At 44.0% G+C, this 72,089-nt stretch overlaps 2 long non-coding RNA genes and 1 pseudogene across 3 annotated transcripts; 2 read left to right on the forward strand and 1 right to left on the reverse strand.

The window, feature by feature from the left end:
• Nucleotides 1-12,842: 12,842 nt before the first annotated feature.
• Nucleotides 12,843-16,271, reverse strand: LOC133252843 (uncharacterized). 2 transcript variants are annotated; one of them, XR_009738098.1, is made up of 3 exons: nt 16,180-16,271; nt 15,377-15,441; nt 12,843-14,748 (listed from the first exon to the last, which is right to left on the reverse strand). It is a non-coding gene; the product is annotated as an uncharacterized LOC133252843 (long non-coding RNA). The 2 variants fall into 2 exon arrangements; XR_009738097.1 differs by having other exon boundaries at nt 12,843-14,836.
• Nucleotides 16,272-16,635: 364 nt separating this feature from the next.
• Nucleotides 16,636-18,133, forward strand: LOC133252844 (uncharacterized). Its single transcript, XR_009738099.1, has 2 exons — nt 16,636-16,727; nt 17,918-18,133. It is a non-coding gene; the product is annotated as an uncharacterized LOC133252844 (long non-coding RNA).
• A 40,524-nt stretch (nt 18,134-58,657) lies between these two features.
• Nucleotides 58,658-59,506, forward strand: LOC133252846 (small ribosomal subunit protein eS4, X isoform-like; annotated as a pseudogene).
• The last annotated feature ends 12,583 nt before the right edge of the window (nt 59,507-72,089 follow it).

The following is a 72,089-nucleotide window of genomic DNA, read 5'->3' on the forward strand; positions in this document are numbered from 1 at the left end:
CCTGCATTGGCAGGCGGATTCTTAATCACTGGACCACCGTGGAACTCTCACAGCTGGAACTTCAATCTCCCTCAGCTTTTGCTTTCTTCCCCCTCAAACTTCTTTCTTCTGGTAACCACTTGTTTGTTCTCTGTGTCTGTAACTCTGCTTATGTTTTATGTTTGTTCATTTATTTTTTAGATTTCATATGTAAGGGACATCATACAATGCTTGTCTTTGTCTGACTTATTTCACTTTAGCATAATACTCTCTGGGCTTCCCAGTTGGCGCTAGTGGTAAAGAGCCCGCCTTTCTATTCAGGAGACTTAAGAAACAGAAGTTCCATCTCTGGCTTGGGAAGATTCCTTGGAGAAACAGAAGATTCCTTGGGTTGCATGGAAACCCACTCCATTATTCCTGCCTGGAGAATTCTATGGACAGAGGAGACTGGAAGGCTACAGTCCTCAGATCGCAAAGAGTCAGACTTGACTGAAGCGACTTAGCACAGAACAGAGCACATAATGTTTTCTAGGTCCATGCCTGTTGTCACAAATGGTAAGATTTCATTCTTTATCAACATGTGATTTGCAATATTTTCTCCAAGACTGTGGTTTGTCTTTTAGCAGTGGCTTTTTGCAGAGCAAAAGTTTTTAACTTAATGAAGTCTAATTTACTAATTTTTTCTTATGTAACTCATGCTTTTGATGTTATATCTAAGAGCTCATGCAGATTTTCTCCTATGTTTCTCTGAGAAATTTTAAAGGTTGTTTCTTACATTTGAAGCCATGATCAGGTTTAAGTTCATTTTTGCCTAGTGTGGTATAATAAGTTTCTGTTTCTTAGTTTTTGGTCTTTCTTGTGGCTATCCATTTGTACCAGTACCTTTTCTTGGTTAGAAAGGAAGATTAGTATTTCTCATATTGAACTGTTTTAGGACATTTGTTGAAAATCAATTCATAATAAAAAGGAAGGTTCTATTCCTGGACTCTCAATTCTGTGCCATTGAATTGTATTCCTTTCCCGTGCCCGATCCACTGTCTAGATTAGTATGTTATGGTAAAATTTGAAATCAGGTAATAAAAGTTCTCCAGCTTTATTCTACTGCCAAATTGTTTAGGCTGTTTTGAATTCTTCACATTTCCCTCTGAATTTTAGGTCAGCTGTCAAATTCCATCCAAAAAAAGCCTGCTAGAATTTTCATTGGGACTGCATTGAATTTATAGACCAATTGGAAGAGAATTGCTTACTTGATAATATGAAATTTCCTGATCCATGAACAAGAACTCTTTTTCTCTTTGGATAGATCTTTAATTTCTGTCAGCAATATTTTGTAGTTGTCAGTGTACAGATGTATACTTCTTTATTATGTTTATTGCTAGGTATTTTATCATTTTCCATGCTATTCTGAATGAAATTGTTTTAATTCCCTTTTCATATTTTTGTACCTAATTTTTGGAACACAATTTATTCTTATAAGAAATATTGCTCCCTATGAACTTTCTAAACTTTTTTTATCCTAGTCTACTTCATCTTGTTTTACTTTGTTTTGGTGGGTTCATTGGGGTTTTATAAAACATGCAATCATGTCTTCTGCAATGAAAGTTCTAACTTTTCCATTTAAAGTTGGATTCCTGTAGTTTCTTATTTCCCTCCTATCTTCTTTTCTCTTTCTTTTTCCATTCCTCCCTTCTTTCCTCTTTCTCTCTCTCCCCCTTTCTTTCTTTCCTCCACTTTATAGAGTTGACATTGATAAGGATCCTGTTTTTAAAATATGGTCTATCAACCTGTGTCTTTAATTTTGAGTATTGAATCTATTCAGATTAATGTGATGATTAATATGGTTGGAATCACATTATCCAGTTTGCAATTTGTTTTCTGTATGTCTCTTATCTTTCCTCCACTTCTGAGACAGACTGGGGCATGGAGCCCTTTGCTGAAGTGCTGCAGCGGATTCCCATATACTGGTGTACACATGGGTGAGTCCCACCTGTGGCTTAGAGTCCAACAGTCAATGTACAACTGGCTGGTTTCCAGGCTTGATCACCCCAGTGGGCAGTGCACAGGGTGCTCCCTCCTTAACTGGCCCTTTCTGGAAGCACACAGGTTGGTGCCTGAATAGACACCCACAGGGAGTGGTTGAACCTGCAATCTCTTTCTGTCCCTTTCTCTTTTTTCAGTCTTTTCTGTCCCTCCTCCCTTTAGCTCTCCCTTAGTCCTATACCTGCACTCCCATCCCCTTAATCCTGAATACTTCTTGTTTGTGTCTTTAAGTTTCTGTCATTGAGGTTTGTCTGTCCAACTGCTCCTGCAAGTCTCTGCTGACATTGTGGGCATGGTGGAGCACCTATGCCTTGAAATACAAATATAATCCACATTGTCTGAGACTCCAGCCTTGGGTTATTTTCCTGTGTGCTTTCCAGCCCTTTGCAACCCTTTGGACTGTAGCCTGCCAGGCTCCTCTGTCTGTGTGGTTTTCCAGGCAAGAATAGGGGAGTGGGTTGCTTTCTCCTTCAGGAGAACTTCCCAACCCATAGATCGAACTCCTGTCTCCTGTGTCTCCTGCATTGCAGGCAGATTCTTTACCCACTGAGCCAACTTAGTGGGAGTTTAAAGAACAAAAAAAGAAGAGAGGAGCCCGTATCTCTCTCCTCTGATTTGTAGTGTACTATTCTGCCACCAGGTTTCTCTGTTCATGAGATTCTCCAGGCAAGAATACTGTAGTGGGTTTCCATTTCCTACTCCAGGTAATCTTCTTGACCCAGGGATTGAACCTGCGGCTCTTATGTCTCCTGCATTGGCACACGGGTTCTTTACCACTAGCACCACCTGGGAAATGTATTTGGCCAGGACTCTCTCAGGAAATACCCCCAGACTGAGGGGGAAATAAAAGGCCTTTTAGAATTCAGCAGGAAAACTATGACATCTCTGGTGTAAAAATTAACTTGTCTGGCTTAAGTTTGTGGGTTTAATCAATACAGACTCCTCTGTATTATCAACAATAAGTATAATACTTTTATTGTACCTAGAGTTACTGGAAGTCAATAAGTACATATTGTTTCTATTGTAAAATCTGCCATTGAGGAAAATAACCTGATATGATTAAACTTCTAAGTAAATATGACTGGGATAAGAGTTTTCAGTAAATTCTAAGGGAATAATTGGGCTTCCCTGGTGGCTCAGATGGTAAAGAATCCTCCTGCAAGGCAGGAGACCTGGGTTCCATCCCTGGGTCAGAAAGCTCCTCTGGAGAAGGGAATGGCTACCCATTCCAGTATTCTTGTGTGGAGAATCCCATGGACAGAGGAGTCTGGCTGGCTATAGTTCATGGGGTTGCAAAGAATTGGACACAACGGAGTGACTAACATATCCACACTTTTATGGGAATGATTTGTTTTGGAAATATCTATCTAGAATAGTTCCTCCTAATTTTGGTAACTTGAAACCAAATTAAGTTAAAGGATGGTAATCTACTGAGCATCCAGGACATTTTAAATGAAATGAAATATTAAATTAAATGAAACTTTAATTGCTGAACAGGTCTAAATTTACCTATTCTTTCTCTCCTGTGAGAGAGAAACTAAAGATGTTTGGCTTTATTAGACACATGTCTTGCAGCACATCAAGGAAAGAAATTGTGCTTTGGAAAGATATGTGTTTCTAGAAGTTATGGGATATTCCAGTCAGGGAATGTGAATGTACAATGCAGTTCATGGTGGCTTCAGAAAAATAGTATGTATGTTTTCAGAAAAGAAGGTATGAGGAATGGAAATATACTTTGCTATTAATAAAAGGAAAGAGGTGATTTTGTTCTAGAGCTGGTTAGCTCTGCATGGATAAAAGAAGGTACAAAATATGGCTACAGAAAATTGTAGAGGATTTCTGGGAAAGGAACATTGAGAAAAGAATTTTGTATGAGGTTGGAACTGTCTAAGGTTGGATTAAATTTAAGTAGATAGATGGATTTTATCAAGAGTAGGCTGATATGAGACTGGATTTGGTTTCTTTCATAAGAGAATGAAATTTTCCTGAAACACTGTTTTTGATAACAGATTGTGAGTTTCTGTGGTGTTAAGTGATCTGTACTTACTTTTGAAATTTTGTTAGCTCAAGGAATAATTGTTTCACAGCAACCTATGATTCTCTCTGACTGGGTATTTTAAAACTTTTTGAAATTTTGAAAGATTCCCCAAATATCAAATTCTGGTTGAATTTCTTTTGACTTCCAGTAAACTTTGGAATGCTTCAAGGGGCCCGTGGCGCATCCGAAAGAGAGATCCTAAACTAATTGTGCTCGTTTAGTAGTTAAGTTACAAGGGAAACCTTGTCCAAACTCACTGTTGCCCGTGTCAGATGGAGTTACCAGGCTCTCCCCAGTGTTATTGTAGCTGTCAAGTAGGGGAAAGGGTTTTGGGTTCTTCTGCTGTTTATTCTTTCACTACCTAAAAAGAAAACCCCTGTGGGAATAATCGCACCTCTAGGCTCTCAAGTCGTGTCGCCCATGGCATTTTTCATTGCATTCAACTCCCGGTTCCTTCATGAGCGCTTCTGTCCACCTCTGGGACTCCCTTCTCTCCAGGCCTTGGCAGCCCTTACCATGCCACAGAATACCTATTGTGCTGGTCGCTTCCAGGCAGCCCACATCCTAGGCTTGACAGATGCTCACACTCAAGGAATACCACCCCCAGCGTAAGAAAACATATCACAGGGCAAAAGGCTCCAGGTGAATGTCTCCAGGACATGGAACTACATTTCTAGGAGCGCTCTTTCTGGATTGCAGGTTATTCAACATGTAAGGATCTAAGCCAGAAGAGAAACCTCTGGAGTATATTTTTAAAACCTGAAAAATTTTCAAAATAGACTGAAAAGGGAAAAACTTAAAACTCTATTGTAACATGGACTGGCCTTATATAAATTGGAAAGTGGAGAAAACATTGCCTGAAAATGGTTCTCTAAATTATAATACCATCTTGCAATTAGGTCTTTACTGTTGCAACATGGAAAAATGGATTGAGGTTCCCTAGGGTCCTGGGAATTCCCTGGTGGTCCAGTGGTCAGGACTCCAAGCTCTCACTGCTGAGGGGCCACGTTTGATCCCTCGTTGGGAAACTAAAATCCCACAGGTCTCTTTGGCAAACAAAAAGGGGAAAAAGGCTTCATGGTCCTTTACCAAAACCCTACTCTCTCTTGCTCCTGTAATCAAAAACCAAATCAGTAAACACTTCTGATGTTTTAGATGATCCCCTTCCAGCCTTCCCCAACTCTCAGGTGAGAAAAACCAAGCCCCACCCGCTTCCCAGAACCACCTACTTCTCTGGAGCCCTCTGACTACCCCCAAACTCTGTCTCGTTATGTTCCTTTATATCCTCTGTTACCTCAGGAGAGAGAGACTAGTCCTTCTGGGGTGATCTGTAAGTGGAACTTCCTGTCCCCCAGGATCAGCTTCAAAGTTAGCCCCCACCTCTGCCCCACAAGGCCTTCACACCCTTCGGGAAGTGGCCGAGGGAACAGAGAGACTCCTAGAGTGCACGTCCCCTTCTGAGTGGGACACTTAAGCATCTGTAAGGAGAGGCTTCACAGGTTCTCAGAGAACCCTGAAAAGTTGAGGGATGAATTTATCAGGCTGGAGTTGACATTCTCTCTCACCTGGCAGGACATCATGGTTATTCTGGCCTACAGTTAAACCCCGGCTGTAAAGGAGTATATTCTGAGGAAGGCCAGGAAACAAGCAGTGGGCCACTGATCCATGCCACCAAATTTACCAGGTGGGTGGGGATGCAACCCCAGAACATGACCCACACCGGGACTATGAAGATCGTATAGGTCAGGCTAGGATGAGACATTATATTACTTGTCTATCAGAAGGAATGAAAAAGTTTATGGTGAAGCCTGTAAATTATGATAAGATCTGAAAGGTTACACAGGAAAGAGATGAAAACTTGACAGTCTTCCTGAACTGGGTGACAGAGGCCTTCAGGCAAGCCTCCGTCCACAGAAGGGAGGATGGTATTGCCATGCATTTTATCACCCAGGCTACTTCTGATATAAGGAGAAAATTATAAAATCTTGAGGCTAGACTCCCATCCCCATTGTTAGTCTTGGTAGAGGAGGCATTCAAGGTCTAGCATAACCAAGACTTGATGGAAGAGGCCAATAAGGATAAGGGGCTAGTAAAGAAAACAATTTTTGGCTGCTGTGATTCACCCACTGCCTTGAGTGGACCCTGGAGGGCTGAGATGTCTGGGCAGATGGCAAAGAAGCTGCCTGGGCTTGAACCAATGTGTCTTTTGTCATAAGGGAGGCCCTGCAGGGGGGAACGTCCTTAGTGCTCTCCTGTGGGATGCCTAAGGGGCAATCCCAACTGACGCCAGGGCCTTGTGAATCTCTTGGATGAGAGAGTCCCACACATCAACTGCTGGGGCCTGAGTGCCTGCCTGGCTCCAGATTCCACTTGATCCATCCTCATCACTCCAGGGGAGTCTCGGGTCACCCCTGATATGGCAGGGAGGAGAACTGAATTTCTTGAAGACACTGGAGCTGCCTGCTCTGTTCTGACTTGGCCCTGTCTCCAACTGAGACTGTATTGTGATGGGAGCTGATGGACTGTCAAAGGGAAGGCAATTACATCTCCCCTCACCTGAGGAGTCCGGTCCATTGTTACTACTCACTCCCTTTTGTATATTCCAGAATTCCACGTCCCCCTTCTCAGAAGATTTGATAAGTAAGTTAGGAGCTAGTATATTATTAGGATGGGGTGAAGTCCAAGAAGGTAGAGAATTCAAGCAGAGATTGCATCAATTAGTAACCCCAGATGACCCACCTGCTGGTCATCAAAATATTCCCCCCCAAATCAGAGAATAAGTAGGGATACCTCAGGACCAGGAAAGGGAAAACATGTTCCTCCAATAAAAATAAGGTTAAGGCCTGGGGAAATATACCCCTGGAGAAAACAATGTCCTTTAAAACTTGGGGCCATGAGGGAAATCCAACTGCTGTCCACCAAATTCCTAAAATACAGACTCATTAGGCCCTGCCAATCCCCTTGTAACACCCCGATCCTCCCCACCCCCACCCCCCACCATTCAGGAGCCTAATAGGGAATATCAGTTGTGCAAGGCTTACGAGCAGTGAATGAGCCAGTCATCCCTATATACCCACTGCTGCCAAACCTATGCACTTTCCTCAACCGAGTGCCAGGAAGCACTCAGTATTTGTTTAGGACCACAAAGATGCATTTCTCTGTATTCCCCTACATCTAGACTCTCAATACCTTATTGCCTTTGAATGGAGGGACCTTGGGAGGCTACTCAATATCCCTGGACAGTGCTCCCACAGGGTTTTCAGGACAGCCCGGATCTTTTTGGAAACACAAAGGAACTGAGTCTTCATAAGGGTACTTGGCAACAATATACTGATGGTTTATTGATAAGTAGTGATGTTACAGGGCAAAACAAAATCGGACTGCTGTTGAGTCTGTTTCTTTCACTTTGACATTTGCTTTCCATTGCTTTTGTTCACTGAAAGGACACTGTCTATACATAATGGTTTGCCTTAGGGAACACTGTCTCTGCCTGCGTGTTAAACCAAAGTGCCTTGGTTCAGAGAAACATCCTGACCCTAGCCCCCTTTGAATAGCTGCAAGAAAGAAGATATTGCCACATCCTCTCCTAGAACTTGGCTATTCAGGAGATATTTAGGAAGACTTTTGGCCTTTTTCTTTACTTTTCCTTTAATTCCTCGGCTCCTCCCCATCTCTGTTCTAGAAAAGAAACTGGAATCCAGTTTTTAAGAGACTGGATTTTTTAAAGAGATTTTTTTTTAAGAGACTAGTCTGCCATCTCCTTGGTCTGCCAGCTTTCTGAATAAAGTCATTCTTCCTTGGCCCAAAACCTCATCTCCAAATTTATGGTCTGTCATACTGCAGGCAGAAAGAGCCTGGACTCAGAAACAAATTTGGTGAGCCAGTCAGGAGCCCCGCTATTCCAGTCTAGCCAGCCCCAGTCAGGGAATACTGGGGCAAGTATTCCTGAAGATCTTCCCTTCAAAATTCCCTGAAGTGACACTGACTGCCCCAGCACCTAGCAGTTAAGCAAGGAAACAACAAACTTCTGTGAGGTGATTGACTCAATTTTGTAGGGTAAGTCACTCCATTGTGCACCCCGGAATCATATTTCTCCCTCAGTTTGGGCTTTACCTCTACAGGGCAAGCCAATTTGTTTAATTGGGGCACCCAATTGGAGAAGGGAATTGTAATGGCCTCTACCTGGTTTGGGAACCAGTTCACTGGTTTTGTAGGGTAAGTCTATTTGATTTGAAAACTGGTTCATTGGTTTTGGTTTTGGTTTGGTTTTGTGTGCATCGATGCTGGAATTTGTTTGGGCTTTCTGTGTTGGAATTTGTGTCTTTTGTCAGACTTATAGAAATGAGAAATATTCCCACTTATCTTGAAGGAGACCCCTTTGGGACATATATTAGAGAAATGGGCAAAACCTAGCCATGAGCCTATGACTAAGACATGATATGCCGTTGTAATAGGTAGGGTGTGGACCTAATATATGTTAGAATCAAAAGAGAGCCCCTGAATGGCTCTCATGGTTAGAAGTGTTTTGCAAAAAAGCAGGGAAAAGAGATTTGATTCCATATGTAGAGGCAATTATGCTATGGCATCCGGAGGAAAAGTAGTGGGAGAATTCCCACCTTATGTGCAGCAGTTTGAAAGGAAACCCAGGGAAGAACCTATTCTACAAGGAAAGAGGGAAAAAGTGAGAGTGGGGACATGTTACTTCAAAACTTAATCCCTCCAGTCTATGCAGCTCCCCAGTAGTCAAGCAGGCAACACTGGTACTTGTTCCAACTGCCCTTTCCCCCCATGCCATCAACATATTCACCACCTCCTATTTCTCCTACCCATGGAGATTAAGTAGTAGGCTCTATGCTAACCCGTGGCACACAGGAACCTTGTCTGGTATAACCATGTAATACTTGACAGGGTACCCAATTTGGACCAGGAGCCACTTCCACAGCAGGGCAATTTCCCTTGCACTACTCTCCTGTAATAGGCCAGAGGATTCCCTTGGACTTGAGGCATCCTATTTCAATTTCCCCACAAGAGTCCTGGGTAACTTTGACAGTAGGTAAGAAGTTGATGGACTTTCTAATAGATACCACTCACCAAACCTTCCGTATTTATCTTAGGAGGCTTTTAAGTATCAAACAAAAGGGAAACAAAGTCATCCAAGGAAAACATGCCTGTGTTTTTGAGATGCAAAAGTCCTATCTGGTCTTCTCAGGAACTCTCATCTCTGCTATCTTTTTAAAATGCTGATTTTGAAAAGAGGGTAAAGTAATTTTGAAATTGATTTGTTAAGGCTAAATAGATATCGTTAAGTGCCTTTTCTGTAAATATATAGCCATATAGATAAATGAGCTTAATTTGTTCTATTTGCCAGAAATCCAACTTTTATTGAACCTCTTTTGTAAACTGATGCACATAGGTTTAATAGAAGTTAAATGAAATCTTGCAGTGATTTTGGAGCCCAGGAAAATTAAATCTGTCACTGCTTCTACTTTTTCCCCTTCTATTTGCCTCCTCAGACAAACATTTTGCATTCTGAACACCCCTCCCCTACAGCCCCACAATTTCCAGGTAGAGAGAGAGCAGGAGAAGACAGAGCCAGATCCTGAAAATGGGGAGGTCTTTAGCTTTAGTTCACCTTAATATGTTTTAAATGCTATTGGTTGTTTCTATAATGCTGAGATGATGGAAACAGAAGAGCAGTCTCCACTCTGGGGTCAACCTCCCTCCACAGCCCCATCCCACCTGGAAGCCAAAGCAGGCACCTGAAAAGAGTGGATCATTATCCATTGCCTTTCTCCCAGCAGGGCACAGACAGAGGCCACCAGATCTCATCAGAAAAAACATTTCAGGAACCAAAAAAAAAAAAAAAAAATGTGGTAACAGGAAGCTATTAGCACACAGAGGATGCGCTAATATGAGGGGGAAAAAAGGATCTCTGCAAGACAAGCATTTTTTCCTTGTAGGAGAGTTTTGCTACCAGGGATGCTGTGAATAGCATGTTCTGATTGAACAAAAGAGGCATATTTCTGAAGAAGACAGAGCCTTGGACAGTGGAGGGGACAGCCTGGGACACTTGTTACTTGAGCCATGCTGGCAGGCTCTGCCTGGAAGGGGACCTGGCTCCCTGGGTGGGAGGCCCACTTGCTGTCCCTGGGACTGGCCCACTTATTCTCTTTTGGAGAGCTATGGCACATGGGGGTAACTGGCTAATCACGGGCTATGTCTCTTCTCACTCTTGTGTGTTCTTGGGTGGAGAGAAAACTTTGGTTGCAGTAATGGGGACCTAATGGGCCCCGGAGTTCCACTTTGCACCAATTTAACTCCAAGGCAGAGTGAAGCACCATCTTCCCCTTTAGGATCTGTTCAACAGCTGTCATCAGAGTCTGAGCCTCAATAGCCCTGCTCTCCGTGCTCGATGTGCTTTTGACTGCCTCTTGGCTCTGGGCTGTGGCTGTTTCAGGTTTTCCTTTTTGTAGTGGCTCTTCCAAGGCCTTTGAATTTACTGGGGGAAACCCACTGTAGAAGGAGATCAATCCTTTTCTTGAAGCAGCTTTCTGAAAGAACCTGTCCCGTCTTCAGGATTAAATGTCGAAACTTGCATCTTAGGCACTCTGTTGATTTCTTTTTCTGGCCAGAGCGACTAATCCCTCTGACCTGGTAGCCTTTCGTTCTGCCAATCCTTTTTGATGCTGTGTAACTTTGGGGCTCCTATATGTCTCTCACCCTTCAGTGGGAACACACTTCTGGCTCTGATATTTGGGCTCCCATCTCAGGGCCACCTGTTGCCCCTGGCTGCTCCCTCCACTCGGTGAAATATCATAGAGTGTCTGGGAATTGGACATGGATGTGTCTCCTCTGGACAAGATTTGGGAACAAGACAGAGATTCCTGAGAGCCAGATGTTTGCGACAAGGAACATATCTGAGTGACAGTCTTTGAGAAGTGTATCCGTGGCACAGTCTTGAAGGAGCACACCAGTTTCACAGTCTTGATGGAGCACGCTGGTGGCCCAACCTCGACTGTGATTCTGCTGGTCTGTGAACCTTGAAACCCAAGCTTATGAAACTGTGCTTCAAAATTTAGATCTTCTGGACTGGAGGCAAGAGACTTTGTATTCAGGGAGGGGTTTCTACTGGACCTTGGAGATCATGGACTCTTTAAATTCATATTAGTGAGTAGGGATTTGTCCCACACACTAGGTTCCAAAGTTTCTTTTCCAGCGGGGTCTCCTTCCACAGACTCTTGTTACCTGGAAGATGCGGAACATTCATCGAGGTCCACTAATATCATGATAGAGTAAGATTCTGGGGAGGCTTGTCCCCCAACTTCCTCCTGTGGCTCATTGCTGACCATTGCTGGACTACAGCTGGGCTCCAAGCTGCCTTTGTCAGCCCCCATGACAGACTCATTGTGCCAAATTCTGGTCACTAAACTGTATGTGGTGGCATGAGAAGGTGGCTTGTTTTCTGCCCAGTCAGAGGGACCTCTGAGGCCTTATGGATGTCACCAGGTGTGGGTCCTCCCAGAGCTCCCTGGGCTTCCTCACTCACCTGTGAGGGAGTGGGAAGGGGCCTGTCCAGGGAGGGATTTGCCCCCTTGTTACTACTTTCTCTTTTGCATGGGGCTAAGGAGCTTTTTCCCAAACCTTTGGTTAATAGGGCTATTGAGTGGTCCCCAGATTCACAGGTGGCCTTCAAGGTAGACCCTTGAGCCTTTTTCAACTTCAAGCTAAGTATGAATTTGAGGAGCTTGAAGAGTAGGTCCCACCTGTGCCTCACCCTCAACTTTACTATATGTGTTTCCAGCTCCTGTTGAGTATCAGGACTGAGGACAAGAGACTCAGGGGAGGTGTTCATGGAGGCTTTCCTTTCCTGAGAGGAGTGTGGATTTTCTATCTCCGTGGGAGCATGCGTCTCTCTAGGGATGTCTAAAAGAAGGTGTCAGCAAATCTTGAAATACAGACATTCAACAGGGATCTCACTCTCGTGGATCTCCTGTGCCTTCCTCCTTATAAGGACTCCTGAAACTTCTGGATTCTTCCTGCCTACTCTCAACTCTCTGATGCAGATTTCACTCTTGGATCATTCACTGGAGGTTGGCTGAGATCAGGTACAGATCTTTCAGGATCCTCCCCACACTCTGCCCTACATCATAGTGTCACTCTCTCCCTGGTGGGATTCATGCTGGGCACTTGGACCTCATCTTCTCTGTGTCCTTGACCTGTGGAGGGCCTTGAGGGCCCCTCCCTGCACCTGACAAGGCCTTGGGAATTGATCTTGAGGCTGCATCAGTCTCTCAGATGCTTGTATTCTGCAGGGCAGGCCACTCTGTTGGTGCAACAACCTTTTGGAAAACTGATGCCACAGTACCTCCAAAATCTCAGGTCTGATCCTTTCCCCAGGAAGGATGGAGACAGAGCTGTGAGCATGGGAAGACCTATTTTCCTGGGAAAGGTTGAGAGTGGCCTGGATAAAGACTTGCTGAGATTTAACCAAAGAGGGAAAGTTCATTCTCTTTCTATTTCCTTTTTCCAAAAGTGACATTCCAGGTTTTCAATTGCATTTGAGATGAAAGATGTGCCTTATTTGGGACTGTAGGGAAGATGTTTCACAGGACCCAATCTGGTATTGAGAAGGTGGTCAGACTCAGACAGAGGGTGATTTATGGACAGTGGTCTCTAACGGTGCCTGAGGTCATGCTTGACACGTTTGGAGTCAAGGGTTTGGGTTGGGCCTGGATCTCCATGTGAGCCTAAGGAGGTGGCATTGGAGTCAAACGTTGGGGTCGGGCCTGGATCTCCATTGTGAGCCTGAGGAGGTGGTGTTGGAGTCAAACGTTGGGGTTGGGCCTGGGTCTCCATGTGAGCCTGAGCTGGTGGTAATTTACATGGGGACATGGTTAGTGTCAAGGGTAGGGGGTGGGCTGGGGTCTGTATGAGAGGCCGAGGTGGTTGTGCTTGACATTGGGCCATGGTTGTTGTCAAGTGTAAAGGTCATACCTGGGTATTCATGTGAGCCCAAGGTGGTGGTTGAAACTGGGACATGGTTGTAGCCAAGGGTAGGGATTGGCCTTGGGATTCTATGGACGCTTCAGGTGGTGATTGACATTGAAGCAAGACCAGGGTAAGGGTTGGGCCTTTATCTCTATGCAAGCCAAGGTTCTGGTTGAAACTGGGCCATGCCTGGAGTCCAGAAATGGTCGAGCCTGGGTCTCCACGTGAGCCCGATGTGGTGGCTGAAAGTGAGGCATGGTTGGAGCCAAGAGTTGGGGGCGGGCGTGAGTCTCCACGTGACCCTAGAGGTGACCTAGAGATGAAGGTTGCACCTGGGGCATGGTTGGAGTCTTGTTTTGAGGTTCAGCCTGGGCTAAGGTAAGTCAAGGGCTGGAACAATGACAGTTGTGAAGTTAATTTATCTTGAATTTGGAATGGTTCGGCCTTAGAATGCTCACTGAATAAAACAGGGCATAACTCAAGAGGGGGCCCAGGTACTGTGATGGTAGCCACCAGACTCTCACTGTGCCCAAAGAGGAGATCCCAGAAGAGCTGGCTGCATGTCTTCTGTAGATGATCCCTCAAAGTGTCAGGATATCAGGGCTTCTTGGGACCATGTAGCTGTTCTTGTTTGCTTTTTATGCTCCAGAAGTTTTGGCGACCTAAGGTATCCTGCTCGTCACCGAGTGACTTGCTGCTCTTTCCCAGTGAAGTTACCTGATAGCCTGCCTCATCCTCTTTTACTTTCTTCCAAATCTTCAGTTCTACTCTATTGGTGATTAGTATCTCCAGCATCTTCTCGCCATCCGCATTGACAAGAGAGAGGCTACCTGCCTGTTTGTGGGGTCTCCCAAAGTGAGGCCTCAGGTGGGTAGAGGGGAAGGTGTTCTTGCTGGAACTCTAAGTATGTCAAGGTGGAGAAGCTCCATGGTTTTGTTGTCTCCTGCCACCAGGCCAGGTTGATACAGGATTGCTTGAACAGACAAAGCTGTGATGGCTGGTCTCCAAGGGGAGTGTGGAGATGACCTGTGTCACGTGGTGCCCAGTGTGAGTGCTGTGGAGTCCCCCTGATTGAGACTCAACTTGGAGCCTGATGGTGGTGGGGCAGAGGAGGGTGTCAGAGGTGGAGGGCAGGCTCTCACATAAAGGGGGCTTGGTGGGGAAGGGGAAAGTATAAGTGGCCAGGTTGAAAGGCTGTCCAGGGGGAAAAAAGGCTCTGGTGATGGAGAGGTACTCAGGGATGAGCATGAGGGAATGGAAACTGAGGTCACTGAGCCTGGAGAAATGGTAGAAGCCCAAGGTAGGGGCTGCTTGGTCTGAGGAGCTGGGTAGATGGTGGGAGCTGCCTCTTCCCTGCATGGTTGATGGGAGATAATGGGCACTGATTTGCAAACCTCACCAGGTTAATCTTGACATTAGACCTGATGAAAGCCACCCTTGTCTGGGAACCTCCCCCGGCATCTGCAGGGGACATGTGAAACAAGCTGCAGCCAGGAGCTGCCAGGCCTGGAGGACTGGGTAGGCCAGGCAGGGGTGGACACCTACACCCCACAGCCTGCATGGCCCCAGTGCTGACCTCACAATGCTCCTGGTGTTGCTCACCACAGGACGTTGGCCTTACCCCCAGGACTTCTCCTCTCAGCTCAGCCCCAGGCTGCCAGTGTCCCTGGGGTCGCACGATAGGCTCTAGGAGGAAGAATCACCTAGAAAAGAAGGGGAAGTTTCTCCACCTTTCCATAAGTGAAGTCAGGTCTGGAACCTCTTCCAGTGTTTCCAGGCAATCTCTTCAAGCTGGAAATCAGAAGACTGGTCATGATGGTGAACATGGGAGCCTAGGGGTCTTACAGGAAGTTGAGTGCACTGTCTCTTTAAGGGGACATCATTGGGAGATTGGAGCCCAAGCATGAGTGTCCAAGGCCACATGATCCCTGACAGTGATGGTGAAGCTCTGAAAGCGTTTATCATTTACGAAGTGTTTCCATATTCATTACCCCTGATGCCCTCACAGCCTGCCTGTGGGGAGAATGGGCAGGCACCACTCTGCAGTTGGGTCTGAGCAAAGTAAAACCATGTGTCCTACGTGTCCTGGAGGGCTCACCTCCCATCCAGGCCCTGTTGGTCCAACGCAACCCGCATGCCGTTTTGGACAGCTTCATTCTACACATGGAATCTGGGAAGCATCTGGGTTCTGCCCTCATTCCCAGAAGCCTCCCTTGGAGTTAGTTTCTCAAGGGAGAAGTCCTGCCGCAGATCCCCTCAGAGTCTGTGGAACTGGGTTCTCATGGCCAGAGAGGTGGGGACTAACACTTGGGGCTGGATGTCAGAACTCACCTTCCAAATTTCAAAGCTTCATTTCTCTGGATGCTCCTGCTTCTTCCCCTTCTTTCCATTCGATACTGAGAGAGAGAGAGAAATGAGGACGTAAGACGCAAATCTCAGTCTTCCCTCTCTAGACAAGCATCAGACACTAGTGTCCACACAGAATATGACTCTCTACATTTCACTAACAGAGTTCTGTGATTTTTCTTTCCTTTCACTCATTTTTAAAAGAGAAAATATTTTGTTTTCCTTCTTTGAAGAACATAATGAAGTATTTTCAATGTGAGATTCACTCTGGACTTCTTTCGTCACTGTTCTGCTCAAGAAACGCACACATACTCAGACGCATGGGTGAATCTGAGCTCCATAAAGTAGGTCTCTGCTTCTTGATACCAGGCCCCCAGCCCTCCAACCCCTGCTCTGAGGCTCTCGGGGCTTCACCACTGCCAGAAGATCACTCCTGTCTGAGACACTGTTCTCGGCTGCTGAACTGGTGCTCAGGAGTCTATCCTCTGGCTGAGATTCAACTCAGAATCCAGTCATTGGCCTCTGGTCACTGTGTTTTGGACTTGCCTTGGAGCCATCTACCTACCTGGATACATGGGTTGATATCTTTAAATAGAAATCCTAGTGTTCACTGTATCCTGCTCAGCCTGGTTTGTCCCTAGAGGGATATTCATCTATTCTTTCTTGAGTATAGATGTCCTGTTCTTTTCTATCTCAAGGGTCTTATTAGTTGACTCAGAAAAGTGAAAATAATAATAGAAAAGAACAGAAAAATATGTGCTTGTGAGTCTGGACCAAGAGTTCCTTACCTTCCTAATGTTTCCATGTTTCCTAGGAGGAAGAAAGGATGAATTATTCTTGAGGTAGGGAAGGGTCAGGAAAAAGAGCCCCAGTTCACACAGAAAGGTGATTACAATAATGACTGCCTAGGCAGTGAAACGGGAGTTCAGCCAAATATCAAAAATGCTTTTCAGAGAAAAGAGCAGATTCTCCATCATCTGAATAATACCGCTGCCCTCAGGCAACTGAGCCAGGGTGTGCACTTGGGGGCTAAAGTTCTAGGCCCACCTCATAGAGCTGTGGTCTGGTCACAAAGGGCTCTGGGGGTAAGAGGGAGCAGCAGAAGAGGAGGTGGGACTATAGCCCCTCCCTAACCATCCAGCCCCACAGCTTCATGCATCTCCCTTCCTCTGAGCCTTCCCTTCCTACCTTATCATCTGTTATATAGAGACATTAGTCAAGTGTCAATTCAGTCCACCTAGAACTCAAGAGAATTCCTGATTCCTCTGACATAACTGCTTGAGCCTCATCAATACTGTAAAGAATCTGGAGTTCTCCTAACTTTGGTTAATCACAGGTATTTTTACTCTTATGATACTAATTTTTAAAAAAATTCAGTTAATCTTTACTATATTCAACTATGGGAATTAAAAATTAGATAAAAAATGATTTGAAATTTACAAGGCCATGAAATATAAAGCAAATTGAAATAGTTAATTAAGCCTTCAGGGTAAATTTTTCATAAGTTGCTAGCATCTTTCAAAGTTCCAGCAAAGCATTAAGTCAATGAGCTTGAGGTCCCTCAAGCCCTTCACATTCCAGAGTGACCACGGACCTTTTGATCCTTGAAGATCACTTTTCAGTCCTGAGAATAGCCTACTTGATAAGATCATATTTGTATAAATGAGACCTTGGTCTCGCCAAATAGTTTATGGAAATGATGTGATTTACAGTGTGCACCTGTATTAAGTCGACATGGAGGCCTGGCAAGGCTGTATCAGTCTGATCTCAGGGAGGGGTACTGGTGACTAAGCAGCTAAGGTCAAGTATACGGGCTCTTCATCCCTATGTGACCTACCCCACAATAGAAACCCTGGACATTCAAGGCTGGATGATGGTTGACACTACTCTACACATGCTGTCACACTGTTTGCTGAGAGAACTAAGCACTGTCTGTAGAGCCCCACTAGGCCAGACATCTGGAAGACTGCATATGGCTCCCTGCATCTTTTTTTTTTTTTTTTGGCTAGTTCTGATCTATATTCTTTTGCTGGTTTTAATCTGTATCCTTCTGCTGACATAAACCATCATAAGTGCAAGTATTGTGAGTTCCAGGTGGAATGAACTGAAACTTGACGAATGTCTCTGCCTAACAGGATGAGAAGGCAGGATGGGAGGCTCAGAGAATGATGGGGATGAATGGAGCTGCAGGGCTGAGTGGCTGGGGAGGGGCCATGTTCCAGCCTCCTCCTCTATTACTCCCTCCTCACCCTCAGGAGTCAAATGTGACCAGACCACAGCTCTAAGATGCAGGCCTAGTACTTTAGTCCCCAAGTACATACGCTGTTCGCAGTTGCCTAAGGGCAGCACTGTGATGCAGGCGATGGAGAATCCTCGCTTTTCTCTGAAAAGCACTTTTGATATTTGGCTGAACTCCAGTTCCACTTCCTGGGCGATCTATACCATTCTCGCCTTTCTGTGTGGACTAGAGTTCCTTTTCCTGTTTCTTCCCTACCTCGAGAATAACCCATCCTTTCCTCCTCCTAGGAAATGTGGAAATATCAGGAAGGTAAGGAAACCTTAGCAGAGACCCACAAGTATGAGATCCTCTCTTCTTTTCTATTATTATTTCTACTCTTCTGAATCATCTAGAGAGATCCCTGAGAAAGGAAAGCATAGGACATCTATTCTCATGAAAGAATAAAGCATCACCCTCTGGGTGCCCCAGGCTGGGCAGGGGGCAGAGTGAGCATTTCTCTCCAAGGATCTCAGATATCAGTTGTCCAGGTATGTTCGAGGGTTCCAGGGTATGTCCCAAACACAGTGACCAGGGCCCGAGGGCTGGATACTGAGTTCAATCTCAACTACAGCACAGGTGCGCGAGCACCGCCTCACCAGCCACGAAAAGGTATCTTGGACGAGGTCTGATCTGAGGAGAGTGCTGAAGTCTTGAGAGGCTTGGAGTGGGGCCCTGGACTTGGGAAACAGAGGCCCACCTGACGCGCTCAGATTCACCTATTCTGAGAATGTGTGCGTTTTTGAGCAGAGGAACAATGACAAAAGATCCGGGTGAATCTCACTTCAAAATCCTTATGTTCTTCAAAAAAGGAAAACAGAAAATATTTTTATCCACCTTAAAAATGCATGAAAAGAACAAAAAAACACAGAGCTCTGTTAGTGAAATGCAGAAAATTATATTATGTATGGACACTGAGTGTCTGATGCTTGTCTAGAGAGGGGAGCCTGAAAATTGGGTCTCAAGCCCTCATATGTTTGGGTGGGTCTCAGCATCAAATGGAGCCAAAGGGGAGAAGCGGGAGTAGGAAGGAAAATGGAGCTTTGAAAGGTACGTTCTGACATTCAGCTATGTGTGCCCCTGGAGTTAGCCCCATCTCTCCGGCCCTGAGGGCCCAGGACCACTGGCTCAGAAGAGGCCAGTGACAGGGCCCATCCCTTGGGAAAGAGAAACTTCAGAGAAGCTCCTGGAAGAAGAGCAGAACCCAGATACTACCCAGGGTCCATGTAGAGAATGAAGCTGTGAGGGGCCTGGAAAAAGGTGTGGCCCAGCAGGTGCCTGTGGGCTGCATGGAGCTAATAGCACCTGGTTTGGGAGGTGGGACTCCAGGTCCAACTGTGGACACATTTTTTGTTTTAATTAATTTATTTTAACTGGCAGATAATCACTTTTGCACATCGTTTAACTTCTCTCATATTCGTCTATGCCGTGACTGCTGTCCATTCTTCCCCACAGAGGGGTTGGTGAGGGCGTCAAGGGGTAATGGATATGAAAGCACTTTGTTAATGTAAACCCTATCATAAGCTTCACCATCACTGTCAGGGATCACGTGGCCTTGGACCCTAGTACTTGGATTCCAATCTTCCAGTTGTGTCCCCTTAAAGGGACACTGCAATCAGCCTCCTATAATACCCCTACACCCTGGCTTCCTCACCATGATGCAGTCTGCTGATTTCCAGCTTGCAGAGGTTGCCTGGAAGCACTGGAAGAGGTCTAGGACCTATCACTTCTGCAAAGGCAGAGAATCTTCCTCTTCTTTCCTTGGTGGTTCTTCTTCCCAGAGCCTATGGTGTGACCCCAGGGCTGCAGGTAGCCTGGGGTTGAGCTGGCAGGGGGAGTCCTGGGGGTGGGTTATGGCTAAACTCCTGGGGTGAGGAACAGCAGGAGCATTGTAAAGTCAGTATGGGGGGCGTGCAGGGCTGTGGGCTGTAGATGCCCACCCCGGCCAGCCTGCCCATCTCTCCTGGCCCGGCAGCTCCTGGCTGCAGCTTGCTCCTCAAGTTTCCTGTAGACACCTGGGGTGGTTCCCTGACAAGGGTGGCTTTCATCAGGTCTCCTCTCAAGATACTCCTGGGGAGCCGTGCAAAGCAACACCTACTGGAGCCCAACAGCAGTGGAGGGAAGAGCCTGTTCCCACCATGTCTCCTCTGCCCAAACAGCCTCTACCTCGAGCCTCCTCCTTTTCTCCAGGCTCAGTTCCCTGCTTCATTTCCACTCACTCTAATTCATCCCTGAGTGCCTCTCAACACGAGAGCCTTTCCTTCCTCTGCACAGTCTCTCACCAAGGCCACTTGCTGTCTCCCCTTCCCCACCATGTCACCTTGATGAAGGGACCTGCCCTCCACCTCTGACACCCTCCTCCACCTCACCACCATCAGGCTCCATGCTGAGTCTCACCTACTAGGCACCATCCCACAAAGGTCATCCCCATGCTCCCCTTGGAGACCCAGGGCTTGTCCGTACAAGCTGTCCTCTTTCAAGCCTGTCTTGTAGGTAGCGGGCTGCCAGAGCATGGAGCGTCTCCACCTTGACACACTTGGAGTCCCAGCAAGAACACCTTCACTGCCACCCACCAGAGGCCTTGCTGTTAGGACACCCCAGAAACAGACAGGTAGAGGCTGCAAGCTTCTCTTTTGTCAACCTGTATGTCCAGAAGCTGCTGGAGATATGAATCACCAAGAGAGTGGAACTGAAGATTTGGAAGGAGAAATAAAAGGAGGAGGAGGCAGGCTACCATCTGACTTCACTGGGGATGAGAATTAAGTCACTGAGTGACAAGCAGGACACCTTGGGTCACCAACATTTCTGGAGCATAAAAGGCAAACCAGAACAGCTGCTTGGTCCCCAGAAGAGCTGATACCTGACACTTTGGGGGACCATCTACAGAAGACATGCAGGCAGCTCTTCTGGGGTCTCCGCTTTCTGCAGAGTGAGTCTCTGGTGGCTACTGACACAGTACCTGGGTCCCCTCTAGAGTTATAGCCTATCTTATTCAATGAGTGCTCTAAGGCTGAACAATTCCAAATTCCAGCTAAATTAACTTCACAGCTATCATTGGTCCAGCCCTTACCCACGCTGGAGCCCAGGCTCAGCCTCAGTCCTTGACTCCAACTATGTCCCAGTTGTAGCTATCACCTCTGGGTCACATGGAAACCCAGGCCAGACCCCTACCCTTAACTCTAACCATGCCCCAGATTCAATCACCACCTTTGGGCTCACATGAAGACTCAGGCTAGACCACAACTCTTGACTCCAACCATGCCCCAGTGTCAACCATCACCTCAGGTTCAAGTGGAGAACCAGGTCCAATCAAAACACTTGACTCCAACCATGACTCACTTTGAACCACCACCTCCAGCTCATGTGGACACATATGCTCAACCCCAACCCTTGACTCCAACCACAGCTCACTTTCACTGACAACTATCTCAGGCTCACATGGAGACCCAGGCCCAACTCCAACCCTTGACTCCAACCATGCTTCACTCTCAACCACCACCCCACATTCACATGAGGACCCAGACCTGACCCCAGTTCTTGACTCCAATAAAACCTTAGTCTCAACCACAACCTCGGGCTCACATGGGAACCCAGGTCTGACCCCAACCCTTGACTCCAACTATATCTCACTCACAGCCACAAACTCAGGCTGACATAAAGACTCAGACCAACTCCTATCTTTGACTCCAACCAAGCCTCACTCACAATCACAACCTCGGGATCATATTGGAACACTCGCCCAACCCCAACCCTTGAGTCCAATCATATCTCACTCACAGCCACAACTTCAGGCTCACATAGAGAGGCAGGCCCTACTGCAACTCATGACTCTAACCAAACCCCAAGATCAAGGACCACTTTGGGCTCAGTTAGAGACAACTGCCCATCTCACACTGTCTTTCCCAACTCAACCATCTTCCTCTCAATTGCGGACTAGGTACTATGAAGTCTTGCCCTATAATCTAAAATAAGCCACAATCTTTGATCCCCAATGCAGTTCAAATCCTGGAATATCATTTTTTTAAAAAAGCAACTAGAAAGTGGGAGAACTTTATCCTCTTTGGTTAAAAAATCTCAGCAAGTCTTTAGCCAGGTCACCCCCAATCTTCCCCAGGGGAACAGGACTTCTCAGCCCCACACCTCTGTCTCCATCATTCCTAGGGATTTGATCAGCCCTGAGGTTTGGGAGAAACTGGAGTACCATCTTTCCAAAAGGTTCATGCAACAAGAGAGTGCCCTGCCCTGCAAAATTCAAGAGTCTCAGAAAGTGATGCAGACTCAGGGCAATTCCCTAAGGCCTTGTCAGGCACTGGAAAAGAAGGGGCCCTCAAGTCCCTCTGGAGGTCTAGGCAAAAGCAATCCAGATGCACAGAAGATGAGATCCTGGTACCCAGCAAGGATCCCACCAGGGAAGCACCTGTGCCAGGATGTAAAACAGAGTGTGGGGAGGATCCTAAAAGATCTGTACATGATCTCAGCCAACCCTCCGTGAAGGTTCCAAGTGCAAAGCCTGAGTTGAAAGAGTTGAGTCTAGGCAGGAAGCATCTAGGAGTCCTGGGGGTCCTTATAAGCAGTAAGGGACAGCAGATGCATGAGTGACGGAGCCCTGTTAATGTCTGTTGTTCAAGGCTTGCTGCCAACCACTTCTTAGACCTTCCTGGAGAGTCAAATGCTCCTCTGGGTACAGAAAATGCAGGTTCCTCTCAGGATTGGGAAGCCTCCATGAACACTTCCCATGAAGTCTCTTGTCCTCAGTCCTTATATTCAATAGCAGCTGGAAGTGCATATGACAATGTTTCACGTCGGGCACTGATGGGTCCTACTACCCAAGGTCCTCAAGATCACATTTACCTTGAAGTTGAAGAGTACTCACCGCATATGCCACTCTGGGGACCACCCAAAAGCCCAGTTACCAGAGGTCTTGTGAAAACATTCTCATCCCCATCCAGGAGAGAAAGTGATAACAATGTAGGCAGTGCCCACCCTGGACAGTCCCCTCCCTGCCCCCTACTGTGTGACTGAGGAAACCCCAGAGGGCTCTGGGAGGAACCTCAACTGGCAAATGTCCAGAAGCCCTCAGAGGCCGCTCTGACTGGACAGGAAGACAAGCTACCTTCTCAGGCCCCCACATAGAACAGAATTTGGCACAATGAGTCTGTTGTGGAGACTGACAAAGGCAGCCTGGAGCCCAATCCAAATCCAGCAGAGTTCATGAATGAGGCACAGGAGGAATCTGGAGGATGGGCCTCCCCAGAAACTTGCTCTAGTGAGAGAGTCATGGACCTCGATGAATATTCCCAGTCTTCCAGAGAACAAGAGGCGATGGGCAGAGACACTACTTGGAAAGGTACTTTTGAACCTAGTCTTTTAATCACATACCAAATAATTAATATAGATATGAGGAGATCATGGTATCCAAGGTCCCATAAAAATCCCTCCTCGAACACAAAGTCTGTTGCCACATATCCAAAAGATGTATACTTTGATGAACAGTCTCATAAGCTTAAATTCCAAGGGTTCACAGACTGGCAGAAACAGGCTCAGAGCCAGGCCACTTGCCTGCTCGTTCAAGACTGTGCCACTGAGAGGCTTCTCAAAGACTGTCATTCGGATATATTCATTGCCACAAACACCTTGGCTTCTCAGGAATCTCTGTGCTGTTCTGAGACCTTGTCCAGTGGAGACACATCCGATTCCCACACATGTGATGTTACATCGAGTGGAGGGAGCAGCCAGGGAAAGCAGGAGGCCCTGAGAAGGCAGCCCCAGCGTAAGAGTCAGCACAGGAAGTTCATCTCCACTGATGCGAGAGAGACTAATAGGAATCCCAAACTAGGACAGCATAGAAAGTGGTTGGTGGTACGGAGGTCCTACCAGGCCTGCAGGATGAGCCACCCTGCTGAGAAAAAGGAATCAGCAGAGTACAAAGCAAGTCTCACAAGATAATCCTGACGAAGGGACATATTTCTTCAGAAAACCACTTCAGAGAAAGGATTAAGCACTTTCTGCAGTGGACTTTCCCCAATAAAGCAAAAGACCAGAACAGCCCCTGCAAAAAGGCAAGCCTGCCGCAGACACTGCCCAGAGCCAGGGAACAGTCAAAAGAAGTCTGATTATAGACGTCAAGACTGTTGAGGCTCAGGCTCTCATGACAGCTGTTGGACAGATCGTAGAGAAAATGGAGTTTCACCATGGACCTCAGCTTCAGAGTTTCATTGGTACAAAGGAGAACTCCAGGGCCCAGAGGTCCAGCTTACTGCTACCATAAGTTTCTCTCCAACAATGAGCAAAGGAGAGTGATAGAAAAACAGGGGGGGCAAATGGGGGACAAACAGTGTGCTACCCCCATGGGCCACAGCTGTCCTACAAAGAGTAAGTGGACCAGTCCCAGGGACTGCACGTGGACCTTCCCTCCCAGGGAGTCAGGTCCCCTTCCAGGCAGAGCCTGCCAGCATCCATCAAGAGTGACAAGTGTTCCAGGCCATCCCCTCCACTGTCCAAGGCACTGTCTTCTTCAGAAATACACCTCTTCTGGTCAATCAGAACATGCTTGTCACAGCTTTCCTGAGAGGAAAACTTCTCCAAAAAAAATGCATACCATGCATATGAGAACGTTTTTCTCTCATGTTAGAACATCCTCTATGTGCTAAAAGCTTCTTCCTACCACAAAATTAGTTTCCTGAAATGTTTTTTCTCATGAGAAATGGTGCTCTGTCTGTGCCCTGCTGGTGGGAAGGAAATGGATCAGGGTCCACTCATCCCAGGTGCCTGTTTTGACTTCCATATGGGACAAGGCCATGGAAGGAAAGTGAACCCCAGCATGGATACTCATCCATACCCTAATTCCCTCCCTGCACTTCAGTGTCCATAATACCAGCATTACAGAAACAAGCAACAGCATTCAGGATACGTCACAGTGAACTAACCCTAAAGACCTCCCTCTTCTCAGGATCTAGTTCTGTGGTCTCCACTTCTCTGTCCACCTTGAAATTGTGAGTCTGTAGGGGAGGAGTTTGCATAAGCTGAAATTCCCCTCAGGCTCAGAAAGTGTCAGAGACAATTCACATGTAAGAATAAGGAGGAAGTTTGGGGCACTGCTGGCCCAGAGTCCAGGGTGAGAGATTGTCCCCGTGTAATGGTGGGATTTGATGAATCTCCTGGAAGCCCCTCCTCTTGCGGATGGGCTATAATGAGATGGGCCAGGCCTGTCGCCCATCCTCTGTCCTTCTCGTGCTCTGGAGCAGTGGCGAGGATGAGGCCCACACACTCTCAGCTCTAAGCGTGTGCGGTGTGGAGCATGGAGGCCTCCAAAGGCCAGTCCACCTCCACCCTGGAGAAGAGGACAGCCTGCCCATAGCACCCACCTCTGCCAAGGAATGGGCAGGGGCATGTCTTTGTGTGCAGTCACCTCACTGTCTGAGTGGGACATTGTGCCCCTAGTGTCAGAATCGGGGAAAGGAGGCAGGGGGCAGAGCTGTCTATAGATGGTGCAGTGACCAAGGAGCCCCTGGTGTCCCACCAGCGTCTACAGGCCCAGAGTAAAGAAGTTAGGGGCCCATTGACTCCTGGTGGCCCCACCCCAGAGTCTCCCTTCTACTCTAGCTCCCAGAGCCCAGAAAGAGGGAGGCCCCCTGGAGTCCCTGACAGAGGGCCAGGCACCAAGAGGCAGAGGTGCCTCCGAGCATGGAATACTTCTCCACAGTGTAATCAGCTTTCACAGGACGGGGAGCTCAGGACAGACTCGCGGTCTGGGGCCTCTACCTATGCATGTGGCCCAAGGAGGCTCCCAGAGGACAGGTGGGACTCAACAGGCCCAAGGGCTCTCTGAAGTCGTAGCAAGTCTCACTTGTCATCAGCCTTGCTCAGCCCAGAGCCTGGAAGGGGAGGAAGCCAGCAGACACGATGTGTTACCCAGCGGGTGGCAAGTGACCTGTGGAGAAGGGAGCGGTCAGCTTTCTTCCCCAGGACCCATCTACACAGGAAAGTGTTAGTTACTCAGTCATGTCCACCTCTTTGAGACCCCATGGACTGTAGCCTGCCACACTCCTCTGTCCATGTAATTTTCCAGACAAGAATACTGGAGTGAGTAGTCATTCCCTTCTCCAAGGAATCTTCCTGATCGAGATATCAAACCCAGGGCTCCTGAATTGCAGGCAGATTCTTCACCATCTGAACCACAATGGAAGCCCTGGAAAGCAGGGAGACAAGAGCAATTCTTAGAGTGATTCAGGGCTTTGTGTCATAGTCACTAAGGCTGTGGACAGACCAGCTCCAGGAAGGGCCTCTGATCCAGGTGACAGCTGGAATGGCCCTGCCCTCGTGCCTGTTAGGACCCCACATGTGGGAGAAGGACCAGGTTTGCAGGACAGCATGCACAGGCCTACTTGTGCTGGGGTTTCTACCTGTAGCCAGGTCTCTGGGCCCCGTCCCCCAGGGTGCGTACAGCAGTGGGGGCTCAGCCAGGACCTAAGGGAGAGGCTGAAACCAGGACACAGAGTGGCCTCCAGGGCTCAGGCGGGAGGGAGCCATAAAGCAGAGACTCTGAGCCTGGGTGCTGCCTGGTCCTCTCAGAGGCATTGAGAGGTGAGTGCTGAGGGTGGGGGCGCTGAGTCCAAAGACACCTGTGGGGATAAGTGACACAGAGGAACACCAACAGAACAGCAAGAAACCGGAAGGGGAAAATCCCTGTGCCCTTCTCTTGCTGTAAGGGGAAGAACAGCCAGCAACGGAGGTCCCCTCACTAAGAGTCTCCACACAGAGACCCACACTGTCCCCACATGGGGACCTCCCGCACACCCACTCTGAGAAATCTCACCCAGAGACCTCTCAGAGCATCCCACAGAGACCTCTGTCTGAGACGTCCCACGCACACGCCTCACAGGTGTTCTTTAGGATTTGAGTATTCCCTCACTGACAGGTCCATCATGGTGATTTTGTTATCAGTTAACAAACTGGCAGCACAGGAGAAGGACCAGAGATGGTGTCCGGCCCCGACTCCTGCTCCCAGAACTCTAAGACATCCAGACATCACCAGCATTGTCCTAAACAGGGGTGGGGGTGGGGTGGGGTCTCTGCTGGGGAAATGCTCATACCTTCTGTCCTTTGTCACCATTGCCTCTGAACAAAGAGTCACAGTGTTCTATGTGCAGACCTGCAGACGTCTTTCCTCCACAGATCTTCATTAACTTCAGCTCTGTCCATGGCTTAGAGAACCACAGATTTTAAACATGAGTTAAATGCTGCCAACTTCCCATGAAAGTATCTTATTTGTCCCATTTTATTCATCTTCCTGTCAGATGGTGCCAAGATCGCATTTTTTTCTTTTCTTATCCAAGGAGGATAAGATCTGAACTCAAGATGCAGATTTCTTTACTTTGGGAACAAGGTAAAGGACTGTAGCAAATTGGCTCTAGAATAAAATAAAGCAGCAACAAGGTGTGTGCAGTTTCATTCACCTCCCAGGGGGCTGTGCAACTAATGCAGCATTTCGTACAAAACAGCTTGTGTCAGGCTTGGGTTTTATTTTTCAATGAAAATGTGTATGTTTTTCAAATGAATCATCTATCTGGAAATATTCCTTTTTGGTCTCCTGCAAAAATACACTTATTTCTTTCTCAAAATATGGTATGCCCTCAAATGATATTATGCATATTTCCAACATATGATAAAATTCTAACGTCCAGGTAACATAGCTTAAACTGATGAACTATAGAAGAAGATTCAGTATTTAAATAATTCTTTAAAATGCACAATTTCCAAGACTCAAATGGGCTCTATTTTATGTTCATTCCAGGGCTAAAAAAGCATACTTTGCCTCAAAAAGTGTGAAATTTACAAAAAGATATCATATAGTCTATGTTTGATGTATACTCATGCCCTAATAATATAACCAGAAGGGACTTCACATCTGAATTGAACAAAGTTTACATAAATAATCAAAGTGTGCATTAACATACACAACGTGTACAGCAATCATCAAAATCCTCACATTATATATCCAGCCTTTCCAAAGAGGGACTTCAGTGATATCACAGACATACTTTTCATTGCTCATAAGCAACTAGTTTCCCTGCTTTGTTAAAACTGACTTTAATGACAGCTGGCATGTGTTTACCATTGTTAAGTCAGATTATCCACAGGATGACAATCTTCCCTCTAAGAGAAGCAGGGTTGATATGAGAGCTCTTTTGGCTGATTTATTTTAATCAGGTGGCATGGTGGTAAAGTCCTGCCTGCCGATGCAGGAGACATAAAAGACGTGGGTTCCATCCCTGGGTCAGAAAGATCCCCTGGAGGAGAGTATAGCAACCCACTCCAGTATTCTTGCCTGGAGAATTCCATGGACAGAGTAGAACTCTGTCCAAAAAACTCTCAATGACCCAGATAACCATGATGCTGTCATCTCTCACCTAGAGCCAGACATCCTGGAGTGTGAAGTCAATTCGGCCTTAGGAAGCATTACTATGAACAAAGCGAGTGGAGGTGATTAAATTCCAGCTGAGCTATTTAAAAATCCTAAAAGGTGACACTGTCAAAGTGCTGGACTCAGTATCCCAGCAAATCTGGAAAACTCAGCAGTGGCCACAGGACTGGTAAAGGTCAGTTTTCATTCCAATCCCAAAGAAAGGCAATGCCAAAGAATGTTCAAATTACCATACCATTGCACTCATTCACATGATAGCAAGATTATGCTCAAAGTTCTTCAAGTTAGGCTTTAGCAGTACATGAACTGAGAACTTCTAGATGTACAAGCTAGGTTTAGAAAGGCAGAGGAACCAGAGATCAAATTGCCTATAACTGTGGGATCATAGAAAAAGCAAGAGAATTCCAGAAAAAAATCTGCTTCATTGACTACGCTAAAGCCTTGGACTGAGTGGATCACAACAAACTGTGGAATATTCTTAAAGAGATGGGAATAAAACACCACCTTAGCGCTCTCCCAAGAAACCTGTATGCAGGACAAGAAGCAACAGTTAGAAATGGACATGGAACTACAGACTGGTTCCAAACTGGGAAAGGAGTGTGTCAAGGCTGTATGCAGTCACCCTGCTTTTTTAACTTATATGCAGAATACATCACATGAAATATTGGGCTGGATGACTCAAAAGCTGGAATCAAGATTGCTAGGAGAAATATCAATAACCTCAGATATGCAGATCTACTTTAATGGGAGAAAGTTAGAGGAAGTAAACAGCCTCTTGATGAAAGTGAAAGAGTTGAAGGAAACAGGTGGCTTAAAACTCAGCATTCAAAAACAATAATCATGACATCCAATCCTATCACTTCCTGGCAAATAAAAGGGGGGAAAATGAAGACAGTTCAGATTTCATTTCTTGGCCTCCAAGATCAATGCAGATGATAAGTGCAGCCTCAAAATTAAAAGATGCTTGCTCCTTGGAAGAAAAGCAATGACAAACCTAGACAGTGTATTAGAAAGCAGAGACATCATTGTGCTGACAAAAGTCCTTATAGTCAAATCTATGGTTTTTCCACTAGTCATGTATAGATGAGAGTTGGGCCATAAAGAAAGCTGATGCTGAAGAATTGATGCTTTTGAACTGTGGTGTTGGAGAAGACTCTTGAGAGTCCCTTGGGCTGCAAGGAGATCCAACCACTCCATCCCAAAGGAGATCAGTCCTGGGTGTTCATTGGAAGGACTGGTGCTGAAGCTGAAGCTCCAATACTTTGGCCACCTAATGCAAAGATCTGACTCACAGGGAAAGACCCTGATCCTGGGAAAGACTGAGGGAAAGGGGAGAAGGGGGCGACAGAGGATTAGATGGTTGGATGGCACGCTGACTCAATGGACGTGAGTTTGAGCACGCTCAGGGAGACAGCGAAGGACAGGGAAGCATGGCATGGTGCAGTCCATGAAGTCTCAGAGAATCAGACAGGACTTGGTGACTGAACAACAACTATCTCAAAAGATAATACGTTTACAAAGAGGGCAGCTAAAGTTGGCTGAATGTCCTTTTTATTACATGGAACCCCAAATGCGGTAAAAAGAATGCTTCCAAACTAGCTGTAGAATGGCACAGACTCTTCCCTCTTTTGTTTGTATGATCAAATAATAGATCAATCAGTCTGAGCAGGGATGATTTTAGAAATGGCTTATAAAAAGTCAGTTGTTATTTTGGAAGCCTTTTAAGGTTGCTGTGCTTGCTTAGTTGCTCAAGTCATGTCCAACTCTTTGTGACCCCGTAGACTGTAGCCCTGCCAGGCTCCTCTGTCCATGAGGATTCTCCAGCAAGAATACCAGGGTAGAGTTTCATGCCTTCCCCCAGGGGATTCTTCCCCATCCTTGAATATCATCCTAGGAGTTTTCCATTTTGCTTCCTGCATCCATTTGGGTCCTCCCCCGGTCCTGCCAACATGTGTGCAAGCTGAGAAAGATCTAGCACTTTGGGGTCACAGGCCCTGACAGTGACTCTTAGCTCTTCAAAAAATGTTGGGGCTCCTCCTTAAGTTTCAAGAATACTTTGACTAGAGCTCTCAGTTCAGTTCTGACAAGGAGTAAAGAACAACTGAGGGGGCTCGCCTAAAACCTCAGGTACAATTGTCTTAAATGATAATAGTTAAATATCTCTTTAGATTAAGAAAGTATTTCAGACAATTAGTAAAACATGAGTACTCAGGTGGAAAAAGACATGGGAGGTGGGCAGTAGGGTTGAAATCTAGTTACATCGTCTATAGTCTTTTTTTAAAGGTACCTTTTGTCTCTTTACTTTTTTATAAATGTTTTTATTTGGAGGATAAATGCTTTACAATGTTGTGTTGTGTTGATTTTGCAGTTTAAGAATGTGAATCAGCCAGAAGTATATACATATATATACTCCCTCTTTAACCTCCCTCCCACCCCAACTCATCCCACCTCTCTAGGTTGTCAAAGAGCAGGAGGTAGAACTCCTGTGTCATATAGCGACTTCTCACTAGCTAAATATTCTACATAGAGTAATGCACCCATTTCAATGCATTCATTAGCTTTTTGTACTGAGTCCTTAAAAGAAGCAGACCTTTATTTAGGAATCTTGAAACTTTCTGTAAGCGTTTTCATATCAATTAAATTAGGCGTCTCATTCTCCTTGTCCAATTTGGGATCTGATGCTCTCTAGAGTTTTCCTTAAATGAAAAATCTTGTCTAACTGGAACACTCCAAACAATGACTGTTATAATTCTAGATCAACATTGGTAAAATTTTGCCATCTTTCTAGATATCTACAGCCTCAAGGTCTATAGCTTACATATAAAATATAAAATAACTGGTGTGCCAGAATGTGGCACGCTCAATAGGGGTATGGCTACCCTTTCCTCAGCTAGCATTGTCATCCCAAAACAAGACAAACAAACCTGTGCCATAATATATCAGCACTACCCGAGAGATGCTACGACCACCTGGCTGAATAAGGCCTGGCATAGACAACCACCAGTTCCCAGAGAACCTTGCACTGAGGAAGAGCATAGAACCAGGAAATCCCAAGAAATGAGGAGTACAGACTGATTCCATGCAAAATGAAGTCTAGCTGGTCACCAACAGTTCTGAGTGCAGAATCTAGGGGCTGATACTGATTCCAAACACATGGGGAAGTAAAGACTACATTGTCAGCAGTTCCCAACATGGGGTCTAGCAAACAAAATTAGGAGCTAGGGTTTACCACTCAAAAATAGATTGGCAACAACCAAGAAATGTTACTGTGCACTGGAAATTTGATCTAATAGGTGGGTTTGGCCTCGGGCAGAATGATCTGCCAGCGAAGCCAACCTGCCTTGAAAGGAAAGCCAATTAGATTAGGGGCACAAATGCAAAGAGAATGCAGTGCAAACCAAGAGGAGCTTACTAACAACCTCCGTGAATGGCAAGAAAGACAGCTGCCGGGAGCCGGCATATTGCATATTGCATATTGAGTGCATAGTGCATATTGCATATTGAGTGCAGCACTTTCCACAGCATCATTTTTCAGGATCTGGAATAGCTCAACTGGAATTCTATCACTGCTGGGAGCCAGTGAGGAACTCCGCCCATGACAAAGGTCATGAGGAAAGAGGCTCGGCACACGCAAAGGCGGGATCGAGCCTCAGGAGTCCCCCTGGAAATTCTCGAGCATTTACACCCAAAACCAGAGTCTGCCTACTTTCTGCTTTGTGCTTTCACCTACACCTCTGACTTTACGGGGGGCTGTCCCCCACTACCTCTCTGAAAAAAGTTAGCTTACAGCTCCAGTTAATAATTCCTGGGTGTGACAGTGTTTAACCTACAAACTCCTTTGGAAATCCTCTAGCCTGCCTGAATAGGTTTTTCCGGCCACAAGTGATTGTTCAGAGCCTCCCAACTGTGAGAGGCAGGAGATGCTCTAAACTGTGTAAACACAGATTCTTTTGAATAGTTAAAAGATTGATTAGTAAAGTTTAAAAATAAAATAAAATTGGAAGAATAAAAAAAAAAAAAAGAAATACAAAAAAAAAAAAAAAGATTGATTAGAAATTGTATTGGTGAAGGGATTTTCACTTGTTGGGCCAATGCTGCTTAGTTTCCAAATCCCTTACCTACTGTGTCCCTGGCAGTGTATTGATTAATATAGTTGGTGTAAATAGTAGCTTTAATGTTTGTAACCTGGGACCCTTGAGTTAATTCTTTTTCTTGTTATAGCCCACCACACCTTTGCTCTGTAGGAATGCAACTTTATCTAATGCTTTTGAAGGGTGGCTCCTGACCAATCACCTTTAGAGAAAAATAAGTTTTCTGAAGAAAAGGTCTTAAACTGTTAACAGGCCTCTGGGCCAGAAGATAATGCAAATCACCTAAGCTTTTGCATATGATAAGTTTGCAGGAAGAAAGCCTGGCTTGCTGCATGACTCTACCCCTTCCCCCTTTATCCTCTATGCATAACTTAAGGTATAAAAACTACTTTGGAAAATAAAGTGCGGGCCTTGTTCACCGAAACTTGGTCTCACCATGTCGTTCTTTCTCTTACCTTCTGGCTGAATTATTCAGCCTCTTTTCTCCACTGAATTTCCTCACTGAGCTATCCTTATTTCAGCGTCTTTTCTTCACTGAATTTTACTGAGCTATCCTCATTCTATTACTCTTTATATCCTTAATTAACATTTAATTAAGCAATTGTTTCCTGATCTTCGCCTACGCCGTCTCTCCTTCGAATACCCTGGATCAGCCGGGGCTGGTCCCCGGCAGACAGCAAACTCAGAGGATGTGTGGGCACCACAGTTGTCCCTCCTTGTCTCCAAATGTCATCAGAAATTCCCTTGAGATCCCATTGCTGCAACCAGTATATTAAAAAACAAAAATTAACTGAGTAAAGTTGAAGATTTACTTTGAATTTGTAATAAACTGACTCTAGTAAATGATTCATGAACCAGGCAGCATTTCATTCAGAAGATAGGGAGATACTCCAAGGGGTTAAACATCATTGATGGCATCTAAGCTAAGTAGAGCAGGACAAGGAAATAAGTCATCAGCAAGAGAACAAGTGTAACATCTGTGGAGGAAAGGAAACATTCAGGTGACAATGGCTTCTCATTAGCTAAATGGCAGAATTTTCTATTAGCTGGGTTTGTTGCTGGCCAAAAGGCAAGTCTTCCCTCCTCCAGCTGGAGTGGTAATGTGGCTGCACTTCTAGTTTGGGAATGCAAGGTGTATTTCTTCCTCTTGGGATATGTAAATGACCTCTTCAGGTTGAAGTAATGGAGGATGAATGACAGGGCATGACAGCGCCCTCTATAGACCTTGCAGACTCCAATTATAGTTACGGTTTACTTTTCTTAATTTTCACAGCTTGTTTTGTTAGCAGGAGGATTGACAATGAGGGAGAAAAGGCCAAGAAGACTCACGATTAAGAAAGTTCAGAAATTCTTGAGTGGATGCATGGGAGGCAGAAGGTGGCTGTGGGGTCAGCTGGATTCCACACTGATCACATGGCTCCATCTGATGGCTTTGCAGCTTGCTGTGGAATAATTAAAAAAAAAAAAAAAAAAAGGGTCACTTCATCCCATTAGTGAAACATGAAACTGAGATGAGCTTCCCACTGCTGGAAGAATCCTAAACCTTCACAAAGGAACAGAGAACACGTCTAAAGGATTTGGGAACATCAGAGCCATATCTCCTCATAGTGGGACTCCTCAGTCTCTCTGGTTCTCTGACCTCAACTCTATCTCAGGGACAGCACCTCCCCACAATAAGGGAAATTAAATAAATAGTCTCTTTCAGGCTTCAGAGACAGAGCAGAGCAGGCCTCTGACCTAGCTTCTAACTTGCCTGCACACTGCTCTGACTTTGAGTGCCCTGATTGCCTATTGTGAGTGCAAGCCTGGTGGCACCATAGATAAGATAGGGGACGAGTCTTGAAATTGCTGAGCCCTGGGAGGGACCCTGTTTGCATTTCTTTGTCTTGGGGATGGTCTTGGGGATGACAAAATAGCTTCTGCGGAGGCCTTACCACAGCTGAGAAAAGAAGGGAAGGAAAGGTGAAGAGAGAAGGAAAGACACACCATCTGAATGCAGAGTTCCAGAGAAGAGCAAGGAGAGAGAAGAAAACCTTCCTCAGCGACCAGTGCAAAGAGATAGAGGAAAACAACAGAATGGGAAAGATTAGAGATCTCTTGAAGAAAACTAGAGATACCAAGGAAACATTTCATGCAAAGATAGGCAAAATAAAGGACAGAAATGGTATGGACCTAACAGAAGCAGAAGATATAAAGAAATGATAAGAATATACAGAAGAACTATTCAAAAAAGATCTTCATGACTCAGATAACCACAATGGTGTGATCACTCACCTAGAGCCAGACATCCTGGAGTGTGAAGTCAAGTAGGCCTTAGGAAGCATCACTATGAACAAAGCTAGTGCAGGTGATGGAATTTAGCTGCACTATTTCAAGTCCTAAAAGATGATGCTGTGAAAGTGCTGCACTCAATACTCCAGCAAATTTGGAAACCAGCAGTGTCCACAGGACTGGAAAAGGTTGGTTTTCATTCCAATCTCAAAGAAGGCAATGCCAAAGAATGTTCAAGCTACTGCACAAATGTACTCATCTCACATGCTAGCAAAGTAATGCTCAAAATTCTTCAAGTGAGGCTTCAATAGTACATGAACCATGAACTTTCATATGTACAAGCTGGAGTTAGAAAAGGCAGAGGAACCAGAGATCAAATTGCCAACATCCTTTGGATCATGAAAAAAGCAAGAGAGTTCCAGAGAAACATCTACTTCAGCTTCATTAACTATGCTAAAGCCTCTGACTATGTGGATCACAACAAAGTGTGGAAAATTCTTAAAGAGATGGGAATACCAGACCACCTTACCTGCTTCCTGAGAAATCTGTATTCAGGTCAAGATGCAACAGTTAGAACAGGACATGGATCAATGGACTGGTTCCAAATTGGAAAAGGAGTAGGTGAAGGCTGTATATTGTCACCCTGCTTATTTAAGTTACATGCAGAGTACACCATGCAAAATGCTGGGCTGGACAAAGCACAAACGGATATCAAGATTGCCAGGATTGGCACAAGCTAGATTCAAGATTGTTATCTGCATAACCTCACATATGCAGATGACACCACCCTTATGGCAGAAAGTGAAGAGGAACTGAAGATCCTCTTGATGAAAATCAAAGAGGAGAGTGAAAAAGCTGGCTTAAAGGTCAACATTCAAAAAACTAAGATCATGGCATCCAGCCCCTTCACTTCATGGCAAAGAGATGGGGAAAGAATGGAAACAGTTTCTGACTTTGTTTTCTTAGGCTCCAAAATCACTGTAGCTGGTGACTGTAGTCATGAAATTAAGAGGCGCTGGTTCCTCAGAAGAAAAGCTGTGACAAACCTCAACAGCATATTAAAAAGCAGAGACATTACTTTGCCCACAAAGGTCCATCTAGTCAAAGCTATGGTTTTTTCCAGAAGTCATGTATGGATGTGAGAATTGGACCATCAACAAAGCTGATGCCTGAAGAATTGATGCTTTTGAACTGTGGTGTTGCAGAAGATTTTTGAGAGTCCCTTGGACTGCACGGAGATCAAACCAGTCAATCCTAAAGGAAATCAGTCTTGAATATTCATTTAAAAGTCTGATGCTGAAGCTGAAACACCAATACTTTGGCCACCTGATGTGAGGAATTGACTCGTTGGAAAAGACCCTGATACTGGGAAAGATTGAAGACAGAAGAAGGGGATGACAGAGGATGAGATGGTTGGATGGCATCACTGACTCGATGGACATGAGTTTGAGCAACCTTCGGGCATTGGTGATGGACAGGGAACCCTGGAGTGCTGCAGTACATGGGATCCCAAAGAGTCAGACAAAACTGAGCAACTGAACTGAACTGGAGGGTCCCTGGCCAACTAAGTCCAAGGCTTAACAAGATTCCAGTTTTGCATGTCAAACAAACAGCATTAATATGAAACCAGGGCTGCAATTTGCTCACAGATTGATGATGGTATCAGTTTGAGTCCTCAGATTATAAACTGGAATCCCAAATCCCAACATTTGAAATCTCACTCATGGTGTGCATGGAAACTTTTTCCAACTGGGACTCCAGATATGTGATGTCATGCAACTTTCCAGTGCTATTTATGTCTGGGTGTTGGTCAAAATCCACGCAATTTGTTAATAAATTCTTTGGATCTGAGACGAATGTGAAAACTTTCTGCAAAACACCCACCTTCATCCTTGTCAGTTCACTGATCCCAGAGATCCTGTGTATCCCTGAGATATTAGGCTTCCACACATCTAGGCTGGTTGAAGGGCTTCCCTGGCGCCTTACTAGTAAGGAATCCACCTGCAATGTGGATTGATCCCTGGATCCCTGAGTTCAATCCCTTGGTGAGGAAGATCCCCAGAAGGAGGAAATGGCAACCCACTACAGTATTCTTGCCTGGGAAAACCCATGGACAGATGAGCCTGGCAGGCTATAGTCCATGAGGTCGCGAAGAGTCAAATATGACTGAGTGCACACACACAGGTTGGTTGAGACCTAGTGATACAGCTGATACTGTATCACTGTGATACAGATTGATACTCCGTAGTGCCCATGACATCCTGGGGCAACTGTGTTTAGGCACACATGACTTTGTAGACTTACACCACCTGGACCCGGTATGGAGTTGTCCTTGCCCATCAGCTGTGCCACAGAAGAGCCAGCACCACCTGGAGATGTCCAACCAACTCGCAGGGGCTTTTCCTGAGAGAGCACTTGGTTATCTGATCTCTTATCCAGGAAGCGTCATGACTTTTGACTGCTGCCTGTTATACCAACAACACACCTCTGAAGGTTCTCCTCTGCATGCCATCTGTCCACCAGACCCACCCTTCTAGGGGCCCAGATGTTATGACCCACCACACAAATGCTGAAGGAGTGCCCACCAGCCTAAGGTACAGACATCCCTCTATACATCTGCATGATTTCTGCTGGGAATCTCCAACATTGATGGGAATTCTTTGACCCACCTGATAGGAACAATGCAATAATTCAGAATGATGAGGGTCCATTCACACATACAAGGGCCCAAAACCCCAGAAGCCACACCCACAGTCACATAAAAGTGTCCTACAACGTTCCCACTGATGCCCAAACATTCTTGCTGACACATACATACTTCTAAACACAACATCAGTGTGTGCTGATAAATGCTTAATAAAAAGCTCTTTGAGAAAGGCAGGAAGGACTTTATTTGTGGTATCTACATAAATGTTCCCACCATACCTACTTGACATCACTGAATACAGAGCTGGGAGGAGATACGTACCATTGACTATCTGATGCTAGTATTAACCAGTTCCAGCACATCCCAAATCTTTTCATATGAGCATGTGCATACAATCTACTTACACCAAGAGTAGGACCCTCAACTCCCACCACAGATATATAAGCAGAAGGACACCACATATATATATACATAATATGTGTGCATGTGTGTGTTGTGTTCATATACATCTATTCTGAATACACATTTCCATTCCTACCCTCATCTTGAATAAATATGCACACAGAGCAACTTTTACTACCTAAATTTTCACAGACATAGCCCTACTCACCCTGAATATTTCCATGCCACTCTTACAACTATATATATAAACAAGCACAGCATGGGCCTAAACACAAACATGCAACCAATATACCACCGAGATGCACACACTGAATACATACACACACAGGCTCAGCAAGTACAAACCTGCCTCATGTATAACTCCAAAAAGACCCACATGCAATCCCACAGCCCCAAAATACAAATACTCCAGATTTCTGAACATATACATAACATTCACAGTCTACTGAATCCTCACATCCACCAGAATACTTACTTAATAGCCCCAGGAACTCAAATCACACACAGGCACAAACCACCTACACTTATCAAATACAGCTGAACTTGGAACAACTTGGGCTATAGGGTGCCAGCCCTCCATTCAGTGCTTCTGTATACATGGATCACATATTAGTACTGTCAGTCAGTTCAGTCGCTCAGTTGTGTCCAAATCTTTGCAACCTCATGGATTGCGGCATGCCAGGCCTCCCTGTCCATCACCAACTCCTGGAGCTAGCTCAAACACATGTCCATCAATTTGGTGATGCCATCCAACCATCTCATCCTCTGTCGTCCCCTTCTCCTCCTGCCTTCAATCTTTCCCAGCATCAGGGTCTTTTCCAATGAGTCAGTTCTTCACATCAGGTGGCCAAAGTATAGGAGTTTCAGCTTCAGCATCAGACCTTCCAATGAATATTCAAGACTGATCTCCTTTAGGATTGACTGGTTGGATCTCCTTGCAGTCCAAGGGACTCTTAAGAGTCTTCTCCAACACCACAGTTCAAAAGCATCAATTCTTCAGGCATCAACTTTCTTTATGGTCCAACTCTGACATCTGTACGTGACTACTGGAAAAACCATAGCTATGACTAGATGGACCTTTGTCAGCAAAGTAATGTCTTGTTTTTTAATGTGCTATTTAGATTGGTCATAGCTTTTCTTCCAAGGAGCAAGCGTCTCTTAATCTCATGACTGCAGTCACCATCTGCAGTGATTTTGGAGCCCAAGAAGATAAAATCTGTCACTTTCCATTGTTTTCCCATCTATTTCCCATGAAGTGATCAGACCGGATGCCATGATCTTAGTTTTTTGAATGTTGAGCTTTAAGCTAGCTTTTTCACTCTCCTCTTTCACTTTCATCAAGAGACTCTTCGGTTCCTCTTCACTTTCTGCCCTAAGGGTGGTGTCATCTGCATATCTGAGGTTATTGATATTTCTCCTGGCAATTTTGATTCCAGCTTGTGCTTCATCCAGTACTATATAGTATTTACTAAAAAAAAGACAGAAAAAACAAAACCACTAGGAGTGGACCGTGTGGTTCAAACCCATGATGTTACAGAATCAACTGTACTTATATGTCCAACTGAGAATACACATACAAGCAACACCACTAAAATCTTTAGGCATTACATTTTGAGACAGATACAAAGAGGACTGCTGATATACTCACAAATCACAAATATACACATCTACATACTACCTATGTGTATATACCCCAAATGCTCAGACACACACAAAACAGAAAAACACCAACAATCTCTGCATCTTACTAATATACATACACAATTCTCACACATCTATGGATACACACGTGCAAATATTCCCAACCCCTCAATGTAGAGATTGCCCCAAATACTCTACATTATGCTTCCTCTCCAGAATACAACCTTCCCACTGATCCCAAAAAATGTCAACAAAAGACACTATATACATATATCTACCCTCACACTAATACACAAACAGACCACTGCTTAATACCTACTTTGAAACCCATGTATAAGCATCCTAGGAGTCTCCAAAGAAATGCACTAAGAATATACCTAACAATTCCATACCTTATGAACAAACTGATAATTCATGCACATGATGATGGACATACAAATTACAATACACAATAAGACACAGAGAAATATCTACAGCAAATCATTAATGAAATATCTTCCGTATACTGCTGGGGTCCAGCCCCAGTGGATCCAGGGAAATTCAAAGGAGAGATGGCTTCGGCAATCAGGAAACAACTGCTAGATTAAATATTAACTAGAGGCTTATAGAGTGGTTAAGTGAGGATAGCTCAGTAGGAAAATTCAGTGGAGAAAAGAGGCTGAATAACTTGGTTTACGTGGAAAGCTAATAAAATTCCAATACAAGGAATTTACATCACCTACTTAGGCCACAGGCGTCCTCCTGTTCCCCCGAAGGAGAGGAGACACTAAGGCCTCCCCAGTCAGATCTTAGAAGCCCAGGGATAATTAGTAGGCTTGACGAGCCTCCACGTTCCAGATGGGGATTCAGCCAGAAGGTGAGAGAAAGAATGACATGGGGGGACCAGTCTTTCGAGGAACTGATCCCATTTTTTATTTTTCCAGGGTCTGTTTTTATACACTGAGATGTTATACAAAAGTCACGCGGGGTCAGCAGTCCTGACTTTTATGAAAGTCAGGTGCTTCATACAAATGTATACAGAGGTCTTAGGGGTGTTACATCATCTTCTGGCCAGGGGGCCTGCTGACAATTTATGACCCTCTCCTTGTGACAGCGGTCAGTCAACCAGAACACTTATTTCTCCAGGGGTGATTATTCTTAAAACAGACGCCACCTTCTGAAGGTACCAGATAAAGTTACATTCCTATAAGGTGAGGGTGTATTGGGTTTTAATTAAGAAAAGAATTTACTTAGCCTAAGGTCCAACGTGATTAATATCAAAGGTTAATACTTATTTCTTCTATATATTCATTAATGTGTATAAGGGCAGGGGATGTGGAGACTTAGCAGCAAACATTGGCTCAACAAATGAAAAACCCTTCACCAATACAGTTTCTAATCAGCCCACTATACTTATACTAATAGTTTTCTAACTTCTCTAAAGAACCTGTTTTTAGAAGGTTTAAAGCATCTCATGCCTTTCACAGTTGGGAGGCTGTGAACAATCACATGTGGCTGGACAAGCCTGTCAGGCAGGCTAGAGAACCTTCAGAGGAGTTTGTAGGTTGAAACACTCCTGTCACGCCCAGGAATTATTATTAACTGGAGCTCTAAGTTAACTCCTTCTCCGAAAGAGGTGGTGGGGGACAGCCCCCCGTAAGGTCAGAGGTGTAGGTGAGAGCACAAAGTAGTAAAGTAGGCAGGCTCTGGTTATGGGGGTAGATGCTCGAGAATTTCCAGGGGGACTCCTGAGGCTCGATCCCGCCTTTGCGTATGTCGAGCCTTCTCCCTCATGACCTTTGCCACGGGTGGAGCTCCTCACACTGGCTCCTGACAATATACCAAATTATCCTTAGCGAGTACGAGCCAGCTCCTACATCTGCAAAGACCAACAAATAACCATATCACATATTCTTAATACATATAAATGCAACTCTGCATCTCCTCTAGAAATATAGAACTCAACCTCAACATCAGATACACACATACTCACTTCTCAAAATATGTAAGCCTAAGAGGCCCCTAGTAAAAATACAAATGCAAAGCAGCCACAAATATTCCTGCAAATGACCATGCCCCTTGAATACACATACAAACTCATTATACACACAACTATCCACAAGCCCCAATACAATCACAATTACCCACTACACTACAAATATGCAAAGATAGAGCGGTATATAACCTTTGTTCAAAATACACATATAATACCACACTGCCAGCATATACATAAGCCCAGATTCCCCAATTCTCTCCCATCATGAAGAATACAGAATCACACAAACAAAACACACCTACATATACAACATCTACCAGTACCATACAATAGCCACAGACTTGCCCCCTACACAGCAAAACATACATAGACAGCTCCTGCAAATACACACACACACAAGCCTCAAATCCATCCAACATACACAATACACAAATGATATCCTGAATATACAAATGATCATCCGACATTCCCCAAATACACAAAAGACTGTATACCCAAAATAATATACCCCAGTCCTTTTCCTAATATTGCCCTTTATGCATACAGAAATTCACCATTCAGTTAGTTCAGTTCAGTCACTCAGTCGTGTCCAACTCTTTACGACCCCATGAATCACAGCACGCCAGGCCTCCCTGTCCATCACCAACTCCCAGAGTTCACTCAGATTCACGTCCGTCATCATTACACCCATACAAATTTCCAAATTCATGGGTGAAAAAAACACATGTGAAAATATTTCCGAAACACCAATTTAATGGCAAGCCACTCCAGTACTCTTGCCTGGAAAATCCCATGGATGGAGGAGCCTGGTGGGCTGCATTCCATGGGGTCGCTACGAGTTGGTCGCTACTGAGCAACTTCACTTTCACTTTCACGCAATGGAGAAGGAAATGGCAACCCACTCCAGTGTTCTTGCCTGGAGAATTCCAGGGATGGCAGAGCCTGGTGGGCTGCTGTCTATGGGGTCGCACAGAGTCGGACACGACTAAAGTGACTTAGCAGCAGCAGCAGCAGCAGCAACCATCCACACCTGGAGTATGCCTGTATGAAATCTCAACTTCCTTCAAATACAAGATTCACCTTTACACATCCTCACAAAAACACAGCTTGCCCTTAAACACAAATATCCACAAACAAAACCAACCTACACATTGGGCTACATATCAGATTCCACCAGTCAACTAAATGGATACAGACCCCATCTAAACTTGCAAACCAGTCATGATTTGACATCAAACTACAAACTGATGTCTATTACAACATTCAGCAAAGTTTCTCCTATTGTGGACAAGAGTGCAGTTTGAATATATGTGTTGATGTTTTCACATTAAAAAGAAGACACTCGTGAAATGATGAGAATGTACAGTTAGATCTTCACTCACTGTCCTCTCATTTTCCTATAACCTGTGCTGGTTCTTGGGAACCTGATGAGGGCTTTCAAGTCAGAAGAACTCCCCTCTAGCTTTTGTACTCCTCAGAACACATGGACAGAATGGCACCTGTTTAATGGTTCTCACAACTATTTATCCTGAAATGTATGCCTGCAGTCAGTGAACTGACTATGCAGCCTGCTCCCCTGTGGGGTCACTAACCCTGGTGTAAACAGAGCAAGGGAACTGAGCTCTATGGAGGCTTGAATCCACATTCTGGGGAGTCTCCCTACATGGACAAGGCCACAAATAACCAACAAAGTGAATAGCAGTGCAGAGTGTGACACCTGAGGGGTTTAGAGTCTCCGTATCCCTTACTTTGATGTTCCTTTAACTGACAACCTAGGCCTCCATGAGAGAGGCCCCATCCCAGCCAGGTTGACTGTTGGGACCCTGCACTCCAAACTCGAGCATGAGCTCCTGTTTCCTGTGCAAATGGCCTCAGCAGGCACCTGGATGAACCATTTGAAGACATACTCTGAATGCCCGAGAGTGCCCCCGCCCCGTGAGCCTGTGCATGAGTACAGGCAGAGGGTGTGTGGGGAACTGTCCTATTAGGTCCTTGTAGGAGAGGAGAGAAATTGACGGTTGGTATCCTGAGAAACTTCTCTGGCCATGTCTCCTTGCTGGGAAACTTTGTGGTGTTCTTGATGAGCACATCTCACAATAAGATGAGCACATCACAATAAGATGGTGTGCTCATCTTATTGTGAGATGAGCACTTGTGATTTTTAAATTGCACACGTGAAGTCCATGCCCTTAGATGCAAAGTGTTTTGGAGAGCTCCACCCTAAGCTTGGTATCCTCAAATTGGGGCAAGTACTTTCATGACCTTCCAAATGCAGTTCCTTCCTTCTTGTTTATGCCGATCAAAAGCCAGTAGCTCCTTTTTCCTAGCAAGCTGTAAGTTTCTGTTAGAGAATGACTGTAGCAAAGAGTTTCAGACCTGGGAAGGCTCTTAAGATACTTTCTTCTGACTCCATTCCCAGAGTTCTTACAAGTGCATATACTCTACTAGAATGTTTCTTCTAAGTGTATTTAATACTGGGGTTTTTTGTTTTTCCTTTTTCAAGAAACGTTTCCTTTGTAAGGTTTTTGTTGTAACTCCGAAGAAAATGACAATCTGGTCCAGTTTCAACACAAACAAGTAACATAAGAACAATTTTACTGTCCCCCTTCTTTGGTAATATATTGCAGAGTTTTAGTTGGCAATAAAAAACATTAGTAGCAGAATCAAATTGTTGACTTGACTTTGTAATAATTTCCAAATCCTCTTTCTGGTCCATTGCAAGATGAGAGCATTTCTCACTCAACAAAATGCCTCTGAAGACCCCTCATATCTAACAGCACTAAGAACTTTCAATTACACAGACCTGAAAACTCCACAAGACACAAACATGGTATGTCTTTGTTTCTTTAATGTTCCATAGTGGAATGGAAGATGTACTGTCTTCTGATGCTTGTGATCCATGTCCAGAGATGTTTTGTCTCTGTAGTCAATACCTGTGCCCACCCTCTCTGCAGGAATAGTCAGAGGTAATGTTCTAAAGGAATTTAGATACTCCCTTCCATGACTGGTCTTCTCAAATTATATTTGGGCTGATTTGAATATATCTGTCTCTGGGGTGTAGCATTTTGTAATAGTACAAAAATGATTATACAATTATGACCGGATAGCTATTCCACAATGCAATTTCTATATCAGTGGCCCTGAGAAGATGTATTCAATATCGTATCCCAGTTATGAGTAAGAATCTTATAAGTAGCTGATAGAATGACTTAACAAGGGGACAAAGCAACAAGGAAGCTTTCCTTTTTTGGATGCCTAGGTACAATATTTTGCCTCACCATCCCTCTAGCATGAAGTTATAGGTTGAGAATCTTGTAAGTTTTCCTTAATGATAAAAGCTCAAGTACTGAGTGATATTGCCAAGTTATTTTTTCAGTCCCCAAATGGAGTTTCCTGATACAAATTTCACCATGATATTGCTTGAAATACTCTCACCTCATCTTCTCATCTTCTTTTGAATCCGTTGCAAGGGGCAAGGAACTTCTGAAGCACCAACAAGAGTCTTTTTCACAGTGTGGAATTGTCCTTCTAAACCTGTCTTTCTTTCCCCAACACCCCATAATCAGTACTGCTGCTATAGCAGGGAGTGACTCTTGTTTCTCAAGATATTTGTTTGCAGTCCTCTGAGGTTTAAACCCTTCATCTCCCTTGACAAGATGCTTAAGTCCTTCTTCTCACAACACAAAATGCGAATACTCTTTCATATCATTTTGATAGTGATAAACTGACTGATTCACAATATGAAAATAATCAGGCAAATTTTTTTAGAAAAGATGTTCCCATGATTTCCATGCAGATGGGACCCTATGCAATGATGAGCCCAGGTTCTAAAGAGCAAGGGAATGTGATGCAAACATAAAATTCACAAGCTTATAAGCTGGGCTTGCAGGCTAGGATTTAGATGGAAGTGGATTTATGTGAATGGAGAATGGATATTGGTAGATAAACTCTTGACATTGTCAGAAGGCACACATCCATTTCATGGGTAGTGGATTTTTAAAACCTAGAAAAACCAGAGCTCTAGGATATTTAGTCCCTTTATCACAAGGAAAGAGAAGATTTTCTGCCTTCTTGTTCCTTACTTCTGCCTTAGCCTTACTAAAAATCTAAACATTGAATGCTGTATGATGGCTCTTCCAAATCAATTTCCTCCAAAGAGTCTGAAGGGTTTGTACATGTTTGCAATTGTGTTTTGTGTTGGACACAAAATACACACTTCTGTCTATTGACTGCCAGTTCTCTTTCTCAAAAGATAAGTAACTATCTTTTGATAGTTATGCACGGCTTAGCATGTTGTACTTTCCTTGAAAATGTTGCCAGATAAAATGCATATTTTGAGGTAACTGTAAATCTCATATAATCAGAAAAAACTTGCAATAAAACTATTTCCAAATATTTCATAGGACACAGTTATACTAAAAATTAATTCATCATTTCTGTGAAATTAAAAAATCAAGTTCAGTTAAGCATTTGCTTTTTTTATTTGCTAGTTCTGTGCACCTTATCCTTTCAGGTACTTTGAAGTTTATGAGACGGTAGAAGATTTTTTTTCTAGGAATCTAGTTCAGGAACAGTGGAGTCATGATATCAGTACAAAGACAATCATTGGAAATACACTCAGATATATTGAAACATAGATGCTACCTACTCCAGTATTCTTGGGCTTCCCCTGTGACTCAGCTGGTAAAGAATCCATCCACCTGCAATGCTGGTTGGGAGATCCCCCAGAAAAGGGAAAGTCTACCCACTGCAGTATTCTGGTTTAGAGAATTCCATGGACTATGTCCATGGGGTCGCAAAGAGTCAGAAATGACTGAGCGACTTTTCCTTTCACTTCCACATGAATATTCAACCAGAAGAAAAACTGAAGACAGTTGTAAAAATGAAAATAGATTGCACTCATTTTTAGTTGCAAATCACATCTATGGAAGGACTATAATAAAACAGATAACCCTGGTTTCCTCTGGGAAGAGGGTAGGATTGACAGGAGAAAGAGGTGGGAGGTGGGCTTGTCACTGAAAGGTTGCTGCAGTGAGCCATGTGTTACACTGGATTTTTTTTTTTTAATTAATTAATTTATTTTAACTGGAGGCTAATTACTTTACAATATTGTGGTGGTTTCTGCCATACATTTTCATGAATCATCCATGAGTATACATGTGTTCCCCATCCTGAACCACCCCCCTCCCCACTACCTCCCTCCCCATCCCATTCCTCAGGATTGTTCCAGTGTATCGGCCCTGAGCGCCCTGTCTTATGCATCAAGTCTGGACTGGCGATCTATTTTACATATGGTAATATACATGTTTCAATGCTATTCTCTCAAATCATCCCCTTGCCTTCTCCCACAGAGTCCAAAAGTCTGTTCTTTACATCTGTGTCTCTTCCTGTCTCTCAAATAGGGTAATTGTTACCATCTTTCTAAATTCCATATATATGTGTTATTATCCTTATTGTTTTTTTCTTTCTGACTTACTTCACTCTATATAATAGGCTCCAGTTTCATCCACCTCATTAGAACTGATGCAAATGCATTCTTTTTAATTGCTGGGTAATATTCCATTGTGTATATGTACCACAGCTTTCTTATCCATTCATCGGCCGATGGACATCTAGGTTGCTTCCATGTCCTAGCTATTGTGAACAGTGTTGCGATGAACATCCGGGTACAAGTGTCTCTTTCAATTCTGGTTTCCTCTGTGTGTATGCCCAGCAGTGGGATTTCTGGGTCATATGGCAGTTCTATTTCCAGTTTTTAAAGGAATCTCCACACTGTTCTCCATAGTGGTTGTACTAGTTTGCATTCCCACCAACAGTGTAAGAGGGTTCCCTTTTCTCTGAACCCTTTCCAGCATTTATTGTTTGTAGACTTTTTGATATCAGCAGTTTGTAGACTTTTTGATGCACAGCAATAGGTACCTATTGATGTGCATTTCTCTGATAATGAGGTAAGGAGTGGCGGCTATGCTTTGCTGGAGCAGCCGTGAAGAGAGATCCCACGTCCAAGTTAAGAGAAACCCAAGTAAGATGGTAGGCACTGAGAGAGGGGATCAGAGGGCAGACAGACTGAAACTACAATCACAGACAACTAGCCAATCTGATCACATGGACCACATCCTTGTCTAACTCAATGAAACTAAGCCATGCCATGTGGGGCCACCCAAGACGGGCGGGTCATGGTGGAGAGGTCTGACAGAATGTGGTCCCCTGGAGAAGGGAATGGCAAACCACTTCAGTATTCTTGCCTTAAGAACCCCATGAACAGTATGAAAAGGTGAAAAGATAGGATATTGAAAGAGGAACTCGCCAGGTCAGTAGGTGCCCAATATGCTACTGGAGATCAGTGGAGAAATAACTCCAGAAAGAATGAAGGGATGCAGTCAAAGCAAAAACAACATGCAGTTGTGAATGGGACTGGTGATGGAAGCAGGGTTTGATGCTGTAAAGAGCAATATTGCATAGGAACCTGGAATGTCAGGTCCATGAATCAAGACAAATTGGAAGTGGTCAAACAGGAGATGGCAAGAGTGAATATTGACATTCTAGGGATCAGCGAACCAAGATGGACTGGAATGGGTGAATTTAACTCAGATGACCATTATATCTACTACTGCAGGCAGGAATCCCTCAGAAGAAATGGAGTGGCCATCATGGTCAACAAAAGAGTCTGAAATGCAGTACTTGGATGCAATCTCAAAAACGACAGAATGATCTCTGTTTGTTTCCAAGGCAAACCATTCAATATCACAGTAATCCAAGTCTATGCCCCTACCAGTAACGCTGAAGAAGCTGAAGTTGAATGGTTCTATGAAGACCTACAAGACCTTTTAGAACTAACACCCAAAAAAGATGTCCTTTTCATTATAGGGGACTGGAATGCAAAAGTAGGAAGTCAAGAAACACCTGGAGTAACAGGCAAATTTGGCCTTGGAGTGCAGAATGAAGCAGGGCAAAGACTAATAGAGTTTTGCCAAGAAAATGCACTGGTCATAGCAAACACCCTCTTCCAACAACACAAGAGAAGACTCTACACATGGACATCACCAGATGGCCAACACCGAAATCAGATTGATTATGTTCTTTGCAGCCAAAGATAGAGAAGCTCTATATAGTCAACAAAAACAAGACCAGGAGCTGCCTGTGGCTCAGATGATGAACTCCTAGGTCTAGGTCTAGGGAAAACCACTAGACCATTCAGGTATGACCTAAATCAAGTCCCTTATGATTGTACAGTGGAAATGAGAAATAGATTTAAGGGCCTAGATCTGATATACAGAGTGCCTGATGAACTATGGAATGAGGTTTGTGCCATTGTACAGGAGACAGGGATCAAGACCATCCCCATGGAAAAGAAATGCAAAAAAGCAAAATGGCTGTCTGGGGAGGCCTTACAAATAGCTGTGAAAAGAAGAGAAGCGAAAAGCAAAGGAGAAAAGGAAAGATATAAACATCTGAATGCAGAGTTCCAAAGAATAGCAAGAAGAGATAAGAAAGCCTTCCTTAGCGATCAATGCAAAGAAATAGAGGAACACAACAGAATGGGAAAGACTAGGGATCTCTCCAAGAAAATTAGAGATACCAAGGGAACATTTCATGCAAAGATGGGCTCGATAAAGGACAGAAATGGTATGGACCTAACAGAAGCAGAGATATTAAGAAGAGGTGGCAAGAATACATAGGAGAACTGTACAAAAAAGATCTTCATGACCCAGATAATCACGATGGTGTGATCACTGACCTAGAGCCTGTTGTTTTCCTCTATTTCCCTGCCCCTCCTGGTTGTCCTTAGATCTCTAACCAGGGGATTCCAACACATACCATATCTGCATAACAGATGGACCGAATGTCTGCTCCAGAGCAGCCAGTTCCCCATTGCCTGAAACTGACTTAGTGCTCAGCATTATTATCTTGGTTTCTATTCAGTTCAGTTCAGTCTATCAGTCGTGTCCAACTCTTTGCGATCCCATGAATTGCAGCATGCCAGGCCTCCCTGTCTATCACCAACTCCCGGAGTTCACTCAGACTCATGTCTATTGAGTCAGTATGCCATCCAGCCATCTCATCTTCTGTCATCCCCTTCTCCTCCTGTCCCCAATCCCTCCTAGCATCAGAGTCTTTTCCAATGAGTCAACTCTTTGCATGAGGTGGCCAAAGTATTGGAGTTTCAGCTTTAGCATCATTCCTTCCAAAGAAATCCCAGGGCTGATCTTTAGAATGGACTGGTTGGATCTCCTTGCAGTCTAAGGGACTCTCAAGAGTCTTCTCCAACACCACAGTTCAAAAGCATCAGTTCTTCGGCACTCAGCTTTCTTCACAGTCCAACTCTCACATCCATACATGACCAGTGGAAAAACCATAGCCTTGACTAGACAGACCTTTGTTGGCAAAGTAATGTCTCTGCTTTTGAATATGCTATCTAGGTTGGTCATAACTTTCCTTCCAAGGAGTAAGCGTCTTTTAATTTCATGGCTGCAATCACCATCTGCAGTGATTTTGGAGCCCAGAAATATAAAGTCAGCCACTGTTTCCACTGTTTCCCCATCTATTTGCCATTAAGTGATGGGACCAGATGCCATGATCTTAGTTTTCTGAATGTTGAGCTTTAAGCCAAATCTTAAGGGAGGTCAAACCTGAATATTCACTGGAAGGACTGATGCTGAAGCAGAAGCTCAAATATTTTGATCATCTGATGGGAACAGACAAGTTATTGGAAAAGTCCTTGATGCTGGGAAGGATCAAGGGCAGAAGGAGAAGAGGGCATCAGAGGATCAGAAGCCTGGATGGCTTCACTGATGCAATGAACATGAACTTGAGCAACCTCCAGGAGATGGTGAGGGACAGTGAGGCCTGGTGTGCTGCAGTCCATGGGGTCACAGAGTCAGACATGACTGGGCAACTGAACAACAACAATAATTGATGTATTAATATGATGCCATATTGGTTTCAGGCATACAGCAGTGATTCAGTTATGCATATACATATATTCAGAATATCTTAGAATTGAAGTGTTTGAGCGATACTTCAGTAACAGTTTGGGGATGTTAGGAAAATGAGTGCCAGTGAGAAACACTTCAGTTCATTCTATTGCTGATTGCCTTCAACTCGGTGCTGTCAACTACAAATTTGTACTTACCAAGAGCATTGCCAACAACTGAACAACTGAACGAAGGCATTTGCCATCTGCCTCTATGGAGACTGAACCCCATGCTGCTATAGCTGTTGACCTTCAACAATATCTAAGGGAGTTCAGGGTGGAGTGAGGCACTCTGTGCTCCAGGGAATCAGGTGGGACCGGTCTTTAGGTAGTTGGATGTTTTTAGCAACAGATTTTATGACCTCAATCCTTGCATCTCCTCATACTAGAGAAGCACTAAATCCCTTCATGGTGATATCAGATCCTCATGAAAACCTTTTGTAAAATGAATGCTTCATGGCATTGAACTCCCCCTTCACCAAAATCTTATATATTGACTTTCCCCCACTGCCGTTTAGGAGCAGCCTCTCAGAGCTATCTGAGATGCTGCCTCCTGGGTTGCAGTCCTCATTTTTCTCCAAATAAAACTTAACTCGCAACTCTCACGTTGTACATCTTTTTTTTTTTTTCAGTTGACAGTGCCCAGCCTGTGATGGCCAACGGACAATAGAAATTATATTTCTACTTTATTCCTTCAGGTTCAGAATTCTAGCAGGCTGAAATGACTATGTTTTCTCCAGGTTCACTCTGATGTTAGCCACACTGACCTGACAGTGAATTACTATCAAGAACAGGGAACTTCCTGTGATAAGCCTTCAATTGAAGATGCCGTGTGGGTAGGACTATAGCTCTGACCACACATCAGTCTAAGTCAGGGGTGACTGGAGCCATTTGATTTCTTAGTCTTGTCCCTGGCTCTGCCACCCCCCCCCAAACTTCAGGCCAGCTTTCTGACCGAGTGTACACGTGTGATAACCAGCCCCCTTGAATTTCATTCCCTGCTCTGGGCTTGTCCTGTAGTCTGTTTGCACAGATGTGTCTGATCACTGGAGCCATGTGAAGAGGGTCACAGTCCATCATCTAGAGAGAGGTGCTCTCTTATTCTTGAACCTCTGATGAAAGCTGCAGAGCCTGGAGTCCAGCTAATGACCAACTCTCTCAGTTTAGGAACCTGGGATCTCTAAAGGAATAGATTCCACCAAGGTCCTGCTCCTCTGACTGGCAGAACCTGGAAGGGCACTAAAGTTTCCCTGACCTCAGGTCAGAGTTCTAGCAGAAACACCCAGGGCACTCACCTCCCACCACTTGCCCACGGTCTTGTCACTTGGGCATCCCAAACTGATGTTGCCTGGTGCTCAGGCCTTGGGTAGCCCCTGGATGACTTCAGTAATGATGGACACAGTATGGCCATGGGGGCCTTGCTGGGGAAAGACAATGACAAAATACCCACCCCCTATACAGTATAGGGGTTGGGGAGAGAGACAGAAACAGAAAAACAGAGAGTGAAGGAGAGAGAGACTGATTGAGGCAGAGGGTTTATTAGAGAGCAAGGTGGGCTGCTGTCTATGGGGTCGCACAGAGTCAGACACAACTGAAGCGACTTAGCAGCAGCGGCAGCAGCAGCAGCAAGCATGAATAGATTGCAAAGTTGGATGAGACTTTCATGCAAATGCGTACAGGAAAGTAGAACAATTAAAGCTTTTCTTATCTCCTTGAGAGACAAGTGGCTGCCTCTGGGATGTCTCTGGCACACCTCAGGAGTTAATTTTGGAGGTGAATGTGTTTACAGTTCCAGGGGTTACAAGCCTTTGACCTTGGAGCTATAATATTGAGATGTCAGTCTCTTACTGAACCTCCTGCTTACAAGGAGATACTCTGAGGAGGGGAGAAGGGAAGACAGCTGCCTTCCTCTCCTCACTGAACAGAGAGTCCATCATTTAACCCTATCATGCCTGTGTGTTTCTGATTGCTTCTGTAACAAATTACCCCAAATCCAGTGGCTTAAAACCATACAAATGTATTGTCTTACAGTGTGGAGGTCAGAGTCTAAAATGGGCTGGCAGGGCTGTGCTCTCTCTGGAGGCTGCAGGGGGCAACCTTGCCCCTTTCAGTTGCCAGAGCCCACCCACATTCTTTGTTCATGGCCCCCTTTCCCCCTTCAAGGTCTGCAGCACAGCCTCTTCAAATCTCTTTCTCCCTGTTGTTTGCCTTCTGTCATGTTGCTCCCTCTGTAGTCAGCTTCTGCTCTGTTTTCTTGTATAAGGACCTTGATAATTGCATGGGGATAATCCAGGTACTGCAGGGTCAAGTCCCTACAAGATCCTTACCTTAATCATGCCTGCCCCCTGAGATAACAAAGTCACACGTCCCAGGGATTAGGATGCTTTTGGGTCATGACTCAACCTTCCACATTCCTCAGGCTTAGAGCTCTGCTGGATTCCACTGAGGCCTGATATGGGCCTCACCCCAGTGTCACTGCCCCAACAGAGGTGATAGTTTGGGCTGTGTGAACACTTGTGAGGATAGATATCTTTTGTCCATCTTTGTAGGCAAAGAGGAAACATGGCTATGAGGTTTCACATTTGGGGCTAAAGCTTAATAGCATGATAATAATTAGAAAGACTGATTTAAAAGTGTTTTAATCTCTTGCTGGAGTGCATGTATGCTAAGTTGCTTCAGTCCTGTTCAACTCTTTTCGACCCTATGGACTGTAGCCCCCCAGGCTCCTCTGTCCATGGGATTCTCCAGAAAAGAATACTGGAATGGGTTGCCATGCCCTCCTCCTGGGGATCTTCCCAACCCAAGGATGGATCTTGAATCTCTTATGTCTCCTGCACTGGCAGACAGGTTCTTTACCACTGGTGCCACCTGGCAAGCTTGCTGGAGTAGCATTGGGAAGTTCTCTGAACCTCCATGGAGAGAAGGATGCAGCCAAAGGAAACATTCTGCACTACAGGCACTCAGACTCCTATTTCATGGAGTTTGTCTCTTGGAGAATTAAGCAATCATTTCTAACCAGAATTTCCATGAATTATTCAGTGTTTGATTTCTGCCTCTGTATAACAGAAACGCGGCTCTTGCTTTCACCGAGGAAAATGGTTGCTGTGCAGAGATTGTCCAGAAGAAGGAGCCAAAGACTTTGAAATGTGCCAGGAGCCCTGAGCTGATTCTAGGGAACAAGATGCAGCAGCCCCAAAAGGGATCAAGCAACGCCTGACTAGTTGCTATGGGTGCCTGCTGCTCTCATACTGGGTGCTCAACTGGGCTCCATGTGCTTCCCTATGAATCAGTCATGCATGGCCTGGGACACCTGGGCCCCACATTCTCCCCACTTCAGGATCCTTGCTTCGGTTCATCAGGATAGTATAAATTATGAATACTTGCTTTAAAAAAAGTGGTAAAAAAATATACACACTGAAAATTCAAAATAGCAATCAGTTGTGCTGAAAGCCCTACTGTAGCCTGCCAGGCTCCTCCGTGGAATTCTCCAAGTAAGAATATCGAAATGGGTAGCCATTCCCTTTTCCAGGGAATCTTCCCAACTCAGGGATCGAACCCAGGTCTCCTGCCTTGCAGGCAGATTCTTTACCATATGAGAAAATGGGAAGCCATTTTAAAAATTGTAAAAGAAATATACACAATGAAAATTCAAAATTGCAATTAGTAGTGCTGAAAGCTAAAGATCTTATTATCTTCCCATAGACATAAATACTATTATCAATTTGGTCAATAGACTTCCAAACATTACATATTTACATTCTTTATTTGAATTGCTGACACTCACCATCTGTTTGGAACTCACAGCCTGTGTTGACTCATCAGGGTATGTTTGTGCGTTGCCCTCTCCCAGCATCATCTTTGCAGGTTTGCTTCTTCAATTATGGGGTTTTGGTTATGGGATGTGGAGAGGTGCAAAAAAGATAAGAATTATAAGAGTGGACCTAGACACTGATGAGGAAGAGAAGAAAACAGTGCATCCCAGTTCAGGGAAACATGGGGCTCCTCTCTGTTCTTGTTTTATTCTCCAAAGCCAACCCAACTGTAATAGAAACCACCTTCTTCTCAAGGATCCCTGTGATCAAAATACCAGGTGACCTTGTGTGTGGAAGGTTGGCAGAACCCTCTCCTTTGGGGGCACATTTGACCTCAGGCTGACCTTGTGATTTTGTTCCCCTGAACCCTGAGAAAGGGGGCTGGCAGCTGAGCCACCAGGCAGCACCGACTGTGGTGAAATAACCCTGACCATGTAAATTGCATCTGACTTTGGGGCTCTGAGAGTGTATGGGCATGTCTGGTGGGAAGCTTCTCCAACTGAGGTGACTCATTACTGGGACTGGCGACAGGAGAGACCTGGGCTCCTGTGGGGCTGGGGCTTCTGAGTACCCAGGTGGACCTGCTGTCACCTCATTCACCTGCGCTGTGTCTGGGGCACTGGACTGCAGCAAGGACTGACCCTGACAGAGGTCCTGGTGCTGCCCTGCCTGCTTGTGACACTTCCTGGCCCAGGTCCTTCTCCGTGAGTCTAGTGCCCAATGGGACCCAGATTATCCTGTAAGTAATAAGATCTTGAGACAGTGAAAAGACTGCTAGAAAGTGGGTGGTAAGTTCAGGGTTACCCGAAGTGGTGGCTGCAGTGGTGTCTGTTCTCCAGACAGCCACAGGAGAGTGGGCTGTCTGGCCAGTTGTTGGGACATGAGCCAAGGGAATTAGAGAGGATGGAGGGACTTGATTCCCCAAACAAAAGCTGTAGAAAAACCAGGAGTCCAGGGCATTACACCTCTCCTTTGGGGCTTCCCTGGTGGCTCAGAGGTTAAAGTGTCTGCCTGGAATGCAGGAGACCCGGGTTCAATCCCTGGGTCGGGAAGATCCCCTGGAGAAGGAAATAGCAACCCTTTCCAGTACTCTTGCCTGGAGAATCCCATGGAGGGAGGAGCCTGGTGGACTACAGTACATGGGGTCACAAAGAGTCGGACAGGACTGAGCGACTTCACTTCACTTTAGATGTGTGAAAGGATTTCAGTGTGAAATGAAACTGGAGGATATGAAATGGAGAATCACATGCATGTACCCTCAGAAGAATGGAGAGACTGATTTCCTGTAAATGCCTGATTTACAGAACACCTAGAGATATCTCTTGATCAATGAACATTCACCAAGGATCTCTTCCCATCCTCAAGCCAAGGAACTTACTGCTTGGATTCTGTGTGGACGTTCCCCTCTTTGCACATCAGGCCATAAGTAAAGCAGACCCCAAGCCCTCAGTGGACTCACCTGTAGCACTAACGCATGCATTTCCTAAATTATAATTCTTCTGCTAAACCAGAAAAACAACTCAGTTTCTTCTCAATTGAACCTGCCTCAATTAACCTCTTTATTCGGGTTGACAGTCTTCACCTCATCTCATAAGCTTATATTAATCTTTCTTTCCTCTGAATTCTCTACTCAGTGACTCAACCTTAGTCTGGGCAATACTGTCATGACTTCTCATAGGGTCAGAACACATTATCTTTTAAAGGTTTAAAAGACCCTCTGCACACTACTATATTTAAAATAGATAATCAATAAGGACTTACTGTATAGCACAGGGAATTCTGCTCAATATTTTATAATAAACTAAATGGGGCAAGACTTTGAAAAATAATAGATACATGTGTATGTATAACTGAATCACTTGCTGTACACCTGAAACTAACACAACATTGTTAATCAACTATGCCCCAATACAAAAGAAAGAAAGAAAAAGACTTTTTGCACAATTTTAGCATCCAGTAAATGGTTAATTAATGCTTAAAATGATTTGTCTTTTGCAGTTTATGCTTTTCTTTTGTTTCTCCATACAGCCCACTTCACCCTGGCTTGCCAGCTGACATTGTGGTAACTAAGATTTCAGGAGTAGGCATCCTAACTTCCCTTTGTATTACTGCTTTCAGATTTTGTTTTCATGAACAGTTTTACTTTTCATGAATGTGTTTTCTCAGGGAGAGATTCCTTTCTGAAATGATACCTACATTCTGGGACAATGAAGCTCCATGTCTATTCAACAAAGCGTCTCCTATTTCTTTTCTAAAACTCCACTCTTGTGCCAAGACCCCATTAATCATCAAACAAGTAATACAGAAAGTCTTGGTTGAACACCTGTCATCTAATCCTTCTCAAAAGTGAACTGGGAGAAACCAAATCGTGTGGTAAGATGAATCAAGTTTTTAGTTCTGAATGAATTGGCAGTCCTTTTAAAAATGATTTTGTTTTCGACTGGGAACATTAGAGAAATGTATTAGGATTTTTTCTTTTTTTTGCATCAATTGGGTAAAAATCTTGATTTTTGAGGTGACCTTTTATTTTTGTTTTGCAACCAAATAACTTATAATAACTCTATAATATTTCTTAAAATTTCATATTATTTTCTTCAAGTGGTTTTGGAAATGAGCCCTATATTATTATTATTGTTATCCATTTAAAAAATAAGAAAACTAGATAACTATAAATGGGATTTCCAGTCATGCCATCTTCATTAAAAATACAGCTATCTATTTATCAGACGTGATCCACCCAACACATTTCTAATCTCTATTGTTCCCTCTTGTTCCATTTATTACTGGCCTAGGAAAGCATAAGGCTCAATGATTTGTAAACACAGTAGAAATCCCTAAAAGAGAAAAGCTCAGAACTACTTTTAGAATAAGAAGAAAACCACCATGTGCTTGCTCTTAGGTCCCTAGATTGCATGGCTGATTTAATTCCATAAGTAAACAGCCCGCCCACATTTTCAGATAATGTTATCAACTGAATTCAGTTCAGCACAATACTCATGTCCTGAGTTGGTGAACTTGGGGGAGGGCATTTGCTATGGTGGCCTGAGATGGTGAGTCAGGCTTCAGAGCCCAGCTGCCTGTAGCCTTGCCGTCACTCCCAATTCATTCTCCGGTGCCCAGTTTCTTCACATGTAAAGTGGAGATAGTAATATTTCTTGTGTTATAGGTTTATTAAGAGGATTAAACCATGTGTATAAAGTGCCTGCCTCTTTGGGAACCCGTTATAAATGTTAGTCAGGCTGATGACCATTACTACCCTGGCCAAGTGTCCAAGCTTCCCGAAAATGTAATGTTGGAAACTTAAGAGCACCTACAATAAAACATTTCATTTATTGACAAAAACACAGAACCAAGAAAGGACTAGGGGGTCACAAAAAGGGTGAACCTGAAAGATGTAACAATCAGTGGGACAGTCAGCCCCAAATTATTTCTGATCACTGAAGCTGTAGCATCTTCCATTCAGAAAATTGAATGTACATCAGAGACTCCAATCGAGGCTTCATAAAAAAATGAATAAACAGAAACCTCAATTAAATAGAATTGGGAGACCAGAAGGGCAAGTTCTCATGTCCTGAGAGGCTAGCAGACCTTACTAGGAAGAAGAAAGACTCCTCTTCGTTCCTGACAAGGAGTCAGCCAATGAAAAGCCATGGACTCTGCTTATATTCCTTTTCCTCTCTATAAAATTGTTATCCTTCTTTTGCTGCTTAGGTATTTGTACACGGTTTACCATAATTGCAAAACTTGAATTGCAATTTTCTGTGGACCCCAATTAAACCCACCTTTGCTAAAAAAAAAAAAAAAATCTGTCATTCTATTTGTTTCTTTTTTTTTAAATTTATTATTATTATTTTTTTACTTTACAATATTGTATTGGTTTTGCCATACATCAACATGCATCCACCACAGATGTACACATGTTCCCCATCCTGAACCCCTCTCCCACCTCCCTCCCCATACCATCCCTCTGATTCAACAGCCTGGAGACTTTTTACTGAGTGTTGCAAGTCACAAGCTCTCATGGCTTCCCAAAGCTGCCAAGGGTTTTATTGGACTGAACATTTACATATAAACCAGTGAGCTAACGTGGCTACATCAACAGTTAATGCAACCTCAGACTCCAGCCAATGAAAGTGTTGCAGTTAAGGTTAAGTCTTGGCCCCTGCAATCTGAACCAGTCCTTTGGCAGGGGAAGATGGCCATAAGAACCATTTAAAAGTGATGCTCCAGATGCTCCTTGCACCATGATGCTGACGGTCTGTACGCTTTCCATAAAAAGTTGGAGAAGAAGAAAAAGATATTGGGGCAAGGAGAGGAAGAGAAGGTACAGAACTACCTGCTGTAATTCTGTGAAGAGTAGCAAGGAGGGGGTTGGGTTTGGCTGCTATAAGGGAAATCTCACCAGGGACTGAGAAAACAAGGCCAGAAAACGTGCTGCCTCCACGAGCACTGAGTGGAGTGTGCTGTCCCCATGAGGACCAAGGTCACATTTGATGGCCCTCTTCATAGAGACTGCAAGGGAATTCCTATTCTGGGTATCAGGCTGGAACGACAGTGTCTCAAGTCAATTCCTTTTCTACTCCAAGGCTATTTTTCTAAATTGCCTAACCTTGCACCACCACACCTTGCCTAACAAGGGCCTAACTAGGAAACAGAAACCAACTCAGCTTTAAGGAGTAACTTTAAGTTGTATGGGAAAGTATTGCATATAATTGCAGAACAAAAAGAAAAACAGCTCTTTTCGTGCCTAGCACAGCTATGGCTCGGGGTCCCAAGAAGCACCTGAAATACGTAGCAGCTCCAAAACATTGGATGCTGGATGAACTGACTGGTGTGTTTGCCCCTCGTCCATCTACTGGCCACCACAAGCTAAGGGAATGTCTCCCCCTATTCATTTTCCTAAGGAATAGACTTAAGTATGCCCTAACTGGAGATAAAGTAAAGAAGATTTGCATGCAGCGTTTCACTAAGATTGATGGCAAAGTCTGCACAGATATAACCTACCCTGCTGGTTTTATGGATGTCATCAGCATTGATAAGACTGGAGAGAATTTTCATTTGATCTATGACACCAAGGGTCGCTTTGCTGTTCATCGTATTACACCTGAGGAGGCCAAGTATAAATTGTGCAAAGTAAGAAAGATATTTGTGGGGACAAAAGGAATCCCTCATCTGGTAACCCATGATGTTTGTACCATCCGTTACCCTGATCCACTCATCAAGGTGAATGATACCATTCAGATTGACTTGGAGACTGGCAAGATTACTGATTTCATCAAATTTGACACTGGTAACCTGTGCATGGTGACTGGAGGTGCTAGCCTGGGAAGAATTGGTGTGATTACAAACCGGGAGAGACATCCAGGTTCTTTCGATGTGGTTCATGTGAAAGATGTGAACGAACAACAGCTTTGCCACACGGCTCTCAAACATTTTCGTTTTTGGTAAAGGCAACAAACCGTGGATCTCTCTTCCCCGTGGAAAGGGTATTTGCCTTACCATTGCTGAGGAGAGAGATAAGAGATTGGCAGCCAAACAGAGCAGTGGATAAAATGATCTCTATATGATGTGATTGGAAAAGTCTTTGTAATTAAAGATAATACCAAGTGAAAAAAAAAAGGAAAGCAAAGCAAAAGCCCAACATATGGCACGACATCAATAAAATAAATTTTGTCAACATGCCAAGGGAAAAGGGGAGGAGGTGTCATTGCAGGGGTAGGGTACACATGGAACTGACAAGCCAGATGGAACACTGAGGCCACCAGAGGTGTAACTGGGAATTACTAACCCCAGATCACAGGGCCCAGGTAGGAAGGAGTGTCCCTGATGACCAGGACCGCTGCTGGGAGCTGGCATCACAGGTGGGCTTCTTCACCATGACCTGCGGCAATGGAGGAGCAGCCAGAGGGCACTAGCATCTCCTTTCTTCATGTTTCTCAGTCTCCCAACAAGGTCTTCACTGTCAGACCCATCCAGAAGCCAAACCTGGGTGCCTGGGAAATGCAGCCTGCAGGAGCCAGCCCCCCTGTAACACAGAGGAAGTGCAAAGAAACTATGAGGAATAATCTGAGAGCAATCTGGGCGAAGACTGGCCCAATCCACCCTACATCAGTTTGTTGGTCAAAAAATAACGCAGGGGATTGTTTTTTTGAAGGATCAATCTCAGAGCAGATAAGAAACATGCCTGTCCTCCACGGCAGAAGATTTTCCAGAGGTCTGCCCATTTAGGTCAGGCTTAACTCTGCTGGACAATCTGTGGATTGCATGAGGACATCCTCCAAGAATCTGACCTTTTACTCTGATTGGGAGGCTGGTCTGGGCATGCTCTTCACCTGGCAATTGCAGAAACACAAGAGGGCAAGCAGAAAACGGGGATCACTTGAGTCTGGACCTAGAAGGAATTAAAAGCAAGTCACCAGCTGAGTCCACTATCAAAAAATGGGGAAATGCACTCCATCTTTTATGGGAGGAATTGCAAAATTGAATGAGAAAAGACATGACCATAGAGAGGGTTGAGTATTAAGGTCAATAATTTCATCTGTAGCTCAGCCTCTCAGTGTATATGTGTGTATGTGTTTTCCACACCACCAAACAATTCCCTGACACCAGTTGGGTGTCTTTGATTCTATTCCATTTGACAATATTAACCTAGAAGTTTCAGCTCCCACAGGTTAAGGGCTCAGTCCCGTGAGACTCCTTCATGTTCCTTCTTAGGAGGCAGGGAGGATTGAGTCTGAAACTATTGAATGTGTGTGTCATTTTCATATTATGTTTTACCTGATTGGTGTACCTTTTATGCCCTTATTTACTTATTTGCAGCTTTAACACATTTTTTGCTGTTTTTGTGGGGACTGAGAATTAAGATTGGCTGGGTTCAAGTAGAGATTGAGAGGAATGTCATTGTAAGATAAACAATAAAATATAAAAGTCTAGTAGGTTGGATGGTATCACTGACTTGATGGACATGAGTTTGAGAAAGCTCTGGGAGTTGGTGATGGACAGGGAAGCCTGGTGTGCTGCAGTCCATGGGGTCACAAAGAATCAGACATGACTGAGTGACTGAACTAACTGAGGGGACTTAACCCTCCCCTGGTGGCTCAGATGGTGAAAAATCTGCCTGCAATGCACGAGACTGGAGTTCGATCCCTGGGTTAGGAAGATACCCTGGAGAAGGGAATGGCTATCCACTCCAATATTCTTGCCTGGAGAATTCTATGGCCAGAGGAGCCTGTGATCTACAATCTATGAGATCACAAAGAGTTGGACATGACTGAATGACTAACACTTTCAGGGAATTTCAGTAGAAGTAGCAAACATATTTATACTATTCATAAAGTTAAAAAGTAAACTAGCACTATCAAAGTACAGTAATGAACTCACACGCAAAGTAGAGAAGCTGTAGTGCTCAGGCTTACAACACTCAGGCTCCACACTTAGGTCAAAGCAGCAATGCCTCATCCACTGTCCTAAACTGCACATCATGGTGGCGATATCAGCCAGTGGTCAGGAGGATAATTTTTGCCATGACCATTTGACACCGAACATGGGGTTACTTTCAACCCTTCTTTTCTGAGCTTTCCCTACAACCTCCACAACCACCCATCACCGAAATTAGCACTTTCACATCCCAAGGAAGGATGCAAGGCTTTCCATGTCAAGACCAGGACAGTCAAAGAGACATAGACCCATGGTGCCTGACATGTTCATCAATAAAGACACTTCCACCTCAAGAAGTTTGGGACCGCCATGAGTTTTAACCGTAAAGCTAGCAAGTGTTAGTTACAACTTGGAATTAAAAGGGAAAGAATTAGCTGAGGGATATTAAGAGGCACAAATATCCAGTTGCAAAGCAAATGAGTCCTGGGTGTGAAATGTACAGTGTGGGGAATATTGTCATTAACTAATGATGTCAAGCTTATTGTGTGATTAGTTTGGGATATAAAGAAATAACTAATCACTATGTTGTACAATAGGAAATAATTATACTTCAAAAGGAAACAAATTCAAAGAAAAAGTGAGCAGATTTGCGGTTACCAGAGATGGGGGTCAGGAGAAGGGCAAGTCAGTGAAGGCAGTCAAAAGGTACAAACTTCCAGTTATGAGATAAATATGTACTATGGATGTAATGTACAACCTGATAAATTAATACTATTCTATATATGTAAAAGCTAAGAGAGTAAGTCCTAAGAGTTCTCATCACAAGGAAAAAAAAATTGTTTCTTTCATTATGTATGTATATGAGATCACTGATATTCACTGAACTTACTGTGCTAATCACTTCATGATATACATAACTCAAGTCATTATGCTATACACCTTAAACTTATACAGTGCTGTGTGTAAATTATATCTTGATAAAGCTGGTAGAAAAAAAAACTCAAAGAAAGGGGGAAAAATAAGTCAGGATGGCTGGTGATTCAATTCCACAGGCATAGCCTGCTGCTGCTAAGTCACTTCAGTTGTGTCCAACTCTGTGCGACCCCATAGACGGCAGCCCACCAGGCTCCCCTGTCCCTGGGATTCTCCAGGCAAGAACGCTGGAGTGGGTTGCCATTTCCTTCTCCAATGCATGAAAGTGAAAAGTGAAAGTGAAGTCACTCAGTCGTGTCCGATTCTTTGCAACCCCATGGATTGCAGCCCACCAGGCTCCTCCGCCCATGGGATTTTCCAGGCAAGAGTACTGGAGTGGGATGCCATTGCCTTCTCCACAGGAATAGCCTACAGAGGGGAAAATGTACTTGTAAAAATATGAGTGAAAAAGGCCATTCTTGGAAGATCTCAAACACTTCCCATAGGAAAAGTTGGAGCACCCATGAACATTCATTAGTTCTGACCTTGACTCTTTTTAAACTGTGAGGCTTTGCATCAAGGTGAAGGAAATTAATCACATAATCAACATAAGTGATGTTGAGCATCTTTTCATGGGAATAGTGTATTCAATGAGAATTCAAATATTTTTGTCCTTTAGAAGCAGTCACCACATGTAGATATGTTAACTTTGGCCCACTATTAATTCTTAATTATTCTTTAAAGAGTGCACTTCCTTGGGAAATTTGCTTGCTCAGGGAGTGTCTGAAATAAACCATTTCTTTGGAGACATTTCTGGATTCAGACTCTCCATCCATTCATGTTAGGTTCCCGTAGGCCAGGCTGGTCAGAGGGCTCTCCCCAGTTAGCCCCAGAGGTAATGGGTGTTCACCCCTATCTTGTGTTCATAGAGCCTTGGTGATCTCTGCCCCATGTTGGGGAAGTGGTATGACTAAGTCACCACAGTGCTCCTCTCGGAGTCTCACGGACAGGAGGCATCTAGGTGTCTTTGTCATTATAGATTCTCAATTTCCTCATCATCACTCGATTTCTGCATTTTATGGGGGAGGATATATAAGTCAATACACTTTTCTGTCTCCCCACCACCAATAATTGATGTGTTGAGGATTTTAAAATCTGAGGCTTTAAAAAAATGATTCCTTTTTCTTCATATTATGAATACTTGATCATACATTAAAATTTCAAAAAGATGGGAACATGAAATAAAGAAAAATTCACTGAAATTTTCTTTTACCACGTGTCATCCATACATGATAACTTTTTTTTTTAAATGAACTGTGTATTTTGTAATAATTTTAGATTCACTGAAATGTATTAATAGCAAAGATGGTAACAAAGCTCCTGTGTGACCCTTCACCCAGTTTCCCATAATGTTGACAACTTACATATTTCTGTTATGTTTGTTATAACTAGGAAATTAACATCAGTAAATTATACCATTTAAAAATATTTACTTCAAGCTTTATTTTCTTTTTATTTTTGAAGTTGATATTTATTTTATTTACAATTTTATTCTTTTTAACATTCTGCCATAGTAATTCCTCATGTAATTGAAATGCTCTATGCAAACATTAAACATCTTAAATATTTCATCTTATTAGTGTTTTCATAATTTACTTAACATTTTCCTATTTTGCACAAGATTATTTACAGTTTTCTAACATAACTCATGCATCATTCAAAGTTTGCACTATTCTTTTATTATACTCTCCTAGAAGTAGAACTGGGCTTCCCTGGTGGCTCAGACAGTAAAGAATCCACCTGCAATGCGAGAGATCTGGGTTCGATCCGTGGGTTGGGAAGAGCCCTTGGAGGAGGGCGTGGCAACACACTCCAATATTCTTGCCTGTAAAATCCGCATGGACAGAGGCACCAGGCGGGCTGCAGTCCATGGGGTTGCAAAGACTCGGACACAACTGAGCGACTAAGCACGACACACACAGAAGTAGAACTATCTAAACATTCTTAGGACTCTTCAAGTACATTACCAACTTTCTTTCCGCAGAGCTATACTTCTCAGTTTATTCCTTTTTACTACAATGTTCATGAGCACTTCGTCACCAGTACTGAATCCTGGGGGTGTCTTGTGTCTTTTCACTGTCATTGATGAAAGAAAAAACACACTTGTTCTATAGTTTTAATTTTATTAACCCTTTGAGGCAATTTTTTAAAATACACATTTGCCATTTTTAGTGAAGATTTTGTAATTTGCCTTTTTTGTTGTTCATTTATATATTAGGATCATTATAACTTTTAATTGATTGGAATGGTCTTTTAATACACCCTTCTCTTGGCTATTACAAATATTGCCCCATATGTTATGATTTAACTTTGCGTATTATATTTTCTCACTTATAAAATTTATTAAATTTCATGTAATCAAATAGATCCATCTTTTTTCCTTCTCCCCTCCTTTGTTTTAATGCCAAGAATGCTCTCACTTTGAAAAGTTCTTTCTAGTTCTTAACTTACTTGAATCCGACTTTTAAATGTGCTCTATTTGTGGAAAAAGTCCGAGTGTATATTGGTCCTTGTTCCTTTGTCAGAAATTGTGCTGGCTTTTTGCAAGCCACTTATTATTATTATTTTTTTTTTTTGATGAAGCTTCTAACTAGAGACTCAAAGAGGCTGATGGCCTGCAGGCTGGAGCTAAGCCAGAGACGGGGTTTTCTAATAGTTCAACAACAGGTTTGCTCTTGGGCAGCTCCTGGATCCTTTCACCGTGGGCCTCCGATTCTGAGAGCAGCATTTCTCCCGCTAGCCAGCAGGGCTCTGTCTTCTCCCTTTGCATGAAAAGACTCATACTGAAAGTACAAGAGCCCATGGCTCAGCACAGTTAAGCCGGGGATGGGCACCTATATTACATTTATGTGGAGTGTTATGCCAAATTTCAGAAGTAGAGTCTTGATTGAAATAAAGAGCTGTTTATTTGGGATTCAAGAAGCACATTTTGTAGCTGGACTAAGAATGGAGGAAGCTTTTAAAGGCCAAAACTGCAAGGTCACAGTTAGTTACATAAGTTATGTGTCAAGAATTATACCTGGAGCTGGCAAGAAGTAGGAGTGTTTGTCCGGCAAGGATTGGTTGGTGTCTGAAATGGTTACAGAGTTACATAGGGGAACAACTTGAGACCATTAAGTTGCAGGTGACAGATGTTGTTTCAAATAGCCTGGTATTTGTTTGATACAGTTCAGAGAAAGTTCAAGTTCTCAGCAGTTCAGAAAAGCATCTAAGACCAGATCCTCCACGGCTGATGGACAACTCTTTAGTATGCCTGGGCTATGACTGCTTCATTATAATTTCAGTTTCTCATCAGGGCCAAGTATTTTCAGAGTACCACCTATGTCCCAACTGGATCTCTCTGTTACTACTTGGCACCTATTGGTAGCCTATGAGTGGGTGAAAGGAACCCAGAAATATTCATCAAATAAATGAATGAAGGAGTGGGTCTTCTTAAGTCAGTCACACCTTTCACTTCTTCCCTCTCAGCTTCAATACACCTCAAACTGATCCCTCCTAAGCCAGCAATGGTGATCAGTACCTGTGAGTGATTCTGTGTCCATATTCATGATTGGTTTGGCTGTTTGAATTAAACCCGTTGGTCAAAAGTGTTCACACATTATTTTGAGAAGATCAGAAACAACCTGCACCTGAGTGCATGACATGTTGTAATTTCTGGTGTATTCATAACACTCATGGAAGAAAGCAGTATAAATTTACCTTAGAAATTCTGTTTTTCTTTGTCTGACTTTCAGTTCAGTTCAGTCACTCAGTCGTGTCCGACTTTTTGTGACCCCATTAACCGCAGCACGCCAGGCCTCCCTGTCCAACACCAACTCTCAGAATTTACCCAAACTCACGTCCATTGAATTGTGATGCCATCCAACTATCTCATCCTCTGTCATCCCCTTCTCCTCCCGCCCTCAATCTTTCCCAGCATCAGGGTCTTTTCAAATGAGTCAGCTCTTTGCAACAGGTGGCCAAAGTATTGGAGTTTCAGCTTCAACATCAGTCTTTCCAATGAACACCCAGGACTGATATCCCTTAGGATGGACTGGTTGGATCTCCTTGCAGTCCAAGGGACTCTCAAGAGTCTTCTGCAACACCACAGTTCAAAAGCATCAATTCTTTTGTGTTCAGCTTTCTTTATAGTCCAACTCTCACATCCATACATGACTACTGGAAAAACTATAGCCTTGACTAGATGGACCTTTGCTGACAAAGTAATGTCTCTGCTTTTTAATATGCTGTCTAGGTTGGTCATAACTTTCCTTCCAAGGAGTAAGCATCTTTTAATTTCATGGCTGCAGTCACCATCTGCAGTGATTTTGGAGCCCCCCAAAATTAAGTCAGCCACTGTTTCCACTGTTTCCCCATCTATTTGCCATGAAGTGATGGGACCGGATGCCATGATCTTAGTTGTCTGACTTTATCCTACACTAAAATAAACGCCTTTTCCATAAAATTGCATTTCTTTTTCATACTTTTCCTCTTCTCTCATCTTCGCATTTCTATAGGACACCAGTGCCTTGTTCCTGGAGTTTTGGAAGGGACCGACTGACAAGAGGGAGTAATGGAACAAATGATACAGTCAGTTATTTTTAGTTGGAAAACACATTGACTTTGAAGCGTTTTGCAAAACTTGGGACCTGAAGCTGTGATTTTAGTGTGTGTGCTAAATGCTCACGTACTGTGCACACACCTTGACAATAAACACAACTCAAGGCTATTTGTGAGGCAGGGAGCTAGCCCACAAACACTTGAATGGCATTCTCTTCTGGTAGATACACTGATAAAAGTGTGGATGAAATCCTCCATCACTCCCCCTATTTCTTCAAACTGGCCACAATATATTTATGTCTTGCATGCTTTAGACTGATTTTCCTCCTATGGGATTTTTTAAAAGTAATTTTCATCTATATTCTCTTCTCCACCTTAACCAATAACGACTGATCCCCCGCCCTCCTGCATTTCCAATGACTCACAGTTTAGCAAAAGGATCCCACAGGCTTGAGGGTGAATTGTACTGTGAAAATAACGTGAGTGGTAAACACAATAGGGAGGACACATGTTCTTGTTAAACCTCCACTATATAGAGAAAGAATCAGTGGGGGAAATAATTGTCTGTAAATAATATCCATAGAGCCTGATGTGGCTGAAATGTTTGGGTGTTTAGATATGAATGGGGCTTCCCAGGTGGTATTAGTGGTAAGGAATTTGCCTGCCAATGCAGGAGACTAAGAGACAAATGGAACTGACCTGAGAAAAATTCTTTCTCAGCTTGTAGCCCAGACTGAAATTGAGGAAGGGAAGAGCATAGAACTATCTAGGCTGATGGGGCCATCCAAGATGACAGGACATGCTGTACATCCCTGTGCTGTACAGTAGGAGCTTGTTGCTTATCCACTCTATGTGTAATAGCTTCCATCCACTAACCCAAACTTTCACTCCAGTCCCTCCCCAACCCCCTCCCCCTTGGCAACCAAAAGTCTGATCTCCATGTCTTTGAGTCTGTTTCTGTTTTGTTAAAGTGAAAGTGTTGGTCTCTCAGTTGTATCTGACTCTTTGCAACCCCATGGACTGTATAGCCCACCAGGCTCCTCTGTCCATGGGATTTTCCAGGCAAGAATACTGGAGTGGTTTGCCATTTCAGATAGATTCATTTGTGTCATATTTTATATTCCATATATAAGGGATATTGTATGGTATTTGTCTTCCTCCCCTCTTTGTGAGGACACAATGAGAAAGTGGCTGTCTATGCACAAGGACTAACCAAACTGATCACATGTATCACAGCCTTGTCTAACTCAGTGAAACTATGAGCCATGCAGTGTAGGGTCACCCAAGAGGGACAGGTCATGGTGAAGAGTACTGACAAAACATGGTCAACTGGAGAAGAGAATGGCAAACCACTTCAGTATTCTTGCCTTAAGAACCCCACAAACAGTATGAAAAGGCAAAAAGATAGGGCACTGAAAGACGATTGAAGGTAGGAGAAGAAGAGGATGACAGAGGATGAGAGGGTTGGATGGCATCGCCGACTCGATGGACCTGCGTTTGAGCAAGCTCTGGGAGTTGGTGATTGACAGGGAAGCCTGGTGTGTTGCAGTCCATGGGGTCGCAAAGTCAGTCACAAAGTCAGTCCAGTCTGAGTGACTGAACTGAACTGATGCACAAGGAAGTGGGCTCTTTCACCAAACACCAGATCTGTCTTAATCTGAGACTTCTCACTCTCTAGAACTGTGAGGGAAAAAGTTTGTTGTCTAAGCCACCCAACTATGATATTTTGTTATACTTGCTCAGGATAGCAGGTATTTTTGTGTCCACTTAGACACTTTGATTCCAGCTTGTGCTTCTTCCAGTCCAGCGTTTCTCATGATGTACTCTGAATATAAGTTAAATAAGCAGGATGACAATATACAGCCTTGACGTACTCCTTTTCCTATTTGGAACCAGTCTGTTGTTCCATGTCCAGTTCGAACTGTTGCTTCCTGACCTGCATACAGATTTCTCAAGAGGCAGGTGAGGTGGTCTGGTATTCCAATCTCTTTCAGAATTTTCCACAGTTTATTGTGATCCACACAGCCAAAGGCTTTGGCATAGTCAATCAAGCAGAAATAGATGTTTTTCTGGAACTCTCTTGCTTTTTCAATGATCCAGCTGATGTTAGCAATTTGATCTCTGATTCCTCTGCCTTTTCTAAAACCAGTTTGAACATCAGGAAGTTCACGGTTCACAGATTGCCGGGAGAAATATCAATAACCTCAGATATGCAGATGCACCACCCTTATGGCAGAAAGCCTCTTGATGAAAGTGAAAGTGGAGAGTGAAAAAGTTGGCTTAAAGCTCAACAGTCAGAAAACGAAGATCATGGCATCGGGTCCCATCACTTCATGGGAAATAGATGGGGAAACAGTGGAAACAGTGTCAGACTTTATTTTTGGGGGCTCCAAAATCACTGCAGATGGTGATTGCAGCCATGAAATTAAAAGATGCTTGCTCCTTGGAAGTAAAGTTATGACCAACCTAGATAGCATATTCAAAAGCAGAGACATTACTTTGCCAACAAAGGTCTGTCTAGTCAAGGCTATGGTTTTTCCTGTGGTCATGTATGGATGTGAGAGTTGGACTGTGAAGAAAGCTAAGCGCCGAAGAATTGATGCTTTTGAACTGTGGTGTTGGAGAAGACTCTTGAGAGTCCCTGGGACTGCAAGGAGATCCAACCAGTCCATTCTGAAGGAGATCAGTCCTGGGATTTCTTTGGAAGGAATGATGCTGAGGCTGAAACTCCAGTACTTTGGCCACCTCATGCGAAGTGTTGACTCATTGGAAAAGACTCTGATGCTGGGAGGGATTGGGGGCAGAAGGAGAAGGGGACAACAGAGGATGAGATGGCTGGATGGCATCACTGGCTCAATGCACAAGAGTCTGAATGAACTCCGGGAGTTGGTGATGGACAGGGAGGCCTGGGGTGCTGCGATTCATGGGGTTGCAAAGAGTCGGACACGACTGAGCGACTGAACTGAACTGGACACTTTGCCCCAAGTTTTCATATATCATTCCCAGGGAGTGGTGGTCCTTTCTTAACAGCCAGTCCTGTTACTAACCCTGTAATGAGGTAAGCAGAGAAGCCATTGGCATATACCTCCTACCCAATTAAACTTCTTTTCCAAAATAAGTGAATGATGCCTCTCTATAAGAATATAAAGTGTGGTACTTTGTGGTCACATTAATAATGATTATTTACTTTTTCTCCCTGCTGTCTGTGCAGCAGTGGTGGTAGAAGAGAGAGCTCAGGGCCCAACCCTCAGGGTATTCTGTCCCAACGTGCAGTCTATCTCTCTTCCTTTTGGGTTGAGAGGTTTCTATTTTAAAGAAAAACACTGTTGAGCTCCACAAATTCAGTAGTGAAATGTACAGGGCAAAGGAGCATGATGCAAAAGTAAAACACACTGAAAATGCTTCTCATGATGAGATGGAAGGGCTGAGGCTTATTTTGCAGTTAGTTAATGAGCTTGTGAATAAATGCCACTCGCTGCTGGATTGAGACAGGGTTCTGGATTGACTTTCTTCTTGTTTTTCAGTTTAATACTGTTAAGTGAAGTGAAAAGTTAAAGTGTTGTTCTCTGTCTTGTCTGACTCTTTGTGACCCCATGGACTGTATAGCCTGCCAGGCTTCTCTGTCCATGAAATTCTCTGGGTAAAAGTACTGGAGTGGGTAGCCATTTCCTTCACCAGGGGCTCTTCTTGAACCAGTGATCAAACCCATGTCTCCTGCATTGCAGGCAGACTCTTTACTGTCTGAGCCACCAGGGAAGCCCAAGTACATGAACTCTGACTCAAAGAACTTGAAGAGAGCAGGAATTTGTTATGGCACCTTGCTTCATTGTTTTTAACTCCTCCAAGTTTTCATGTTGAAAATCATGGCATTATCTAAATCAAAGATATTTTAAATGCTCTATCAGCTGACATGTGGTTCAAATAAAAAAAATTGGGAGCAACTTGAGTTGGGAGAGTATACTCAATCACTAAAGTTATAAACTTTTTTATTTCTGGGAAGTTCACGAACATGAAAATGAATTATACCTTTTTGTCTCCCACACAGGTTTCTTGATAACCCAATAAACTCAGAATTCAATATATTATAAATTGCAATATATTTAAAATATTCACATAATATAATATAGTGCATTCTTAGGGGGAAGCAGGGACTTCCTCTCTAGTTCCATCATGAGAAATTCCATCTAGCTGAAGAGAAAAATCTATTTATTTCAGAAACAAGTTTGGACATTTCAGATGAATGCTATTTAAGTGCTATATAGATTTTACCAAGAAAGATCACACTGTGCTATTCAAGTTCATAGGGCACTAATTATTCATCATAATATCCCAGATGATAATGCTATTTCATCATTATTTTACTAAAAGTAAACTTTTATGAAATGGACTATAATCTAGTATTTGAGTAATCAAAATGAAAACAAACCAACTGACTGCCGGGCTGGGGAATGTAGCTTCAGCAGAAAGCTGGTTTTTGCTCTGTGGCATTTCAACTCATAATCTAACTGACAAAAATATTTCCAATGAACTTTAAGATTTTCTCATGACCAGAAAGAACAAAAGGAAAAAAATTGTGCTCACAGGTTTTAAGCTTCCTGCATTATTAGTTCTTTGGTAGTAATCAGCCTTTTAAAAGAAAACGACTCTTGCTTATGGAAATCAGCAAGCCCAAAGAAATCCACGGGGTCATTCACTCAGCTCCTGGGTTACTGGGCTCACAAAGGCAGCCTGGATGGTTGGATAACCAGATGTTTAAACCACAAAAGCACGATTGGACTCACAGTCTTCTCGAGCAGCATTTTTCTTCTCACTTGCTTACTTATATGTTTCATTTTAAGGACGTCAAAGGACCCTATGCTTTGTGAAATATTTAACACTTCTTCAAACAATGATATAATAAGGCGATACTAAGTCACAGGTTGAATGAATAGGTGCAAGTATACTAAGTTGCTTCAGTCATGTCCATCTCTTTGAGACCCCATGGGCCAGAGTTCGCCAGGCTCCTCTGTCCATGGAATTCTCCAAGGTAGAATACTGGAGTGGGTAGCCCTTCCCTTCGCCAGGGGATCTTCCCAACCCAGGGATTGAACTCCAGTCTGTTATGTCTCCTGCATTGGCAGGCGGGTTCTTTATCACTAGTGCCAGTTCTTCAAATAATGATATAATAAGGTGATACTAAATCACAGGAAACTATTTAAGAATACATTTTGCTGCCTTTTTTTTTTTTTTTTTACTCTTTAGTAGACTTTCCAAATTCTAGAAGCCTATTCAGAAAATTGAGTTCTTCATGAGAACACAT

This window comes from Bos javanicus, chromosome 8 (genome assembly GCF_032452875.1).
Source record: "Bos javanicus breed banteng chromosome 8, ARS-OSU_banteng_1.0, whole genome shotgun sequence".
Classification (NCBI taxonomy): domain Eukaryota; kingdom Metazoa; phylum Chordata; class Mammalia; order Artiodactyla; family Bovidae; genus Bos; species Bos javanicus.